This window comes from Sorex araneus, chromosome 5 (genome assembly GCF_027595985.1).
Source record: "Sorex araneus isolate mSorAra2 chromosome 5, mSorAra2.pri, whole genome shotgun sequence".
In the NCBI taxonomy this organism is placed as follows: domain Eukaryota; kingdom Metazoa; phylum Chordata; class Mammalia; order Eulipotyphla; family Soricidae; genus Sorex; species Sorex araneus.
In genome coordinates, this window is record NC_073306.1 from 122,922,265 (window position 1) to 122,994,353 (window position 72,089).

Sequence of the window (72,089 nt, forward strand, 5' to 3'; positions counted from 1 at the left end):
GAGTTTTACACTCAAGAGAGACTGGTGGATTTTCCTGAGTGGAGAGAGTCAAGTACAAATCTCAAGTAGAGCTGCAGCAAATTCAATTCCCATCATGGAGAATGTGTGGCATAAAACAAGGAAGTCCATACTTCAGGCAAAATGTGGGCTGTTTTCCTAGAATGTGGAAGAGAGCTCCTTTTCCTCTACCAAACTAGTCTATGGAGAGTTTTCCAAACTGCCCCATCCCTTTCTGTCCCCCCCTCTCCTCCTCCCACCTCCGAAGTCTGGTGATAGGATGATTACCAATGGTGAGAACTTGGAACTGTTGATGTTATTCCTGTTAGTCTTACTTAGCATGAACCTTTGTGCCAGTGATGATGGAGCCTTTTATCTCAGGGACCCAACCATGGACCTGGCATTCAGCATCTTATAGGTTTGGGGGGCTCCTTAGATGGGTCTTTTATATTAACAGAGCCTCATGTCTTTGAACTTCTGTCAGTTTCAGACAGTGTCTTTCTCCCCATATGCATCACAGGTCGCCTGTCTCTCTATCTGCTACACTTGGAAATAATTTCTGGTTTCTACCCCAGTCCAGTCTACCCTTTGACTCAGAGGCTCAGCAGAGAAGTTGTCTCAGCCCTTCAAACTTACAGATTCATAAGACTCACTAATCTTGTTTTATGTCATTAAAACATATGGCAATTTGTTATGCAGCCAAGAGAGCTAACACACATCCCTATCTCCCTCCTTGCATTAATAAACATTATTTATTATTGATATAGTCTGTGCTGGGAACTCCTTCAGACACTACAAAAACAAAGTGATTTGGAATATGCTCATTTTTACCATGATGAGCATAGGATTAAAGAAATTTGGAAACTGTATACTCTCCAACCAATATCCTGCGATGCCATTTGGCTTCTGTTTTCCATTCTTCCCCCAGATTTTGGATCTTCTTCTGCCTGCCTGGTTCATCAGTCACATGGGGCTCAAAGAACCTAAGGTGATAGAAAAAGTGAGGAGCTTTCTGAGGTTGCTGGGGAGATAGTACCAAGTGGCAGCTAACATCAGACACTGGGCGCAGTGTTTGGGGATAGTTAAAAGATTTTGATTACTGTCCAGCTCAATTTCCATATCTTCTTCTCCATGACTCAAAACTGTATTTGGCACAATCAATCGGAAGTCCTGGCTCTTTCTTGTCACCCTGGAAAGGGATTGTGATAACAATGATAACAAGAAGTGTGTAATAAATATTTATTATGTTCCAGTAATTAATTAATCTTCAAATTTACCCTCTCTCTGCTTAGTGAATGGCAGTGCCAAGTTATATTGGAACCCGAGGCAGAAAGAAAATTGTGTTGCCTGGCTTTAATGAAAGCCAACCCTTCTGTGATATTTTTAAACTATACATTTTAACTTATTTCATTTTCAACTGAAAGACTGTCATGCTGAAAATTTCTGTTCACCAACTGACCACTTAAACAATTTTTAACTAACTTAAACCAAAAAGAAAATGCCATAAATAAAATAATTATAATTAAAATAATGTGAGTTTTTAATTTTAATGTAGTACATTTACATTTCAGTTTTTAATATTTTCCTAACTATTTTAATGACCTGCCAAAAATGTTAGCCACTAATAAAATACATTAATGTGTATATAGGGACACATTTTTTCCATTGGCATCTGACTACATATGATTAAAAAGAGCAATGGTCTCTTAAAAATCTTGGTATCTTGTTTTCATAGACTTTTTGAGTTGATTTTGATTTCTAAAAAATCATATTGTATTGAATTATTATTTTCCTTAATTTATGATATCATTTTGGCATACTCCAACATTTTATACCTAATATGAGTGACTTATTTTACATTCTTGCTCAGAGAAAGCATTCAGAAAGTTTCTAGAATTTTCTGTACATTGGAAAAAATCCTGACATTGGCAGCCTAATTCTCCAAGCATATATTGCTAGATTTTGATAATTCATGTCTCAGCATGCCCGATTTCTTCATGATTTAGCCTCTCCTAGACAGTATAGAAAAGCACAGGGTTTTCTAAAGCATAGGTTTGAAATAAAAGCTTGCAAAGATCACAGATGTACTAGAATAGCAGAAATTATAACTTTGGTCTGAGGTGCAGGTTCTGTAATATTTATGGGTGTCCACAAGATTACCAGTAGGCCATTGATACTTACATGCAGTTTTCCATAACGTGCAAGTGTTAATTATTTGGCCAACAGTGTTTTTATTATTTTGATAATGCTGGAAAAGAATATATCTATTATATTAACTGCAAATATAATCTGAGGCACAGAGATAACTACAGTTAACTAGATACTACTACAAACCTTTATCATATGTGCTTCTATTTGTGCTTTTTATAAAACAAAATAGATGGAAGGGCATCTTTGTAGAAGTGTAGTTTCCATTCCAAGAAAAGGTCAATTCATGTCCTCTGTCCATTTGAATGAACAAGTCTTTGGTAACAGCTCAAACAGGCAATGTGAGAAAGTGCGGAAGGATATTGAGTCATCACACTGTGTGCATTGTCATATCAGCTTGCCAGACAGAAAAGATATGGTAGAAACATAGCAATTAGTGTCATGTTCAGATTTCAAATGGCAATTTAGTCTCAGGGAACTCAACACAAGATGCCACACTCAATTAATATTTTAGTTCAAATATAGTTTTGTTATTGTGATTCTGTTCATTTTGAATGTTTTTGTGTTAGTTGAATGTGAGTCATAAGGATAAACAGTTAATAAATAAATTAAATCTTTAAATATATACTTACATGATGTTATAATAGAAATTATGTCAATGCTGCACATACATGAAATCATTTTCCCTCCAGTCTCCACACAGAGCTGCTCTGATACCCAAGTTTTAAAGTCTGAGACACTCGGGAGTATGGTGCCTCCAGCAGGTCAACCTATACCTGTGGGGGGAGTACATCAGCAGTCTGATAGTGCCTTCAAACTTCCAGATACCCCAAAATTGCTGTTGTGCCTTTGGCCAGACCCAAACAACTTAGGACCAAGTTTACCAAGAAATTAAACGGCCAAAAGTTAAGTATGCTGGAGCCGCACCCACAAACCACCTTTGACTCAGCTATATAAGCTCACTTATTGGCCTTATTACAGAGACCCATAAATTTAGAAAGAGATCAAAAGATGCAGTTAGGGCCTATAGAGCGGAAGTAGGCAGGAACCCATGATTGAGATCTCCAGGCCAGTTTGGATCGGGTCAGGGGCTCCTCCCCCTGCTCCCTAATTTTCCAGTAGCTTGGCAGTCACACCTACAGATTGTCCCCAGCGCCATGTAATATCATCAAAATCCAAGACTCAGAAGCTATAAACTAAAGCTCCTGGAAGAGGGCACCACAGAAGCTCCTGACCCTGTGCCAGGCTGTCCTCACCGGGGCAACTTAAAGGGGGGGGCGGGTTGAGTTACCCTCCTTGCCCCCAGCAGAGCTCCATTAGCCAAAAACCTCCAGAACCCAACCGCCGCCATGCTCAAGGCCACTCTCCACGTGCTTGGTTGACTTCTCTCAAGAGAGGATGACCCTCACTCAAGATGGGATGAACCTCACTGGAGAGCAGACCGACCGGAAAACCCAGGTACATGGGAACCCATGACTGAGATCTCCAAGCCTGCTTGGATCAGGACTGGGCCTCCTCCCCCCAGACCCCCAGTTTTCCAGTAACTTGGCAGTCACACCCACAAACTGCCTCTGGTACCATGTAATCTCAACAAAGGTCAAGACTCAGAGACTATAAACTAAAGCTCCCGGAAGAGAACATAGAATCTCCTGGACATTATATTTTATCCATAACAAGTAATACAAAACAAGTCATCTAGCATTGTCTTTTTGGCAGGTTTGAGTGGTGGTGAGACTGGTGTCAAAATATCAAATGCAACCAAAGTAGAGAGAGTATGGCGGAAATTGCCACATAGGCAGGGGAAGGGTTGGGAATACTGAAGATTTTGGTGGTGGAAAATGTGCATTGGTGAAGGGATGGGTGTTTGATGATTATATGATAGAAGCTCAAACAGGAAAGCTTTGTAACTATCTCACAGTGAATCAAAGAAAAGGGGTGGGGGAGGGAAATAATAATAAAATAATAAAATTAACATTCTGAATAAAAAAGAAAAATTAATGTGGAGTTCATACCCAATTCAGTCAGCTTAATCAATGGCTGAATTAATAGCAGTACTCCTACATTATAAAAAAATAAGAAAATCAAAATCTGAGACACTAAAAAGCATTTCACCTATATAGAGAATATTTTGAAGGAGATATAAAGTAATACTTAAAACAAAGGGGCTTAAGTACACCATCTCATATTAATGATAGAAGAGAGATTTGGGAGGCCAGAGTCTCTAGACATTCTTTAGCTTAGCTGAAGCTTTTGCTTTCTTTATTTTTGCAAAATTTATTGGATCACCATGAGATATAAAGTTACAACATTGCTCATAACTGAGTTCCAGTTGTACAATGTCCTAGCACCCATCCCTTCATCAATGGCCACTTCCCTCCACCAATGTTCCCAGTTTCCCTCTCACCCCACAGTCTGTCTTTATGCAGACACTTCTCTTTTTTTTCCTTTTAGGTTCTGTGGTTTACTATTGTAAATAAAGCATTTATTGAAGGCGTATCATGTATATAGCTTCACTTCCTTTCAGCACCCCGTTTTTGTCTGCTTAATGATGAAACTGGTCTGAGCAACTCTGGAGTTTGCTCTCAAAGTGTTAGAGCAAAGTTAGAATGGCTTTTGCTTCTTCCTCACACCAAACAGCTTAATGAGATTGTTAGCAGCATTGTGAGAATCTGTTATCATTACATCTTAGCAAGAAGGTGAGTATGTGGGGGTGGGCATGCCCACATGTGGACGAGGTGCGGAACTGTCACCATCGCTATACTTCCTAATTCCAGGAGTTGTGAATTTGGCTGGGCAGGGTCTGGGCTTCCAGCCAGCCGCTAAGCTGTCCAGGTAGATGACAAACTAATTAGGGGAATTGCAAACCAATTAGCACTTGGACTGGATTGGCTGATGTGTCTTAGATACTTCTTCATTGAATGTTCCTGCTGTAAGAACTAGCTCAATGCCTCCTTAACCACCATCTAGAGGGGACCTCCTATCTGTCTTGGAAAGGAGGGAGTCCTTAAGCTTGGGGCATGTTATTAATTCTTTAAAGGTTTTTAGTCCTAAGCTTTCCACCCTCCTGTGGAAAGTTACTACTCTGAACAATGAGAGCTGACCTAGAAGATTGGAGTTGAAAAGCTCTGTGGGAAACACATTTATTTATTTCAGTCAGTGTCACAGTTATGCAGACTTCAGAATCGGGTGCATTTTCCTTTCTTCAGAAACATCCTTAACTTTAGCTCTGTGAGTCACAGGTACAACTCACTTCACTTTATCTTCCTCCTTCTTGCTAAGATTTGCTATTGCCTCTTTTGGTGCAGTTCCCCTATACAACCCTGCTGGCTCTGTTACTCGGGAGGAAAGCACAGTTGGGGTCAGCGAGGAGGAGCAGGATTCCGCAAGAGTTTCTTCTGCTTAATTAACTTTTATTCTCTTCATCAGAAGAATTGTTTACTTGTGAATGGTAACAGCAAATAGAAAACACATTTCTAATTTTTTTATAACAAGATAGCAAAGCATTTTAAGAAATTAAGTGTCTTAGAGTCCTTACTAATTCCCTTTATAGAAATGTGATTACTGTAACAGTAATGACAACTTCTGACTGACCAATTTGATATGTGTTTTCCTGTGTGCATGGGTGTGCACATGTGTATACGGCATGCGCTTCTGTGACATAGGACCAAGCCATTATTTTGGATATCAGACATCCTATCTTAAAAAATTATAAAAAGATCTCACATGAATAAGGAAAGGTGAGTTTAAAAGACTACCTCTTTGAAGATGCACTTATCACAGAGTTCATAATAGTGTTTCCTTAACAAAGGATTATATACATACATGGTTCACAGTTTGGTTTTCTTTATCCTAGAAGAAACAGAAAATAAAATTAAACGCATCATAATAAAGAGGTAATTCCTTTATCTCAATTTGCTCCTTTATCTCAATTCATTAGTTGCTCTTAATACTTTGACCTGGCTAGACAGGAGAGTTCTGTGTTTGAAATCAGGACTTCGGCATAGAGATAGACAAACTTCTTGTATAATTTACTTGATATGTGGCTTATTCAATTTTTTAGTTCTAATCAATTTTCTGTGGAGCACTCCAAGGAAAAAAGTTCTCTAGAGTGTTCCAGATTACTCATAAAGCATGCTGAACTCTCCCCATGATAACTGTCATAAAAGTAAAGATGGAGAGGACATCGCTATCTCTCTCTTAAGAATAAGAGGAATTCTAAATACAAAAGAGTGGCTCATGGGTTAGATGACATTGGACATGAAAACCACTTAATTAAGTAACATTGAATTTAACGTTTTTAAAGTTGCAGAGATTTCAGATGAGCAAAATTATAATTTAACCTCTATGTATCTTATATTATGTTCACCACCCCAAAAAAGCCTAGTTTTTATCCTCAACTATACAATTGACTGCTTTAATTTAAATTCTCCTGGCACTCTAGTAACTTAGCATTTTGTTCCTATAAGTCTGAGTTTGTTTTTCTTTAATTTTGTCTGTTCACTTGTTTTTTATCTATCTTCCATATACTACTGTAATCATTCTATGTTTAACTTCCTTCATATTACTTTCTTCATTTAGCATAGTACCTTTCAGATCATGCAAGTTAATGAAATTTAAAAAATTTAATTTTTTAATTACTTGGTAGTATTCAATTGGATATTCATACCACATATTTTGATTGTTTGTAATAATGCTGCAATGAACAGGAGAAACATATTTCTCAAGATTAGTATTTTCATATTATTTGCATGAATATTTCAGGGTATGGGGGCTGGAGAGATAGTGCAGTAGATAAGACACTGGTTTTAAATGGATTTGAATACTAGCACTAGAGTCCCACCAGGAGTATTTCTTGAGCACAGAGCCAAGAATAAGCTCTGAGCACAGGTAGGGGGACCTTAGCCCCCAAACAAAGTATTTATAAATATCTAGAAATGGAAACAGGAGAATCACATACCATTTATATTATTATATATTTAGAAATTATCATATTGTTTTTCACAGTCATTCTATGAGAGATTCTGTTCCCATAATTTTAGCCACATCCTCACCAATATTTAATGTTTTTTTTTACCTTTTTAATAATAGTTATTCTAATAGCTGGAAGGTTTGTTTTCTCATTGTGATTTGATTTGTATTTCCTTCATGATAAGTAATGATGTACATCTCTTGCTGTGTCTCTTCCCTGAAGAGGAAATATACATCTGCCTTTGTGATGTCCTTTCAAAGAAGTTAAGTATCTATTCATACTCTTTACCACATTTAAACCTGGATGTGTCTTTGTTAGACTGGAGCAATAGCACAGTGGGTAGGGAGTTTGCCTTGCACATGGCTGACCTGGGTTCGATTCCTCCTTCCCTCCTGGAGAGCCCGGCAATCTACAGAGAGTATCCCGCCTGCATGGCAGAGCCTGGCAAGCTCCCCATGGCACATTCTACATGTCAAAAACAGTAACAACAAGTCTCACAATGGAGACATTACTGGTGACTGCTCCAGCAAATCGATACACAACAGGAAGACAGTGCCACAGAGCTACAGTGTCTTTGTTGCCATTGAGCTGCTTGAACTCCTGACAAGTTTTGAATATTAATTCCTTGTCAGGATTTAATCTCTTCCCATTCATTTCAACAGGGTTTCATTTCATTGTGAAGAAGTTTTAATTTTTTAAATTTTTATTTATTTGCTTAATTTTGGTTTCTCAGTCATATCAGGTGGTGCTCAGGACTTACTTCTGGCTCTGCTCAGGGATCAGTCCTCGTGGAGCTTTGGAGACTACATAGGCTGCTGGGGTTCAAATCTAGGCCAGTTGAACGGAGTCAGCAGCATGCAAGACAAGTACCCTACTCTGTGTATTATCTCTCTAGCCCCAGTGAAAAGTTCTTAAATTTGATGTAGTCCATATGTTTTTGTTTTGTTCTTATTTCCTTTGCAACCATAGTGGAATCCCCAAAGATAGCCTGTTTATGGTTTTATAAGCAATTGTCTGTTTTATCCTTTAGTTCTTATTTGAACCACCCCTTGTAACCATCTTCTGTTCTCTTCTTGCAGTCACACACGTCTTAACCTCAGTACAGCAGTCACACACAGGTCTTGGCCTTGTTATAGGCGAAGTACATTTTCCTGACACTTGACTTTGACCTTGATCATAGCATTTGCTTTCACCGATGGCATATAAGTGTCTCAACTGTTTTTACTGCCACCGTGAGTTAAATATGCCAACCTCTTGGTTCGAGGAGGAGGTTGAGAGACAGAGCAGAGCTGCTACAGCCAAGCTTTTATAGCTAAGTTTAACCTTGATCAACTGAACTCAAACTACCCAGAGACTTGTGAGCCATGAGATGACTTGTTCCATAACGGTAGCTAACAATGTAATCCTCTAACAAAAACCCATGCTCATGAAATGGATGTGTAGTTTTGAACACAGAAAAGTGTCATTTTCCCAATATACCCCCAAGTGGCTTATGTCTGAGTCCCAGGGCAAGGAACCTGCAAACAAACACTGCCCATAAAATGGCAAAAAAAGGTGTTTCATTAATAAACCATAATAAAGACGGAGAACCTGCTAATGCTAAGCAAAGCAGGTTTTCAGCCCATGTTGCAGAATGTAATACTTATGGGTCTGGGTGTAGGTGTGTGGTGGTTTTAAAATATGCCTGCAAATTTTTGACACTCTTACCACCTAAAGGTGAATTTTAATTCCCTTACTGTTGATTATATGCCAGTCTTAGAAGTTAGGAGAGACTTGCTTCTTGTTTGTAATAAATATTATACTGTGAAAAATACTGTATGTTTTCTGAAACTAGGTCATAAAAGGTGATATACCTCTCTCCCTTTTCTCCTCCTCCTCTTCACCCTTCTCTCTCTGTGTGTCTGTCTCTGTCTCTCTGTTTCTCTCTGTTTCTCTGTCTCTCTCTTGTGATCTCTTTTCCCTGTCTGTCTCTCCTGCATGTACCCCTATTCTTGCAACCCAGGAACTATTCCTCCAGGTAGCCAATAATGTCTCCTATGAAATAACAATTGTAAGAATATAGAGATGGAAAGGCACTCATGGCAATGGAATTCCTTGGGAAGCAATAAAACCAATAGCCCCAGTGCTGCAAAAAGTTCATCCTATGGGCTCTAGAGACCCAGTGAAGAGTGGACAACCCACTCCAGCCCTTATAGAAGCTCCAGCAGGAATAAAGTCCAAGGAAGGAATGTCAAAGAAGACCATCAATTACTCCCAGCTCTACTCTCTCGGCAACCACCCTATCAATGCACTCTTCTCTAGGTAGAAACTCTCACAGGAGACAGCTTGGGAAAAACCCTCTAAAAGAAAACTTGAGCAAAGGAAGCACATGCATATGCTGCCTGAACCCATGTGCTGCTTGTGTTCACATGGCCAAGCACATGTGATGACTGAGCACATGTGTCACTTGCATCTTCCCTCTTGAGATGTGTACTGGGGCTCTCACTACCCTTGGAGAAGGCCCATGTTCTCTCTTGAGTGCTTTGCTCTCTCTCTTTTTCTCCCCCCTTGCCTTCCTCAAATTTCTCAAATAAAAATCTGTTTTTACTTCACTGCTCATCTATTCCTGAAATTCTTTTCTGTGTGAAAGACAAGAACCTGGAAGGCCTGGGTAAGGCCTAGAACTGGCTTTCTTTCTTTGAAAGGAGCAATTCCTCGAGCCAGATTGAGTCCATAGCTCCCCAAAAATTGTGTTGGGGATTAACTCCTGTGTCTAGGACAAGTGGGCATAAGATGTGGCTTGACAGTTACCTAGTGGGGTTGGCAGGACTAGTGGTCCATGCCATGAAGGTGCTCATTGCAGACTTTATGAGTAGTAGCCTTTGTAGCCAGTCCCAGGGTGGCAGAGGTGGATCAGAAGTGGTGATCTCTCTCATCTTGCTTTGACATAAGTCACCTGGGAGGTGGAGGTGGGGCACTGACTTCAGTCACATCACTTGTCACTTGTCATCCCCTTGATCCTCAATTTGCTTGAGTGGGGCCAGTAACGTCTCCATTTGTCCCTGTAGCGTGCTAGTGTAGCCCAATGATATCTACTCACTCCAGGAACAGGAAGAGCCTCAAATCGTTCATTCAGGGTTTTGACGAAGAAGTCTGACCACCTCATTGGTGGATGCCCACACGATCTTTTGACATCCCATGGAATACAGTCAGTAATAGCTATAGTTTAGCAGTCATCTCTGAATAGCATTACGTGTCCTGCCCATCTGATTTTCGACGCCTTGGCAAATGAGAGAGAGAGCGTCCCTGATTCTTGACCATTAACAGAGGTCGGAACTCCAGATTCTTTTTCTCATTTGAGTAAAACGTGATACTCCCAGCATAGCTCTTTCCATTCCTCTTTGGGAGTCCCGAATAGCGTTCTCATCCTATTTGCATAGGGCCCAGGTCTCTGAGGCATATGTTAGTGCAATACGCATAATACTATGTTCAGTCACATAACACTACATAAACCCCCAGTAAGTTTCTATCTACCAGCATTATATTCAGAAAAAAGTATATCTGAGCCTCCCAATGATTCCAGGTCTTTGACTTTATTTACTTATTGTTTTGTTGGCCTTTTTGATAATAGTTATTCTAACAGCTGCAAGGTGACATCACATTGTGGTTTGATTTGTGTTTCCTTCATGATAAGTAATGATGAGCATCCTTTTCTGTGCCTCTTCTCTAAAGAGGACCTACACATCTGTTTATGTGTACATCCTCTTCAGAGAAGCTAAGTATCTATTCATAAGCTTTTCTCACATTTAAACCAGGAAGTGTCTTTGTGGTCCTTAAGTTGTTTGAATTCTTCACAAGTTTTTGATTATTAAGTGTAATATTAATGCTAAGTGGAACCCAAATTACATTTTGATTGAACCCTACTCAGACCAGTTTCATGTGCACATGTGCAAAAGGCAAACGATGTAGCAATAGGTAGTAACTAGGTTTGCAGCGTGATCTTTCTTGTGCAGTCAAGAATATCCCAAACAAGGGCATTTTCTCTTTAAGAAATAGCATTGGTTCAGGAAGAGACTTTGACCAGACAAAGAAGAAATCACTTTCTGTTAAGCTGGAGAAGGTTATCCTGGAGGGTTCAGTTAAGTAAGAGAGGAAGCCACACTTTCCCCATGATGTGAACTTGATGTAGGCAGGCAGGCAGCTAGGGAAGGCCTCCTCCAAGGCAATGGCAGTAAATTTCCTGGAAAATAATAGCTCTGAAGTTGCAAAGACCAACCTTGCAGAATACAGGAACCAAGACCTGATAAGACCCACACCTGCTCCCACCAATGGCCCCTGAGGAGGCTGGACCCTCCTCTGACAGAAGCTCCAGCAGGAACAATAGCCAGGAAAGGAATTTCGAAGCCCATCATCACTCCTAACCCTATCCCCTTGGCAACCTTCCTACCAATGGCCTTTGACATAGGTAGAAGCCCCACATGGGGGGCAGGTTGCAGAAATCCATAAAGGCCACCTTGAACAAAGGAAGCATGTGCAAATGCTGCCCAAGCCCATGTGCCTCTTGCACCCATGGGGCTGAGCACAGGTGGTGCCCGAGCACATGTGTCTCCTGAACACATGTGTCTCCCACATCTCCCCTCTTGAGATATGTAAGCCCGCATTCTCTCTTGAGCACATTACTCTCCACTCTATCCCACTTTCTCTTCCTCCTTCCCTTCAAAACCTCCAAATAAAATCTGTTTTACTTTACTATTTGTCTACTCCTGAAATTCTTCTGTGTGAGGCAAGACAAGAACCCAGTAACCCTGGGTCCCAGATGGCAGAGGCGGATGGGCAGAAGTGACTGTCTTTTTCCTACCTGCTATACATGAGCCATCTGTGGAGCCCACTGACATCAATCTTACCAGGAGCTATATCTGTAAGAACAGAAGCAGAAAGGAAGAAACTGCAGAATGTTATGGAGTGGCAGATAAGTCCATGATTGTAAGGATCGACTGATACTGTGTGCAAGGATGCAATAATATTGGATTCTTAAGGTATTCGAGAAGACGTATAAGTAGGCCTGATTTGCTCCTAGCAGAGACAGAACCATATGTTATCATCCACATATGTGACCTGCTTCTCTATACCAGTAAACCAAATATGTGCATTTGTTATATCCCTGTTTTTCCCAAACCCTCACCTACATCATCCGTTCCAGGTCTCACATTAACACCTGTGAGGTAGGTCTTAATATTCCCAGGTCTTGGAGTCTGTTAGTGGCAAAACTGCCAGGAAATTGAGTCCTGTTTTTTTTTTCCCATACCACAGCTGCCCTGGTAAATTAAACTCTGTATTTTTAAAATGTAAGTTCATAGAAAGAATCTTAAATTAAATACTGGGTAAATTCTGTCCCTTATCTAGACCCGTCCCTATTTATCTATTCAGATTAGCATGGCACAATCTCTTTCTTTTTTTCATGACTGTAGAACTGGGGTAAAAATGATAAAGAAGACCACTCCTCGATCATGCAGATACTCTTCCTTTGCACTTATTTACAATGATCTTAAGGAAGGTGCTTTGTAAGTAAAGAAGATGGCCATAGATGCCTGGGGCTTGGGTATGGTGCCTGTTCCCTATTTGGGGAACCTAGGATAAAGGATTCCCATTCACTGGCTTTTGCTATTTTAGAATCTTGCTTTAAAGGCAGATGGACATGGTGGACAAACCAGATTTCCCCCCTGATATTTAAAAGACCTCACACAGTGCCTTAAAGGCATTGCCCACAGATTCAGGTCAGAATAATTTTCCAGAAAGACTTGGCAAGCCAAAAATAAAGGAACAATGGGCCTCAGTTCATTTTTCTTATTTTTAAGGACCAGGGGAGCTCTTTGAGTCAAACCACACCTAGAACTGTTCCCAATTGTACTAAGATAGCACTTCAGAAAGTAAACTTAGGTTGGCTAAAGAGCACCCTATTTTTATTCCTCCAAATCATCTACCCCTAGAAGAAGTATAGTCCTTTGAAACTGATTTTCAGTGCTGGACAACGTAGAGAAAAATTATTTAGAGTATGAATTTGAAGACCCTTGGCCAAAATATATCAACTTTTATTTTAATGCCCAAAAACTTGGCTACAGCAATTCAATTTTTCAGGAATGATCCTAAACCTTGGTATTCTTAAATACCTAAGGAGTTTATTTGAACTTCCTCAGCAAAGTATCTAACAACCTAAGTACTCCTTGATGGAAATTAGTTGGCTAATTTGTTTTATCTGTACAAAGGAAAGTGCTCATACTTTGCAAAATGTATTTTCAGATACAAGCAAAGAACAAATAAGTGAAAGCATTTATGAAATTACAAAAGTGTATGAACTAAAGCACAGACATGGCATAGTTGAGAAGTCTGAAAGCTCTGTTAGAGTTTTAACCCCTTCAGCTTCACACAACAGTCTCACCAAAAAAATCTGGAAAAAGATTTAAAAAATAAAAATTCTGGGCTGGAGCAATAGCACAGCGGATAGGGTGTTTACCTTGCATGAGGCCAACCCAGGTTCGAATCCCAGCATCCCACATGGTCCCCCGAGCATCACCAGGAGTAATTCCTGAGTGCATGAGCCAGGAGTAACCCCTGTGCATCACCGGGTGTGACCCAAAAACAAAGAAACATAAAAAACAAAAAAAATTCTTATCATTGCAGGAAAAAAATTTCTTTCATCACACTGCTTTTCCATTTGCACTTTCCCCATTATTTTATCAAGCACATGTATTCATATCTTAAATAAAAATAAATTAAAAGTGAAAAAGAATGCTGAAAGGTCAGAGAATAGCATGGCAGCTAAGATTCTTGACTTGCATGTATTGGAAGTACATGCAAGTATATGAAAGTATATAAGTATGTGCAAGTATATTGCATGTATATGAAATCTTGGTTAAATCTCTGGTACCCTCTGTGGTCCCCTGGGTCCAGAGTGATCCCTGAGTGTAGAACCAGGAGTGATCCATGAGAATCACTGGGTGTGGGCACAAAAAGAGAAACAAAGATCAGTATTAATAGAAAAATGTGTTAGCTCAAAATTTCAATATGTGAAGTATAAAATCACCATTAAAAAAATCTGGATCACAAGAAGATCAAGAAATGCCCATAGGAGAAGGCAGCTTGAATAGAGAAGGGATCACTAAGAACATGATGGTTGGAAGGATCGGTTGGGATGGGAGAGGCGTGCTGGAAGTAGATAAAGGATCAAAAGTGATGGCCTCTTGGTATCTGTATTGCAAACCATAATGCCCAAAAGTAGAGAGAGAGTATGTGGAAAAGTGTCTGCCATGGAGGCAAGGGGAGGGTGGGAAAGGGAGGGTATACTGTGGAGATTGGTGGTGGGGAATGTACACTGGTGGAAGGATGGGTGTTTGAACATTGTATGATTGTAACTCAAACATGAAAGCTTGTAACTGCATCTCATGGCAATTTAATAAAATAAAATTTTTAAAAATTTAAAAACAAAAGAATTGCCCATAGGTTATAAAGAAAGGAAGAATGCTGCCCAGGGAGCAACGCTTGAAGGAACTAGAAGAAACTGAGTTTCTAGGATGGGTCTTTATATCATACCTTATAATGCATGTGATATTTAGGCAGATTATTTTTAAAGCTTCTTCAATTCACTCTTTTGTTGTTTGGCTTTTTGGGTTACACATGGCAATGCTTGGGAGTTACTCATAGCTCTGCACTCAGGAATTACTCCTGGTGGTGCTCAGGGGACCAAATGGGATGCTGGGAATCCAACCCAGTTGGGCCGCATGCAAGGCAAATGCTTTACCTGCTGTACTATTGCTCCAGCCCCCAATTCACTGTTTCTTATATTTTAGGGTGAGGTGCTATAACACTAGTTCTAAATTAAGTCCAGTCACTATAAGCTATTGTTGAAAGTCAGTTTTCAAGTGGTCTAACAGTGGTTTGCTGACCAATAGCCTATTTTAACCACTCTCCAACTTTTACCAAAACCCGCTGTCTTCATTTTTAGTTATATTTATTGTGTCAAAAAACTATCATTAGAATTCTGTAGTCCAAAATTTCCCCCTCCCAAAATTTTTGTTCGTCAAGAGGAATAGCAGCCAAGTCCCTCAGGTGTTCCCCTTCCTCCAGGTCCACCTCCTTCCCTGACTCCCAATCCAGTCATCCCACTTCAGCGAGAAAGCTCAGCTTTTATTTATCTTGGGACTTAGGGTAAACTTTTATTTGAACGATTGAATTCAGCCACAAAAGTATATTTGAAAAATAGTCTTTTGTTGCAATTTGTAGATGATGTTGTTTCAAGACAAACAGAAAGAAGACAAATTCAATAGGCAATGTTTGTGCAGAAATAAGTCTTTCCTAAATGTAATAACACAGCTATAAAAATGACAATGCTCAAGCTGGCAATGAGGTCATTATTTAAATGGAGAAATTTGGGTTGTAGAATCAGAATGTTTGGTTTGAACCCTCATGCTGATAATTCCTAGATATCTAGGAAGTCTTGGAAAAACCACAGTCGGTGTTTTACTCCCACATATAAAGCAGAAATGACCAGGGTGTAAGAGGTAGTGCATTGATTTGATGTGTAATTAAATAAAATACCTGAAAGGGTTTAGACTATGCTCAATGTATCATTTAAGCTATCTAATGTTTATCAATGTATTATTTAAACTACTTACCTCTCATGGAGTTTTTGCATTGAGTTTACTTCTTCAAAGGGAAATGAGTATGATATATTGGAAACATTGACATCTGCTTTTGGTTTTGGCGACACAATCTATAATTCTCAGGATTATTGGCTCTGCATTCAGCAATTACTACTGGTAGTGCTTCGAGACCATACAGAATGCCAGGGATCGAAACCGGGTCAGTCACATGCAAGGCAAAATCCTTACCCGTTGTACTATCACTCTGGCCCCTACATCATTTTATACTATGCTTTGACTTTGGAGCATTGAAGCACATGTGAATATTGATTAATTACTCAGCCTCTGAACACTTGAATTCTGTAGACATTTTAGGAATACACTTGACAGTAGAAGCCTTTCTAGCCAAGTGTCTTACTCCTTTCTTAAATATAACTTACACACAATGAAGCCCACATACCAACAGTGCCAAAGGCTGCAGTTTTGCTCTTGCAGACATGCGTGTAGCCATCATTCAGATCACAACAGAGAAGATTATCTAGCAGCCCAGCAGGCTGCCACCTGCTCCTTCCTAGTGAATTTCCTTTGTACAGGAAATTCAGTGACCTCTAGCCTTCTAATGAAACTTTCCTGGAGTGATAGCACAGTGGGTAGGGAGTTTGCCTTGCACGCAGCCAACCCGGGTTCGATTCCTCTGCCCCTCTCAGAGAGCCTGGCAAGCTACTGAGAGTATCTCGCCTGATGGTAGAGCCTGGCAAGCTACCCGTGGAGTATTCAATATGCCTAAAACAATAACAACAAGTCTTACAATGGTGCCCGCTCAAGCAAATCGATGAGCAATGGCATGACAGTGACAGTGACAGTGATACTTTGTCTAACTGGACTCATTCTGCATGATCTCTTTCTCTGGTTCTTTTCTCTTAGCTCTTTTGGGAGGCTGCATTTGTGCTACACATGGCAGTAATCCCCGTCATGGATGTACTATAATAATTTCATCAGTTTTGTTGTGACTTTTCCAGTTTGGGGCTAGTTGATTAAAATGTGAGCAATTATTTCCCCCTATGAGTCCCATAAATTGAACCCAGCACCTACCAAATGTAAGGCAAGCACTCTACCACTGAGCTCCTTTCCTGACACTAAATTAGAGCATTTTTGCGTGTAACTTTTGCTGAATCTAAGTATTCATCTTTTTTGGGTATGTCCCCTAGAATAGAGTTGGTGGACCACAGGGAAAGCTATTGTTTGCACATACAGACAATCTTTTTTTTTTTTAAGCACCTCTTATGCAAGTCCCACCTTTCTTGTTCTCAACTGGAAATAATCCTTCTGACTGCCTCATGCTAGGATGATCTGTTTTAGAGGTAAACTCACTGAGTAAAGGATACACCAGTAATCTGGGGAACTCTGTACTAGTGGAGGGAAAGCAACCAAAAATATAACCAAAAAAATCATGCAAGAGACACTGAGACTACACAATCAAATCAAGCCTTTCTGAGGAGTGTAGATTCTCTGGCAGGCTAGACTCTTGTCTTAGGGGATCTTCAAGGCAAAAGGGTGCACCTTTTACTTCTGGAAATGTCAGGTGCTGCATTTCTTAGGAGACAGAATCACATTTCTTAGCAGACAGATTTATGATAGGGTAAATATTTCTTAAGAAAGTGTTTTTATGAGGATTTGGAGCAAACTTGGCAGCTTGAAAATGCTAGAAACTTCCCATGAGTTTCCGGGAAATAGTGGTTAGAGTTTCTGACTCAGTTTAATCGCCATGACCTAGAATCTTTCTCTAGAAAGAATCCAGTTAACACCGGAATAATTAAATGGTAGCTTCAGGAGCAACCCCAGACATAGAGCTGAGAGTAGCCCCCAGAATAACCAGATGTGACCTATTCTTCCACACTGCACCCCTAAAATTGGCAGTAGGTAATCTTAAGAGCCTATTTTGAAAATTTATGACACTTGTCACAGCACTATCCAATAGAAAGTTTGTCTTGATGTCTTGGTTCTTACTCTCTGCCTGTCAATAGCATGTAAAACAAACAAAATAAAATAATATTTCTTTGTCATTGGATTAAAAAATCTAATTTGCATTCACTTTATTAACAGTAAGATGAAACATTCAAAATCTCATTGTTTATAATTTATTAGGGGTTTTGTGATTTTTTTTAAACTTTCCCTTATTTAGTTTATAAGATCTATTTTAATATTGAATATGCCAAACATTTGCTTTTGCATATGTGATTTACATTTTCTCTGTTTTAGGAAAAACGTTTAGATACTAATTGCTGGTTATAAGAGAGTTTAGGTATGTATGCTTAATTTTAGATATGTTTACCATTTCTTTGGTCAAATACTTGGAACTATATTTTCTGGATCAGGAACATTTTCCCCTCTTTCCTTCTTATGCTGACCAGGAAGTTACACATAATGATTGTGGTGCTTGCACACTTAATTGTTTTGTTCCAGAGATTATGCTCTTTGTTGGCTTCAGGAATCTTTGAGGTTGTAGGTGGTATATGGAGTATACCATATACCATAGGATCAAATTCATAGCCTTGTGTATGCAAGAAACAATAGTAGGTGCTCTACTAGAACATCTGTGAGTCCAATAGACCTTTTAAGGCACGTAGTTTCTATTCTCTTTAGGAAAAAGGCTAAGATGTAGACCTTTGCCCCCACTAATTGCTTAGTTAGTTCTCTTTCTCATGGAGTTAAGAAGCACTCAAAAAGCCCAAGTTGAGTTTGAAAGAGTGAAACATCTAATACATTGCAGCTTGCATTTCTTCCTGCATCCTTTCATTCTCACCCCTTTACCCAGGATCTACCTTCACATGACCCCCCACCACTCCTGGTACCTCACAGGCCTATTTGATAAGGCCCCACGCCATTGCCACCAGCTGCAATGACTATCCTTTACTCCCACCCTCTCCTAGGTATTTTCTGTCTCAAAAACTAAGTACCTATTAACATCTATAGAAATTGCCACTTTTACCATGTGTCCACTATTCCTACAAATAATAACTTTCTCTGTGGGTTGAAAGTTCTTCATTGATAGTGGTCCATGCATCTTTAGCTCCATTGATACATGCTAGACGCTAGAATAAAATCCCTTACAAGAACACATGAATGTTTACCTTTAGTCTCTATGAAGGCTCTATGGGCAGGCTAGAGCAGAAACATGTCTTCAGTTCTTGTTTCTCCTCCTAATACTCACTGCTGGTTTCTTCTCCTCTCATGGTATGATGTTCAATGGGGAACGTACCTTTCTTCCCTCTCCCCACTACCAATCCAAATTGGGCTTAGTAGTCAATTCAGAGCCTCTGACTTCGGACATTCTTCCTGTTTCCTTCATCATAATGATGACTTTGGGACCCAGCAGGTGACCCCACTGACAACCTCAGACATTTTCTGATGTTGAAAGAGGGGAACGGCATTCTGTTGGGGAGAGTGGTGTTGAAATGCTGTGTGTATTTAATGAAACCCTATCATTAACATGGTACCTAAAATAGAAAAAAAAAACAAGAAGAAACTTAATATAGGCTGGATAAATAGTTCAATGGACTGGAGCACATACTTCACATGCAGACAGCCAGGTTCTATCCCAGGCTGTGCATGTGGTCCCCCCAAAACTGCCAAGAGTGACTTATGAGCACAGAGCTGGATATAGCCACTGAGTACTGCCAAGTTCAACCTCAAAACCAAAGCCACAACAACAAGGATGAAACCTAGTGTATATTAAGTTATTTGATGAATAAAACTATACTGAGAGATAAAGGGAATATTAACTAAGGGTAGCATAGAGCAGGACGATAGCAAAGCAGTGCTGTGAGGACTAATGTCGATCAGAGCACAGAAGTTCATGTTTCCAGACAGATTTTCAGATCACTGTTGGCAAAGCCAAGTGCTAGTGTGTATCCTTCCCAAACTCAGATGTGGGAAAACTAACCCCCAGTGGTGTTAAAGGGTGATGCTCTGGGGAGGCGGTGAGGGCATGCAGCTGGTCCCTTGTGAATTAAATCAGTACCCTGAGAGAAATGTACTTACGAAACTCTTTTGTCTCTCTGTGAAGACACAGAGAGTGTCCCCCGCTGCCCCCCCCCCAACACACACACACACACACTCTATCTATAAGCCAGGAGTCAATCAGCCAATCTGCCAGAGGCTTGATCCTGGGCTTCCCAGGATCCAGAAGTGTGAGAAAGAAACGTCTGTTGTTTAAAAGCTGCAGTAGTTATAGTATTTGGTTATAGCAACACAGGCTTACAGCAACCCAGGCAATTGCTTCTGAAGTGTGTTAAGTTCATGATATGGAGGAACTTTTCATCGTTTCTATAAATCTTGCTCTCACTGGGTCTCCTAATCATCACAATCAAGCGTTTATTTTAGGATTTAAAAAATAGCTATTTGCTGGGGTGAGAGAGAGAGAGAGAGAGAGAGAGAGAGAGAGAGAGAGAGAGAGAGAGAGAGAGAGAGAGAGAGAGAGAGAGAGAGAGAAGACCATACAGGGATTAAGGTACTTGCTCTGCATGCCTCAGTATGTGGTTCAATCCTCCACTTTGCATGGTCCCTAAGCATCACAGCATACAGCCCTAGAGACTCCAGCCCCGCCAAGGTGGTTGGATATCTGCAGCATTACAGGACCTGAGCAGCATTACATCCATAAGACCTCGCGTTGCTAGGCCATCCTGATTGCTAAGAATCCCTGGGAAGGGCGCTTCCAACCTATTGAACATTGCTTGGGCTTGACACCACCCACATCTCCTCCCCCAATAGGAAAACAACCACTTTCAAGCCTTAATCATTGTTTGAAACTTTATAGATACCATGGAATCTTAGAAGATATCAGATAGAAAAGACAGAAAATCAAATCTTCCCTTCACCCTCCCCCACACACACCTTCCCGCTCACCTCCTCACCTTCCCTTTCACAAGCCCTGTACTCTCCTCCCTCACCTTCCCCTCAGCTCCCTCACCTTCTCCAGCTACAATGAACAGAATGATGAGGAATCCAAACTACATTAGTCATTCAAGAGGGGACAGGGATTAAAGTGATAGTCCAGGGGTAAGAAATTTGCACTCAGTGACCCCCACTTCCACACCCAGTTACACATATTGTTCCCCGAGAACCACCAAGAAGGACCCCTAAGCCCAGAGCCCAAAGTAAGCCCTGAGCACAGCTGATGTGACCCCAATACATAAAAATATTTAAGAGTTTCTGGAACTGGACAGAAAGATCATTGTTCCTAAAACGATTACTTAGTTGGCCTAAACTTGCACGATCCTTCTTTTTATTAAATCTAATCAGTGGCTTTATTTGGGGCCCTACCTGGAAGTGATGGTATGGGGTGACTCTGGGCTCTGTACTGAGGTTACTCCTAGCAATTATGGGGGTTCGGGACATGTGGTGCCAGAGATCAAACTGGGGCTCCTGCAGAGGGAGCACAAGTTCTCCCCATCTCTCCAGGAATGTTTTCATAGGCTTCCAGGGAACAGAAATAAAGAATTCATCAATGGAGCCAGGGCAGTAGCTCAATGGTAGAGCACACATCCTGCATGTATGAGACCCTGAGTTTGATCCCGGCACCATGGTGGGTGTTTACATAGTGTGGTCTCATGCAAACACCTGACACTGAACCCCAGTTGGTCTGTTAAAGCTTTGAATCCCAGGAGCTCAGTTCTTTTTTGTTTGATATTTTTATCTGGGGTCACACCTGACAGTGCTCAGGACTTAGTCCTACCTCTGATCACAGGAATCATTCCTGGCAGGGCTCAGGGGACCATATGGGGGGCCAGGGATTGAACCAGGGCTGGCCACATGTGAGGCAAGCACTTTACCCACTGTACTAGATCACTGTAGCACCTACAAATATGCTTAAACAATTTTTTTCTTGTCTGTGTGGTTCCTGTTCTTAGACCATACCCACAATACTCAGGGCTTTGTGCTCAGAGACCATTCCTAGCATGGTCGGGGGACCATGTGGGGTTCTGGGGAACAAATCCAGTTCAACTCTGTGTAAGAGGAGCCAACTCAGTTCAGCCCTGTGCAAGGCAAATGCCCTACCTGGTCAGGCGCCCAAATTAACTATTCTTAATTAAGTCAATGACTACAAATTTAATTTTTAGAAGACAGTTTGGAACAGCCCAGATGTTGATTCTCTTCCTTATTTCTCTCCAAGTTCGGTCCCCACAACCTACCAGGCTCAGGCAAACCTCTTTCACAAAGCTGCCGATTGTATGCTAAATTATGGTGCGCTCCTGCCAGAGCTCTTCACAGAAGCCCTTTGTTTGGGCTCAGTCCCCTCCACAACCTGGAACTCCTTTAAGATGCTCCTTCCAGAAAGCCTATTAATTGCTGCACATATACACACACGCACATATGTGGACACAATCCCCCTGCCCCCAACACACACACACACATACCTACATGTACACAGTTCCCCAGAGCATGCCTTCCATCATTGCCCAAAGGAGAGTATCCTGATCCATTTCCCCTCGGGAGGCTGAGTGAATACACCAAGAGCAGACTATTCTTTAGCCCAACACCATGTAAGCACCAGTTTACTCTTTCCAGGGAATTACTCCGAATTGATTTACCACAAAGTGACAGATGAGAATAGCTTAGCAATTTGGCAGCCTGAAGAAAGAACACACATTCTAAGATGTGCCCAGGGCTGGAATTACTAAGTGTAGACCATGATGTCCTGAGCGAGTACTGGTGAGGCTAGCCAAGTTTGAGAGTAACATTGAGCTTGAGTCTCAGTTCCAAGCATTTTCTTTGTCCTTCATGGGTTCAAGGTATGTCTGTTAGCTTCTAGGTATTTCCAACACCCACATAACCAATCTCTACCTGATTTCCTGTATAAGAACTGAGCATCGTTTCTGTTTCAAGATATAACCACATAGTAGAAAAATACAGCTAGATAACTATGCAGGAAGTGCCTGGAAGTACATATGAACAGCACAGAAACAGTATGAACACAGGTGCAGAGACCAAGTGTGTGGGGATATGCTGGTGGGAACTGATGTCTGGGAGAAAGAAGCTTGGAGAAAGAAAATCTCTCTTACATACATATCTTTCTTCATCATAAGTGATTTTCTGGCTCTGTCACCACCATAAAACACACACACACACACACACACACTGCATAGGGTTGACCTCTAGGGTTGTGTAATAAATAGGATATTGTCAAAACTCATTTCACCTTTCATGGTGAGCTCTGTTTGCCCTTTGCTGATTCTTGGCTTACCTGACTACCTGCAAAGCCCACTATCATCCCCTGAAGATACTTACACAGCACTCTGGAGAGACCTGTGAGAAAAATAATTGAGATTTCCCATCAGTAAACAGCACTAATCTGCCAGAACCTTGGATGTGGATTTATTAGACAAGGCAGGTCCTCAGTGAAGTCAGATTAGCCAATAATCCTAGGGCTACTCTATCTCAGAACTGTCAGGCCCAGCTACTTCTAGTTTCTAAACTCATGGAAACTATGTGAGATGAGAAACATTGAATGTGCAAAAATGCTATATTTAATGATATTTTTTGTTTGTCTGGGGGGTACACTCAGCAGTGATCAGGACTTACACCTTGATCTGTGCTCAGGGTTCACTCTTGTGGGCCTCAGGTGATTGTGTGGGGTGCTAGGGATTGAATCTGGATCAATTGTATGTAAGGCAAGTGCCCTATCCACTGTCCTAATGCTCCAATCCCTCTTAATAACTTACTATGCAACATAGGTGACTAGTGCTGAGGGACACGGAGATTATCTCAACCCTAAACTCTAGCTCAGTTTAGCTCTCTGCTTGTCTTTTTTTGTGGTTGTTTCTGTAGAAAAGGATATTTATTATGACCTTCACTGCTGCTGCTACAAAAAAGAGAAAATAGACCCCCTCAGCATGGCACAGCCCCTGCACATGCTGCTCGTCACCCTGGGCATTAGGCGTGGTACAGTATCTGCTCTGGCCTGGACATGAGCTTTATTCTCCCTGTGCAATTCATTTCTATTGTAGTGGTCTGTAAGTCCCCACACCCCTTTAGTTGGTGTAAGTTGGGCATATGGTTCCCTATAACATTCGTTGGCAGTGGTAACACTGGCTCTCACCTTTTATGACATCTATGCCAATCATGTTGCAAACATGCAAGCCATTTTAGAGTTGATATTCCCACCCGTGAAGCTGTTTGGCTTCACTTGAGTTAACCCACAAGCTGACTAAGGTAGAACCAAGAAACAAGATTGCTCCTTGCACACATCTCTGGTTCTCCAGGATGGACAGGGAGAAGCATTTCTAAAGGAGTGTCTTCAACTTTGGCCAGAACTTCGTATGTGGCTCACGCATGCCACTCCAACCAGTGGCTTTCCAGAGACTGCTGCAAGATCAAGATCTCACACTCACTCCACTTTCTTGGAGTCCCCAGAGTATGACACTTTCCCTCCTGAATGAGAAGAGACATGAGCACCCCATGCCATGTGACAAGTGTCTGTTGGCAGCAAGGCATTATAACTCATGAATTAAGCCCTCTAGTTCCACAAAAGAAATTTCAAACTCTTAAAAGCAATTATACATCATATTATATCATCACAATAAGGAAAATATAAATCCTGGGATTAACACAAAGGCATAAACAATGGCTGAGAGACTATAAATTGTATCAGGAATTCCTTGATTCCTAATATGAAAACTATTATAATTTTCTAATATGAAAATTACTAACATTTAATATTAGGAAATATTAGATAATAATAGAAAAATCTAAAATGAAAATTCCTAATGTGATGAAAAATTCACTTTTCTAGACTCCTTCTACTTTGTGACAATGGGTGTTTAGATCTAGTACACATTGCTTGAGCGGTGGGTCTTTGTGGAACTAGGAGGCAAGGAAATATTTTTTAAAACACAAAGTTAAGGAGAAATTGGTGGGAGGATAATGATTTGCGGTGGAGAGGGATACAAAAAACGTAAGAAGGGGATCTAGAAGCTCACAGAACAGAAGGTAGCTGGTGATCTCGGTGCTTTTTCTCTTTTTTGCTTTCCTGCCAATCCTCAGCAAGAAGAAGACAATTGTGAAAGTGTTATTATTATTCAGCAAATACTCACTGATCATGATCTGGTTGGACTTACAAACCAATGCAGAAGACAGTTGAACAAGTAGTTGGAGTTAGTTTTGCAAACAGTTGTGCAAAGTTAAGTGTGTGCCTAGAAAGTGAGGAAAGAGCTCTCAACTCTGCTTCCTGCAAAGGGCATAGGTAAAGCATAGATTGTTGCTCCTCTCTAACAATTCATGCTGACATCCTAACTTCCGGAATCTAGAAAGTGAGCTTATTTGGAAGTGGGACCGCTACAGTTGAATTACTTAATGTGAAGTCACTATTGTGGGTTCTAGTGCAATGGAACTGATAACCTGATGGAAGGGAGGTATTTGGTTAAAGAGATATCTCAGGGAGACATGTGAAGGTCATGGCAGGGGTAGGGGCAATGCTTCTCTTCTATAAGTCAATAAATAATCCCCAGCAAGTCATGGGTACTAAGAATGAAGGTATGGAGCTGATTCCTCCTTAATCTTTAGGGGAATCAACCCTTGATTTCAGGATCTTAGCATTCAGGATAGAGAGGGAACACATTTTTATTACCAAGTCTAGTTTTTTGGCATATCCAACACGCCAGGCTCTGCGGTGCGGATCGGATATGCCAAAAACAATAACAATAAGTCTCTCAATGAGAGACATTACTAGTACCCGCCCGAGCAAATCGATGAGCAACGGGATGACAGTGACAGTGACAGAAGTCTAGTTAGCTAGAAGCAGAAGAACAACAACAATACTGAGCTTCATGGTATTTTGCTGTGGTAGTCCTCGCAAACCAATATAACCATGGTATATTTTCTGTAGAGTAAAAGAAAGACTCCAGTTCTATTGGGGCCAGTTGCTTGAAGAAACAAGACTCATTTGCTTGATGACATGCACTTGCAACAACATGGTGAGGTACTTCTTGTGCCTGGAGGGCACATTAGGGTGAATGTGCCCTCCAGGCACTCTCTCTCTCTCCCCGCACAGTAAGTGTGGGGAGAGAGAGAGAGGCTAGCGGATGGGTTGTAAAGGAAGCTTTTTGAGGGTATGACTTCGCATGATGAAAGAGAGAACAAGGAAGCCCAGAGTTAGAACAGCCTGAGAGCTGCTCTGTGAAGACCCCTCCTTGTACTAACAGACTTCCACTCTGTGAAGAGATGAGAACTGGCTCTTTGGTGCAGACAAAAGAGACTCGGGCTCCAACCAGAATCCATCTCCAGCAAGTTGCTCATATGCAACATGAAATGTTCCCATCGTGTTCTAATTCCTAACATGAAGGTAGAGCCCTAAAGAAAGGACCTTTAATTTTAGTACCAGAAAGGTTAGCACTGGCAAAGAAAGGAATGGTCCCTCGGCCCCTCTGCCTTGCACCCTGGCCCTCTGGACTTGGCCAAATGGAGTAGAGTCACCCATCAGCATCTGAGACCCTGACCTCTCCTTGCCCCAACTCTGAGCTGCTTTTCTTAAACGTTCTTGATTTCTCCACAAATCACGTTGTGGTGGGAGCCAGAGGGGGGCAGCCTTGTAGCAAAAGCCCAGAGGCTGCATTCACTACTCTGCCTGGCAACTTCGAAAGCAGCTAATTTACACGCTACCTCCCATTAGTTTGGGGGAAAATATAGCTCACAATAAGGAAGGGAATGCCATCTATTTCTTTAGCTTAAACATGCCTGCTTCAGTGGCGAACGGCTGATCTCTCAGCTTGCTGTTTTCGGGCTATAAAAGCTGTTTATTTCACTCCATAAAAGAACATTTGAACTTATAGAGCTATGGAAGTTTAAATGTTTCAGAGGGGAAAGGAGGAAGGCAAGGGGAATTAGCAAAGCAGAGTTGAAACCCGATCCTGCGGAACTGCAGGGTCCTGAAGAGAAACTGGTTTCCTTGGGAGTCCTGGTCCCAGCCCCAGGCTCAGGAAACATCCCCGCTCACAGCTGAGTGTGAGCCCAACATGAGCAGGCATTTGGACAAAAGTGTTCCCCGTCAATCATCCCTCATGTGCTGGTTGATCCACGTTCACTGGGGACCCCTTGGCTCTTAAAGAGCTACAGCTGCCCAAAGGAGGTGACAGACGTTAACAAATCTGTGTTGTTTTTCTCCTAAAATCCGCGAGTCTGTGTGAGTGCTTCTCCTGCATCCATGTGCTGCTGTTGGGCTGGCTCTGACAGATGAGCTAAGTACCCTTGCTGCCTTCTGCTGCTGAGTGCTTGGGCCCACGGGGCAGCCAACAGCACTTTGGCCTGTGCAAAGCGTTGGACAGATTCCAAGCTTTGCTGAGCAGCCTGGCCCTTCACCACAGTTTGCCCTGCACCTTTACCATGTGAGGCTGCTATCATCTTGGGCTACTTTTTTGAATAACACCCCTCCGGTCTCTTACATGCTTTGGGTTAGGTCTTTTTTGGATAGGGCGTATCTCTTTTTTGGAAATCTGTCTGTGCGTTTTGTTGGTTTGTTTTGATTTCTAAATAGTACCTAGCTCAAGTGATGCTCAGGTCTGGGCAGTGTGAGGGACCACCAGGATCAACACAGGAAGCTGTCCTGTAGGCTGGGGGCCCGCTGAGCTGGGAATCAAACCCAGGGCCTTGTACATGCAAATCCTGAGTTTTACTGCTTGAGCCACGTCCAAGGTCCCTGATTATGCTGTGTGGGGCATATTTTGGACCCAACTTGGGAGGGTGGAGCCATTCATGAGGTTGAGAGCAATTTCTTTAGTTTTAATTTCCATTAGAGTATTAGGGCAGAACTGAAGGAACTGGGCGTACAAATTTATTGGGGGAGCTGTGAGAACATCTGCAGGGGAAGAGGAGGTGAGAAAAAGGGATTGCAGCCAAACAAGGTGTGCTTGCAACCCATACTGTGGGCACCTGCAGCTGGATCCCACCAAGGCAACTGGCAGACAAAGAATGCCCAGAATTATCCCATTGTGTGGGGAAGCCTGACTCCCAGGGGTGCTACTTTTAGCACTTCCTGTCTGCCTGTAGGAGACTGCAAGAGCCTTTAGCTGTTTTAGGAAAAACTAGAAGCGAAGTTGAAGAGACCTGTGTGATTATTAGAAAAATCCCAGTGGCAGGAAAAGAGGGAAAACAAATTGGATTAGATACCCACATGACCCCCAAGTTGGGTTTAGATGAATTGGCACATAAGGTCTTCCAGAAGATTCATCATGGCACAAACAAAATTATTCCAAGGCCAATTTTTAAAGCATATTTCTCTTGTTCAACTTGGTCTCCAACAGGCAGGAGGATTATTTTCTTTAGTACATTCTTTCAGTGGTATGAACAATTAAGTATCCCAAGAAAAAATAAAGAGTGCCAATTTCTTTTTTAGATCTAATTTCTACTCACCTTATACAACTTACATTAGCTGCAACTTGTGGACCAGGAAATAAGAAAAAGTCCAAATCTAACTTCTAAGCTCGCCCTCTTAAATGAAAGGGAAATAGGGTGCTGGAGTGATAGCACAGCAGATAGGGCGTCTGCCTTGCATGCAGTGAACCGATGTTCGATTCCCAGTATCCCATATGGTTCCCCGAGCACTGCCAGGAGTAATTCCTGAGTGCAGAGCCAGGAGTAACCCCTCAGCATTGCCGGGTGTGACCCAGAAACCATAAAAAAAAGAAAGAAAGAGAGGCAAATAAGGATATATAAAGATACCTCCTCTTTTGCTTTCTCTCAATAATTAAGGAAGTTTAAAGAAGCACCCGATATTTCCTAATCCTAGTCCTCATCACTTTCTAAATTAACTCTTTACAGCTCCTTTGGCATTTCTCAGTTAATGCAAGGAAGTCAGACTCCAGCCAACCTGCCCTAGCTGCTTCAAGTGGTAGCATGGAAAAGGGAATTTTTATCTACTAAAGTAAAAAAAAAGTGAAAATAGACAAAGTTGTAAGAACTATTGCTGTGCTTTTCCTGTGAGTGATTCTGTTTATCGAAGGGGTTAGGGCCTGTCAATCCTTGGGACACCATTATTTTTGCTTCATTGTCCAAGGACTGGAGCTATAGCACAGCGGGTAGGGCATTTGCCTTACACGCAGCTGACCCGGGTTCGATTCCTCCCTCCCTCTCAGAGCCCAGCAAGCTACAGCAGAGCCTGGCGAGCTACCTGTGGCATATTTGATATGCCAAAAACAGTAACAACAAGTCTCACAATGGAGATGTTACTGGTGCCCACTCGAGCAAATCGGTGAGCAACAAGGATGACAGTGATACAGACAGTGTCCAAGTTTCCTCAAGATTAATAGGGGAGGGGAGGTTCAATTGTTATGCTAGTAAGTGTTCTGCAGACAGTTCTCAGGAACAACAAACCAAGCCACTTTAACTTGTTGCACGTGCAATTTCCGCTGGTTTAACTACTTCCGCTAAAGTCAATTTTAAATGATCAATATCAGATCACTGAAAGTTTCATCTTTCACTGAAAGAATGGAGGGCTGTAGCTCTCTTATATCAGTTGCATTCACCGCCACAGAGATCTTAAAATTACAAATAATCACACAAGTACAGGTAATCGTGAGAAGCAGCAAATAAATAGAAAACATTGTATCTTGAGTATTAATTGCCTTGGCTTTTAATACAACTTTTTAAATTGTTTGATTAGCTTCCAATAATGGCTGTGTCAGGCACACAAAATTCCTGAAAATGCTATGACTCTTCGTATGACCTAGTGCAAGCTGACTCTAGCACATCGTTTTGGAAATTCTCTCTTGAATATGTCTTTCCTTCTGTTGACTCTATTCAGATGTTTTTCCCAAGACCAACGAAGGAAGATCTTCCGAGAAAACTGGTTAATGATCTGTGGGTTCAACGTACAGTTCCAGACTCTGGCAAGACAACTAACTGGATGAATCTATTCTAGTGTGTGGTGCAACATGTAGCCTTGTGTGTGATTTGTCCCCGGTACTAGGCTAAATCAGTTCACACATGCAGTCTGTTCTACCATGCTAACACTCCAGTAAAAAGACACCAACATTAACCGCCTCTCCATTTTTTTTACACAGCGGGTAGGGCATTCGCCTTGTGTGCGGCCAACCCGGGTTCAATTCCTCTGCCCCTCTTGGAGAGTCCGGCAAGCTCCTAGAGTATCTCACCCACAGGGCAGAGCCTGGCAAGCTACCAGTGGAATATTCGATGTGCCAAAAACAGTAACAACAAGTCTCACAGGTTTCACATATTTTGGCTGCGTTTTAAACTCTTTGGGAGGGAGTGACTCCCAAGCAATGCATTCCCGACTATATCCAGCCAACTAAACCAGACACTTCAGAACTGTGACCTGGCAATGTGGTGCTGCTTGATATACCTGGGAAGGATCAGGGCCACACCTCATGGTACTTGGAGTCTCCTGGGTTACATCTGCCGTGCTGTAGGTCGTGAGATTCTGGTGTTCAAACTCAGGTCCCTGTGCAGATAAGGCACTAACCTCTGTCCAATCTTTTGCCTTCTTCTGGTGCAGGTTGACTGCATCAAATACATTTCCTGCCCTTTTATCCACCTGCTCTGTATACTGTGGCAGCACATTTCCAGGTTCCCTTCTCTGTGAGTTTCAGGGTAGGGTCTACCAAGGAAAGACTTGGCAAGTGATAGGATAGGAACAAGCTGTGTGATTTCCCCCCCCCACCCCCACACACACCCTCCCTTCATTTGGGATGGGCTCTCTGCAGCAATTGTTCTTCAGTTGTGGCTTCAGATCCCACTGTCCAACCTGTCCCTTACATATTCCCACAAGTCTGTACAATCTCAGCTTCTATGGGGCACCTGAACTCTTGCAAAGGCGCTTTCTTCCCATGTTCCTTCAGCCCTGGAGGAAGCAGGGCTTCTGTACTATTGTCTGCCTCTAAAACACCTCACCTTTTCTCTGCCCTTTTAGATCTCCTTAAATCTTGACACAAATTCCCTACATCAAATTGTCTCCATTGAAATTCCAGGCATGTGACTTGCTCTTTGGTCTGCCCTTTGATAAATATGCTGGTCCTCTACATTTATAGATTTAAGCTCATGGAGTCTGTGGTGAGTATGTTTAATTTATTGAAAACATTCTCTACTATGATTTTTTGTTCCCTTTATAGAATCGACGGGCAATTGTAAGCAATAACTATCTCTCCTGGTTACAGGAGCAACTAGTTCCTTTCCTTTCCATTGTTTATTTCCTGCCTTCTCAGGTCAACAAGTTTTGCATCATATACATTTTGTTAGTGGCAGTACTTCTAACTCCAGTAGATGACTAGCTCATGGACATCCTGAGAAATGAATACAATCATGAAAGAATCTTCATGTTACATCATATAGAGACATCAAAACTCAGAGAGATGGATTCCGTTTTTGAGATATTTTGCTTTGTATTGCCGTCCAGCTCCAAGCACTGAGCCCCTCATATCAACTGCTTTTTGTCTGTGGGCATTAGATGTGTGACCTATATTCCCTATGGCTGTCATCACCCCATTACAGCCTTACTCCGACCCTTGCTAGCTCTGCTTCTGAGGCATGGTGGGTGGCCATTCTCACCACAACCTGCTGTGTATGTGTCTCTGATATTCCAGCTCTCAGGGTCTTCCCTTCTCAGCCCTAAGCCCTACTCCCCAATATCTCTCATTCCATGGATGCATCAGTCTTGTTTAATTCTAGCTTTTGTCTCTGAGACACTGAATTCCAGGATTTTCTAACAAAGGAGCATGTTTGATGGAGTAGAGGAATTTAGATCAGGGTCAGAAATGGTCAGATTTCCCAAATATTTAATAGTCATACTCACTCAAAGATCTGTGGAAACTCAATACCCCATACCAAGTCTAGAGCTTCCTGTTAGGTGAGAACTAGGAAACCTGTCTTTTCAGGAGCATCCCTTGTATCCTGTACGTCAGCCAGACTTTAGAACATTGTTGATTACTGACCCAATTGAAGCAGGGATGAGAAAATCACTGGATTGCAGGAGGCAATGACAACAAAGCCAAACAAACAGGCTTGAGTCTGAGGTGAATGCCAGGAATCTGACAGTCTGGTTCTCAAATATTGTGATTCTCTGGAGCAGAAGGGAGGGACTGCCTGTGCCCAGAATTGTTGACTGTTCATGTCCTGGGACTACTTCCTGTCCCTGGTCCCCAGCCTCGCCTCCTCAGCAATTCATGTGACAGGTCCCTGCCAGTAACCAGGCAACTCAAGATTCTGGCCTCAGTTCCCTGCCAGGGTTGCCAGATAAATATAGACTATCCAGTAAAATTTGAATTTCAGATGAATAATTAACAGCACATACTTTCAAAATATATGTGTATGTATGTTATATCCATACATAAACTATGTGTTATATATACACACGTACCCTACAAGTTCATGTTTATATATCATATGGATATCTATAGCACTGTAGCACTGTCGTCCTGTTGTGTATCGATTTGCTTGAGCGGGCACCAGTAACATCTCCATTGTGAGACTTGTTGTTACTGTTTTTGGCATATTGAATATGCCACAGGGAGCTTGCCAGGCTCTGTCATATGGGTGGAATACTCTCGATAGCTTGCCGGGCTCTCCAAGAGGGACGAAAGAATCAAACCCAGGTCGGCTGCATGCAAGGCAAATGCCCTACCTTTGCTATTGCTCCAGTCCTGAGTCTCTGAGCGTGTCAATAGAGCCTTTAACAGCTTTAATGGACGTCTATCTGAAGCATAAAACTTTAACATTTATAATTCTGTTTTATGTTCAATAATATATACGTATGCACTTTATTGTAGTTTATGACTATATTAATCTGAAATTAAAACTCATTTTGGCTGCCTACATGTTCCCAACAACCCTACTCTCTCCACTGTCCAATATTAGCAGGTTACAATGGTGTCCAAGACCTTGTTTCTTTCTAGGACGTGGACATTGTGAGCTTCTTATTTTGAAGTCAAACTGGTGGATCCAGGGATAACAATGAGTGTCTTTTTAATATGCTGTAATATGGACTTCAATATTTTTAATATGGCCTTGTGAAAGACTTAGCATTGACAGATCCATTTAGTGCACATTCTTTTCTACCTGTAGCCATCTGCTCTATGAGTACCAACCTCCCCCAAAGATCATGAGAGCAGGTGTTCTGTGCTCTGTACACCTTGAGGGAGAAGCTCCACTGACTTTAGAAAAGTGGCATCGATTCAATGAATCCTGCCCAATGTCTTGTTCTGGGTGTCCACTTTTCTTTCCCACTTTCACTTACTGAAATGATGATAAACAAATGTATGGAAAGGCATGTCCCACTGTACTCTGCACTTATCATAAACTTGTGTTTACCATGAAAACTTGGGGGGCAGGGTCTGGGCCACATCTCTCTGTGATCAGGGCTTACTCCTGCCTATACATTTAGGTATCACTCGTGGTGGTGCTTTGGGGATCAGATGTGGTGTCAAGCTTTGAACCTAGGTGGCAACACGCAAGGCAAGCACATGCTGCACTATCTTTCTGGCTCCAAGAATTTTAAGAACTCGTGTGTGTGTGTGTGTGTGTGTGTGTGTGTGTGTGTGTGTGTGTGTGTGTGTGTGTGTTTGCGCGCGTATGCAAATGTATGTTGTCTTGGCCATACCCAGCAGTGCTCAGGACTGCTTACTCCTACTCTAGGCTCAGGAGCCACTCCTGGCAGTGTTCAGGAACCATATGTGATGTGATGGATCAAAGTGGGGTTGATTATATGTGCCTTTAGTCCTGTATTATCTCTCTGACTCAATGTGTTTATTTTACAGTATAAATATCTACCTAAAAGGAAGTGATCCATACAAATTCTATTTTATTAAGAGATAAAAATTACAAAATAATCTCGGATTGCTATTCTTCTCATGTAAATAAATACTTGTTGATTTCAAATTGACCAGCTGAGGAATCCACAGGACATTGTAGTTGTGCTTGCAGCTAGCATCTGGCTCATAGCTCAATGCCGAAGATGCAGGCTCTGAAGCTGGACTGCCAGTCTCAAATCCTGCCCCCGCCAGCATAGTGGACAAGTTGGTTTAACTTCTATGTCTGTTTCCCAGTATTCAATTGGGATAAAGATGTTGGTTTCCTCAGAAAACTGTGAAGATCAAATAGAACAATGCAGATCTCTGTCACATGGAAAGTGTGAGTCGAGTGCTGATTGATAGGTGTCCTCAGGGGAACAGAAAAGACCTAGACAATTAAGTGCCCAATTTCCATCTAGCAAAGATACCTAGTCTATTGATCTGCAAGCATCTACCACTATCTTTAAATGTGAATTTGGCAAGAGATGTACCCAGGAATCTCGAGGGACTGGTGCAAGCTGGCCATATCATACATGAATGACTCCGTGAGCTATGGCATCGATGACTCAGTCTTATAGAGTTATAATCTTGTGAAGAAAGTATCTTATGTCCATATACTGACGGTTTTAGAGCAGCTTTTCAGTTAGACTCTGTTGATGTTTTGGGCTGGATAGCTTTTTGCTGTTGACTGCCTTGTGCATTCTAGGATGTTTTATAGAGTCCCTGACTTCTACCTCTACTGTACACTTGCTGCTGACCTCCTGCCCCAGTTGCAAGAACTAAAAATGTCTCCAAATATTGCCAAATGTCCCCTAGGGACACGGCATTGCTGGTTGAGAGCTATTGCCTTAATGAAAACGTAAGTTGGACAACTATATTTCTAGTGGGAATAATTTTAGAAGGTAAAAACTAGCAGGATCAGTGGTTGAAAGAGACTGAAAAGAGAACTGTTTGTTAAGGTAATGGATGGTCAGAGAAACTGGGCAGTGGCTTGCACTCCTGAAAGACTGAAACCTGAGGTCATTTGTGAGCATCAGTAAAGTGAACTGGCCAGAGTTCCTGAGGGGTGGGGTGGGGATGCTTGTGTGAGACTCCCAGGACCTTTTGCTGTTAGGACTTTGCACCCTGTTTGCTATGTTATTCTCGACCAGCCACTTAAGGACTCTGAACCTCAGAGTTCTCATGCATGAAAAAAACTGAGGAATACTGACAAAAATAGGGTATGAAAATATGAGTCAGATCTTATCCACATTTATTTAAAAAAAGAGGAAAGAAAAGAGTCCTTGTTAGCTTGGGGTCTGGGGGCAGATTGGAAGGTCTTGGGCAGGGACTGATGGAAGGGGAGGTAGCCTGGGTGGGGTGGGGCGGGAAAAGCAAGTTGATCAAGTGCCTGCCCCGTCACACATGGCTGCAGGTCACTGCTTGGAAATGTGAGAACAAAATGGGACCCCACGCTAATGACTTTCAGGTGTGCTGGCCCGGCTGCACGGCCGCTGGGGAATCAGGCGGGGGCCAAGGCTGATGCTCTAGGGCTGCCAAGGCAAACATCCAGGCAGGGTAAAACCCCTAGAACTGGGGGCCGCCCACCAGATGCAGAGCTTCTTGGGGCTGCCAGTATCTGCCCAGGATAAGCACAGCAGGTGCTGCCCAATTTCCCCTGTCCCCAAAGGTCCCCAGGACTCTGTCACCTGCCCAGCCCAAGGTGATGACATTTCTCCCTCTTTCTTCGCCCCCCCCTCCCCGAGTTGGGCACGGTGGAAGCCCTGGTGATTAGAGGAAGGCACAGAGACTGAGAATTTTCCATCTCCATCCCCACAACCTTTGCCCTGCTCTATTTTTGCATTCCCAACAGGCTCAGCTGTCGCCAGTATGCCCGTTCCCAGCTTCCTCTCACCCCCAGAAATTGGGTGAAACAACTCATGTGCACTCTACACTCCTGGCTCTGCTCTGCTAACAACACAGCAGTCTGTCTTGGACTTCAGGGAAAGCTGGTGTCACCAATGCAGCATCTGCTTCAGCTAGAATGGAAGGGGGCCAGCTTGGTAGCCAGGCAGGTGAGCTAAGCCCGCTCAGTTCATGAATGCCTGCTGACACCACTCATTTCCATTTTGCATCAACCAAGCCCTGGCTTTAGAAGAGTATCTTTGGCTTCACAGTTAGATCGTTGTGTATGCAATTTTGCTGTTGCCTTTCAAACCTGGGGCAGAGCTTAGATAACATTGCTTACTAATAAGTGTGCAAATAGTAACATCACTTCATCGCCATGACTGTTTCCTCACCTCTCCAGCTGAAATGACATTCATATGATTTTAGGAGAATTACTATGACTACTTATTCTCTTTTTAAATTACGTTTTTAGCATCTACTATATTTCAAGGGCTGGAGCAATAGCACAGTGGGTAGGGTGTTTGCCTTGCACACAGTCAGCCTGGGTTCAATTCCTCTGCCCCTCTTGGAGAGCCTGGAAAGCTACCAAGAGTATCCTGCTCAAAAGGCAGAGCCTGGCAAGCTACTCGTGGCATATTTGATATGCCAAAAACAGTAACAACAAGTCTCACAATGGAGACGTTACTGGTGCCCGCTCCAGCAAATCGATGAATAACGGGATGACAGTGCTACGACAGTGCTATTTATTTTTAGAGCAGTGCTAGTCCCACAGGATACAAAGAGATGAATATACCACAGACTCTGATTTCCACATGCCCTAAATCTAAGGAAAAAGAAAAAGAGAAAGATAACTGGGCCTTATATATTGCTAGTACTCAACATGATCTTGGAAACTTTAAATGATACAATGATAAAGAAAGCAGTTTAACCATAGGCTAATTGATAGAAACAAGCATTATATTTTCATGGCATCTTTATAATTACTAAATCATCAGCAAACTTTCAAACATAAACATCCCTAATATTCACTAATAACTGCTATTGATTCATTGATTCATTCATTTTCCCAATCTACTTGTTCAATGTTTAGGATCTTAGGTGGCGGACAACCTGCCTCAATCTTAAGGCCCATTGCTTGACAGGGCTTATTCCATCACAGAAAACAGCATACACACTTGCTCAGACTAGGATCAGGAGACACTGCAATCAACCTACGGGGCCCATTTACTGGATATGGAAGTATATTAGAATATCTAGGGAAAACTCACTGGGGGGGTGTGCAAATACAATAAGTAATATCTCACATTATGAATTGATTTTATTTTCTCATCGATAATATAACTAAATAAATTTGTATCTACGTTACACATACATTGTAACATTACTACATACAAATGTATATATATATGTAATCAGACATATGTGTGTGTTTATTGAATAAATCAATGAATGTGTGAATAAAAATCAGAGTAATAAAATGTTTTCAGATCTCTGAAGAAAGGGCAAGCACCATGGGCACAGGGAAGGTCAGAGAGAAGAGCATGTACAAAGGACACTTAGAAACTTGACTCGGGTTTTGAGTATTGAGTGAATCATCTACGTATAGGCCTAGGGATGCTTTCAGAAATGTGTGTGCTGTGAAACCTAGAATCACATTTCACTGAATCCCTCCCAGGAATGTTGAACTTGACAAGGAACCCCGCACTGAATTTTAACTTTAAATAGGAGCAAAGCAGCAAGTATGCCAATAAGGCTCAGTGTTTTCTCTACTTCCAATCTCCTCTAGTCTAGCCTATGAGGGAGACCAAGAAAAGAGAAATTATTTACTGATGCCAGCTGGCCTCTCTGTCACCTGAACCTTGGTACAGCACCACTATGCCATGTAAGATATGTTTATGCCCAGGCAATCAGTGTTTGGACTTAACGCTGAGGAGTGCTGTGGGAGATCAGTATCAATGTGAAACAGAAGGAAAGGTTTTCTTCTTATAATTTAGTGCCCCCAACTCTTGCCCCAGCCCAACCATTCATTCCTGTTGAAATTCTTCAACTGAAATGTACTGTTCCCCATGTATCGATGAATTAGAGCTTAATTATCCTAGCTCCAGTTCTACTCTGCTCTGGTTACAGTAAATAAACCAGAGCCTGTTTAAATGGATTTTTACCATGAGGTGAGGTTTTGCATAGACATTTTTTTTTCAACTGAAATAGTATCACTGCTTTGAAGAGTGTCCAATATTCACAGAAGAGGCTTGTGGCCACTTCTCCCCTGCTTTGCAGACACATTTGGAGAAAAGAGGAAGCTGAATACACAATCTGGACTAAAGTGAGGGAGGCTGGAAAGCTTGCTGGAGTCAGCAAGTTTGGTTCTCCCTCAGTTCCTCACACATGTCCTCATTGTGAAGATACCACAGTCTCAGCCTAAGGAGAGTTAGAGAGAGTCCTGGAGACTTCTACTGTGGTTTTCTTTCTTTGCTTTGTTTTTTCAGGCCACAACTGGTGGTGCTCAGGATTTACTCCTGAATCTGCACTCTGGGATCAATCCTGGTGGACTTGGAACCATATATGTTGCCAGTGACTGAACCTGGTCAGTCACATGCAAGGCATGTGCCTTGTCCACTGTTCTATCTCCTTTAGCCCCAGGTTTTAAAATGAATATAGCAATTATGCCATGGAGGAGGCATGATGTGAGGTAGGGATGTGTGTGTGTAGTGTGTGTGTGTGTGTGTATGTGTGTGTGACAAATTAGAAACTTCTGGAAGTGACTTTCATAGATCATCTTGCCTGTGTATGAAATTACAAAGTGTGCAAATTATTCATGATTTTAAGACTTTATCTGCTAATCTTTTAAACTCTCCCTCTATTAATCTGTATGCCTCCATGCTTACCTGGATTCAATCTACACAAAGCTTGTAAAAATATATATATATATGTATGTATGTAACATATACATTCTATCAAGAACTCTTAAAATGCCTCAAATATAAATCAGTGTCTTGCAGAATAATGTTCAAAGTCTTTAACCTTAAATATCACCTGGGTTCTATCTACACAGAGATTTTGTCAGCGAAAATATATAACATAAACATTCTATCATGCACTTTTACTTGAAATGCCTTAAATATAAGTTACTATCTTAAAAATGATATCTGAACTCTTTAACCAGGCAATTTACAGTCCCTTTCACATAAGTTTATCTACTTTGCTTCTTGAAGCTCCAGCATCCTAGTTTTAGTGAAAAAGACCTAGCCTAGGTCTCATTGTATCATTTGTATTTACTGTTACAAAGACCCACTCATCTGTTAAGAGGATGCGCAGTAAATATTTCTCTTCTGAAAAACAGGCTTATGGAGAAAGGAGGATGCACAAGTACAAACATCTTTGTACGTTCTCTTCTTTATCTTTTGTTCTCCTCTGATTCCCAAACTCCCAATAGTATATAATGTATCTGCTAGAACCTAAGCTAAGGTATTGAAAGTCATTGAAAAGGTGGATAACTCAGGTTGACCATTCATTTTAGGGCCAAGCATGCTTAGCAACAATGTTCCTGTACAGAGATGACTGCTATCTTTGAGAAATTCTGAAGTGGCAATGAATGACAATTAGACCTGACCTGATCTGGCTAAGGAGAGAGGATTGAAGGTGGTACTTGCATCCTTAAAGATATGCCCTAAGAGTCACCAGGATCCTGAACAAAAATCAAGCCCTACTGTATACTTTCTTCCTTCAGAGCAAATCTTTGATGGGAACCTATTCTTCACAATGCCCAGTGACCAGCATGATTTAAACCCCTGTAAAAAAACAACTCAAAGTGATAGAAAAAACAGCTAGAATCAGTGTGGCAACTAACTGACCTAGAAAGGGAAGTAATCAGAAAACGTTGCCTGTCATGGAAAAATACTCCTTTGTGAAACCATTGCAAAACTTAACAACTCCAACATCCTGTCATTCCCTTAAGCAAATATTTTGTGCTTATTTTACAAGGACTAATAACTATGTACCTTACCCATTAATACCATGCCCCTTCAAATTTTATCAGTTCTAATCTTTGATCATGTCTTTTTTACATAGCTACATGCAATGTTGGTATGCTAAATATGTTTTTCCAAAATAGTTAATATGTTTCAGGAGCTAAGTTCCTCAAAAAAGGAAGAACAATGGGATCTGACACTTGGAATCTAAGACTGATTGGAGCCATCAAAATCTAAGATTGAGAACCAAATAAAGGTAGATGACTTCCACATCATTATAATGATTTTGCATCATAAGAATCTCTTACTGCCATGCCATTACCATTTAAAATTGCTATAGAAATATTCAATAATCACTAAATATTATTAGAATATGGGAAGCACCTTAAAACTCTAAGACATCACCACCACAATGTCCTCCTTCTTCCTTCAAATATCATATATATTCCACCTTTTATTAATTTATTCCATTAATATGCCTATAAAATTTATAGGTTTTCTATAGAAATGGTGCTAATCCCTGGAGAGTAAGCCTATACTCTGACTCTGTGTATACTCATAATAAGTTTCTTGTTTTATGCTGTACTCTGATTCTTAACTGTATACGTTTTATTTCCTACTTTCATTATTCTCACTAGTACTCAAGTTCTTTTTTATGAAGATCAAATGAACTTGGTCCTGGGATCAGGACCTTAGGACTTTGGCCCTATCTGGGCATTTGCTACATCACAAAACAAAATACTACTGTGTTGTAGAGTCATGAAAACAGCACCAGACTCTAATCGCCTGATTTCAGATTACTTTCAATCTATTTCTAGAAGAAAAAAAGGATACTTTAATCTGGGGGGAAAATTTGGGAAAATATCTGCGGATGTTCCAATTGGCTTTGATCCTTATATCTGAATGCAGCACCTCACTATACTCACTATATTTATGAGAAAATCAAAACTTCACAATGGTTCCAAGTGTCCATGAAACAAGAGCTCTTGGCATACATCAGTCCTACGTGATGGAGCACATTTGTTCTCTTCTCCTAACTTAGAGTGGGACAGATCAGAATATGACTGAAGAGTAAAGCTAACTCTGTGGGATGAGAGTTTTAGAAGAATACAACAATTTTTAAACTCCAATTACTTGTTTGGAAAGCAGAAACAAGACGCTCTAGGTGTGGATGTGTGGATAAAGCCAGCATCTGAATTAAGAGGCTTTAGATCTGTATCAGTAGGTGGAGAGCTTCTCCTTTAATTCTGCTCTGTTGGTGTTGATTTTGTGAGGCCGTATTAAAAGGAATCCTCATGCTCTAAGTCTGGGGCAAATATTTAATCATGACTCCAAAAATTATGTCTCTCTGCCTTCGGTTGATTTTAATATGACATGAGGGCCTGGAAGCCCCCTCTTATTCATTTTATTTATTTATTTTAACGGCCTAAATTCAACTCTGCTAATCAAATCAATTCAGCAGCCAAGGCTAAAATTTACAATACGCCCACCAATACTGTGGCTCAACAGGATGCATTAAGAGGCTAGTTAAACACCAAATGCAGTATAAATCTCAGCCTTATAGGTGTGCTGAAAACGTAAATAGCTTCCAAAGAGCTTCGATCAATACCAAGATATATGTGCTGGCTCAAAGTGTGCAAATAATTTAAATTTTAAATTAGCCCCTCCTTAGAAACCCATCCCCCCATATTTCCTGGGCTTTGCTATTTCTGTTAATGACACCCCATTTCCAGTATCTATTGGTCTCTGAGTCTCTATGATGATATCAAATCTATGACGAGGTGGTCTCTGCATTTATGTGTGATGTGGAATCAAGAGATAAAATGATAACAAGTTAAAAGAGGGCTAATGGAATGAGATAGAAGGTAGGCCCACAGGACATCTCAGATAATACAAACTAGTGGCACAGAAAATGAAAGAATGAAGAAAGAAAGAAAGAAAGAAAGAAAGAAAGAAAGAAAGAAAGAAAGAAAGAAAGAAAGAAAGAAAGAAAGAAAGAGGAAGAAAGGAAGAAAGAAAGGAAGAAAGGAAGGAAGGAAGACAAACAGGTACACATTGGTGTTGAGGAATCTGAAAGCATGAAAGGTGCCAGGTGATCTGACTCTGATTTCTTGGCAATGCTTTAGTGAGATTGGAGCAAGAGCACCTGATTTTTCCACAGGAACACCAAAGGAAGCTTCAAAATTTAAGTAGCATCATAAACAAAGCAGATTCAGACCCAATACCACTCCCCAGCTAGGAGACCATTATTTGCCTTATGTTGTGTTGTTTTAAAGTCTGAGGTAAAGCTGGGCTCACAGGGTGAGGATGGGAGGCCATATGGCTTCATTTAAGGGAGAACGTACACTCTCTTCCTCAAGAGCATCTCCTCAGCCCTCGCCTTCCCGACATTATAGGAAAAACATATTTTTATGATGCACGGGCCCAGATGGCAAATGCTGTCCTTAAGATGATTCTTAATCTCTGTAGGAGACCTTTCATGTCTTTATTTTCTTCCATGTGTTTAGGCAGAGATCACCTCAACTTGTATACCAGAGAATCGAGCATCTGGGTAACTCTAGTGTCCACTCCCAGTGCCACTGAGAGAAACCATTAACCTCTGAAGATTTTCTTTTCATTATTTGTGAAATAGGAGATACAAAGGAATCCATTATATTGAGTTTATAGTAGGGTTAAATAGCACAAAGGCATTTAGCTTAGCCCAGGATAATTCCTCTACTCACTTTTACAGCCAGAAAGCATTTCCCAGACAACCTCTAGGAACTTTGGTTTTTTACCTAAGAATATAAGTGGAGGGGCTGGAGTAATAGCACAGCAGGTAGGGCATTTGCCTTGCATGTGGCTGACCCAGGTTCGATTCCTAGCATCCCATATGGTCCCCTGTGCACTGCCAGGAGTAATTTCTGAGCGCATGAGCCAGGAGCAACCCCTGTGCACCACTGGGTGTGACACCCTCCCCCCCCCAAAAAAAAGAGTACAAGTAGAGAGCAACAGAATTCCACCTATCTTCATGAAACTTTAAATTTCAATGTAAAGGTAGATTCTCAATAATAATAATAATAATAATAATAATAATAATAATAATAATAAACAATAGTAAGTCAGGTGGGGAGAATGAGGCAGATAAACATAAAGTAGGATAAGGGAAATCAGTAAAGATAGGGCTGTTAGCTAAAGCAACCTGGACCACTTCTAGGGAACAACTAAGTGAGAGAAACAATTCTTTTTTTTCTCACCATACTTCTCTGGGTCTGGCATATGTGGTTCCAGGGCAATGGGACAGGTTTCTTGGAGGAGGTGACCCCAGAATGATGAAAATGAGAAAGATGTATGTTTGGAGACTAGATATGAGTTCAGCTTAGGAAGTGCTTGCTGCTACTTCATGCATATATGTTGACATAAGTCAGGTAAGAGAGGTCTGTGTGATGGAGAGGTCAAAGTTAGTAGGGAATCTAATGTTAGAAAGAGACCAGCAATAAGGGTCCTAGACAGCCTAGTTTGGGGCACACTCACACATCCTGCACGCCTGTTCCATCTTTCCTCACCTCTCATCTAAATAAGAACTTGTTCTCAGTCTACTTCTGGGAGAACTCACAGTGACTACCTGTTCTCTCAAACAGCTTAGGTAATTTATTCCCCCAATCACTAGAGAAAGAAACTGAGCTCCTGGGGTTAATTAACTGAGAAACAGTGGCATTTGGACAGCAAGTCCTTCACATGCCCGTCCAGTTCAATCCTTCCTGACCCAGGTCCGATCTTCTCTGGCCACAGATATATGCTTGATCACCACCAGCTTTGCCCCTTTGTGCCTTTTAACTCTCAATTCAAGTAGTGGCCTTGATAATCTACATGTACTTCAGCCCACTGAGTTATCTCTCTGGCCCCATGTCCACTGCCCCCACTCTCATTCAACATTGTATTAGAAGTTTTGGCAACAGTAATCAGTCAAGAAAAGGAAATCAAAGGGATACAAAGGGGAAGTCACATTATCTCTATTTGTAGGTGACATGAAGATATACATTGAACACCTTAAATAGTCTACACAAAAGCTACTAGAAACAATATGCAAATACAGCAAGTCAACACACAAAAATTGGTTGCATTCATATACGCAAATAATGAGTCAAAGGAGGAAGAGATTAAAGAGTAAATCCCATTTAAAATAGTGTCTAAAAACACTGAGTACCTACATATCAGCAAAAGAGGTGAGTGACCTATGCCATGAAAACTTAAAAACACTCAAGAAAGAAATTGAAGAAGATCTCAGGAAATGGAAACACATACACACACATGCTGATGGATTGGAAGCTCAGAGAGACTTTTCTCACTCATGAACATGACAGTGTCCAGCACTGGCTTTGCTGCAGCCATTTAACAGGCCAGAGACTGATTCCAAGGCTCTTTCCTTCGAAACTTCTTTTATAGCTCATTTAAGGCCCCTTCTTTGATATATAAGGGGGAAGGATTTCAGGATTGACGGCTTCTTGGTAGGTTATTTGGGAGCTCTGGGAAATCTCAGAATATTTTTTTTAGGGCTAGAATGATAGTATTATGTTAGAACACCTGTCGGTTTAATTCCCACCCCCCGAATGATCCCCCAAGTTACCTGAGGCCAGAACCAGGAGTGAGTCTGAGTACCACTGGGTATGCTCCCCCCAAAACAACAAAGAATTGTTTTCCCCCCTTAATGGCAATCCCATCTTTCTGCTTGATGCTACTTAGGAATGTGTCCTGAGCATCGCCAGCTGTGGCTCAAAAATAAAGTAGGGGAACCCCCAAATTATCAAACATGTACTTAATATGGCATGGGCAGTATCCCATATTGTGTGAGACACTTGGGGGAAAAGGTGAATCCATGCTGGAATTGACTTTCTTTGAACAAGAACGAGAGCAGATCAAGAGGGACTGAGGGCTTCCTGGTCCAGCATGCACTCAGACCTAGTGGCTCTGTACCCACATAGGACATGAGACACTGGCCATTGCTTTTTGGCAAATTTGCATTTGATTTGTGGTTAGCAGACAACTTCGTAATAGAAGAAATCATTAGCACCGTCGAATCTCTGAAAGAAAAAAATTTGTTCCCAGAGTCCTAATCAGAGCACCCTTATCCCATGGTTGACCTAGAAACAGCTCTGCAACGTGAAGAACTTAGTTTTTTGAAAAGTGCAAATATTTCACTGAAAATAGATTTTGAAAAACACCTTAACAGATGGGACTGCAGTCCAGGGAAATATGCACGGTGTCCTTAAAGGACAGTGAGATTTGGGATTGCCTTTTAGAACGTTGAGAAAGAGATTTTTAGCGTGGGATACACATGGGAGTAAAAATCTCACAAAGCAGATTTAAACTTTTTTCCCCCTGCTTTTTGGGTCACACCCAGAGAAGCACAGGGGTTACTCCTGGCTCATGTACTCAGGAATTACTCCTGGCGGTGCTCAGGGAACCCTATGGGATGCTGGGAATCGAATCCAGGCTGGCAAAGCAAACAGCCTCCCCACTGTGCTATCACTCCAGCCCCGCAGATATAAACTTTTGAGTCTTTTCACAAATGGTGATTGAGAAACTGACTAACAAGGGGTGAAATAAATAATTTTTGATTGGATCAAAAGCAAAAGTCTTACAAACGAACTATTTATATCGCTATGGATTATTCCTACCTGGAATAGATTGCTGAGCATATAAATGAAGTAAGAAGGTCTAATGAGAGGATTGTGTATGCCACAGAATAGAAATTTTAATTAGTTACAGTGTAAGAATTAAAATGCAAGCAGACCATTATAGAGTATACTTCAACAAAAGTATGTCTCTTTATATTCATAAAACTTGACTATTTACAAGTGATCAGAAAGATCATTTGGTGGGGGGAATAGAATTCGAAAACCAAGAAGCCATAAAATGACCAGCTGTAGTATAAGTTGTCTCTCTGCTTATAATTACTGGAAAGAAGATGCAGGTCAGAGTACATGGTGATGCTTCTCCTGTGCTCCTGTTGGCGTTGGTTTCTATCTTCAGTTCTGTCCAGCATGAAGCAAAGCATGTTAAGTGTTGCTTAGCAATTTGACGGAAAGTTAGAGTTTTAATTCTGCATCTGACATCATTTATACCCAAGGTGTTATGTGCAACGAGAGTCATAAAATTGTTTTGATGGCTTGCATGCGGCCGACCTTGGTTCGATTCCTGCGTCCCTCTCAGAGAGCCCGGCTAGCTACCAAGAGTATCCTGCCCACATGGCAGAACCTGGCAAGCTACCCGTGGGGTATTCGATATGCCAAAAGCAGTAACAACAAGTCTCACAATGGAGACGTTACTGGTGCCCGCTCGAGCAAATTGATGAACAACAGGGTGACAGTGCGACAGTGCTACTTAGGAAAACTTTCATGGAATTCTGTTTTCAGAGAAGTGGGTAGCAAAGCTGGAACAAAACAATTGTTGCTCTTTAAATCTTTGGAGCTGAAGTTTTTAAAATGGGAGAGGAAATAGCAGTTATACTTCTTGCAAGAATGTCTGTCACAGGAGTTCCAGAAGGGACCATCAAAGAGAAAGGGAAGCAGTTCCTGTATGTCCAGGGGCCAGTTTGGAGGGCGCTGGAGACCAGGGGTAGAAGCTCAGGGGCTCTGGAGTCTGCCCTGACTTTGCAGCTGAAGCCCCCCAGCGACAACCTTTCTCTAGAGCAAACATCCGTCTCTCTCCTCTTTGTCCTTAATGACCACAGCCAGGGGAGGGGAGCGACTTCAACTCCCAAGGAGGCTGTTTGTATCCACCCTGCTAGGAGAGGCCTAAATTGGCATTCCACATCATAATAAAAAAATTCCCAGCAATTATTAAAAGATTCTTATCTCTTGCTCCCTGCGTGGATAATGAGGCCCTTCTCTGCTGGACTGAGACAGGCTGTCTCTGCTCTCACTTAATGAAACAGGACCAAGTTTGCAAATGAGCCTGCCCGGGCTCTCCCCTTAACCTCTGCTTGTCGAGTTGTACATCAAACCTCCTGGCTTCTGTCTTTCCTTATTAACAGCCCTTAATCTTAGCGAGGCCTTGCCTGGGCACTTCCTCTTTGCAGGACACATCTGGTTTTTCCCTGGAAAGAGTGATGGGGGTGGGGGTGGGGGGCTGGGGGTGAGGGGGGAGCGGACGTTGTTTGTGTCTTTCAGGGAATGAGGATTGGGGGGATCTGAGTGCTCTGGGTTTCTTCTAACAACAAGGAGCCCGTGCATTGAAAGAGAATGTATGTTGGAGCAGAAGAATCATCCACATTATCTTCGTGGGCGCCATGCCTACTGGTGCAGGGATGAGCGGGGGGTTGCAATGGAGTACCTCTACCTGCAGGGCAGGTCTCAGGGTGGAGTCTTTCCCCACATCTGGCAGTCTCCTGTGTGTGCAGAGGGGGAGTTTCTGGGTGCAGAAACAACCAGCTGAATCATCACAATGCAAGCAACTGGGTTCTACTCTCAAGTCACCTCTCTGTCGGGAGTCCTAGGGACTTTCCTTTATTTTGACCCCCATTCAACAAAACCCTTTGAAAAAGGAACAACACTTTTAAGTGGAGTCTTTGACCACTTTTCCTTAAAGGCCCCTCTCCTGAAAGAGGAAAGGTGACAGGGGCATTTGGGGGATACTTTGGTCTACTTGATCTTGGGTGTATTTAGGTAGCCGTTTTCACAACATTGTCCAGTCAAGTCTTTTACACCATAAGGTGTGACTCCTCTCTGCCTGATATGGAAACACGGCTGCTCCAGAGAAAGATGTTCCTCCTCCGCACTTTGTATTGCTGCGAGATACAGCACCCTCAAACTTGGTGGCTTTGAAAATAAGCATTCTTATTTGACTTCTTGATTTGGTGAGTCAGAATTTCAACCAGTGCTTGTCTGAGGCACTGTTTGGCTCCTTATGTCCAGGGATGGGATTTCTGGTGGTATTCTAGCTGGGATTTGCTTTTCTGAAGAACCCAAATGGATTCCTTTACAGCTGGGTACCTTGAGGAAGAGAGGATTGCTTTGTAGGATGCTCAAGCTTATCTACGGTCTTCTTCATCACCCCTTGTTTCCTGAGAATTTCTTCATGGGCTCTCGGATACCTGATTCATTGATTGTTCAAGAACTTAAGAAAATGGGGGCTGGAGCGATAGCACAGCGGGAAGGGCATTTGCCTTGCATGCGGCCGACCCGGGTTCAATTCCCAGCATCCCATATGGTCCCCTGAGCACCACCAGGAGTAATTTCTGAGTGCAGAGCCAGGAGTAACTCCTGTGCATTGCCAGGTGTGACCCAAAAAGCTAAAAGCAAAAAAAAAAAAAAAAGAACTTAAGAAAATGTTTCTGAAGGAAAGAAGAGGAAACTGCAGGTCTCAGACAGACTGAGCTTGAACCTGGCTCTGCATCACTTTGGATGAAGAGGGTTGGAAACACCGTCTTGGTCTCGGTCACCATAGAATCTGCCCAGATGATGGAGGAAGAAACTTAAGGATTGAGAGATAAATTCCTGCTGTAGTGCCCACAGGAGACGATGTTGGCTTAAGTAAGTGTTAGATTTACAATCCGAGGTCTGTTATAGAAGGTGCCATAAATTTCTAGAAGAGATACTAGATACAGTTTCTTGACAGATATAATGAAGGGTTAATGCTTAGAAATGAACAGAATACAATCAGCATACCAGTCTCTTGTATGAATCCAAGTAGAGAAAGTAAGAATAGTAGAAGCATCGCTTCCAATATACAAATGTTAAGGGATATCCAAGGTGTTTCAAGAGATGGAGACTTACTGTTACCTGACAAAGGTTTTTGAAGAAAGACCTATGCGATTGCCAGTCGCCCACATAGAAATTTCCATGCACCTTGGGAAATAAAGTGACCAGGAGTGAAAGATGGCATTTCCATGCAACAAATCAAGACACAATAATAGAAACCAAGAACAACAAAAGAATAAACAAACAAACAAACAACAACAAAAAAACAAGACACAGGTTGCTTACCTGTTTTTGCTGCACTGTGGGGACTCCTGGGAATCACTGGAAACTATGGTTACTTTCCTCAGTCCATGGTAATGCATCTGCGTTAGAAGGCTTAACTGCCTCTATCAGTGTGATGCTACTGTTGGAACTGACCAGTTGAGGTTGGGGGGATCTGGATGCCATTTCCTCTTTCTCCCACAGCAGGGGTATAGCACTTCTATGTGCTACTGTTCCTATATTAATCTATTCTACCAGTTACAGGCATTCTTTGGAACACATTTGAGTCATGATATACACTTACTCTCCTTTCATTTTTTTCCCTAGTGATGCACCTGCCCCTCCTCTCCAGTTGAGTAACCGCACAGGCATTAAAGAGGAAAGGCTCGTGTCAGTGGTTTCAAAACCTTGTCCACAAAAACAACCTGGAAAATGGAAAATATAATATATATATATAATTTCTGGGTTCTGCTTACAAAATATGTTAACTCATAAGGTTTGGAGCTCAGGAATCTGTGGATTTCCCCAACTCCTCCTTGATGTGATTGGTGCCTTCTCGATACATTTTATTAACTCCCAGTCTTTCTGGGTCCTCATTTCAAAGGAACGGGCCAATTAGCCCTCTCAGTTGGGGAGACCAGCTTGGTTATTGAGGAGACAAAGGCCTGGGGTGTGTTTTCTATAGTGCCGACCTGACCCATGACCTTAGCCAGCTGCCTTGAAAATGCCATTGGTCACCAGGGTAACCCAGTCAGAGAGGGTTAATGGTTCAGAGCAAACGTGTGGGAGGTGGAGGGTAAAACAACTCTTTACTAAGAACAGGCCATGCTGTATCTGTCACCTCTGAACCAGATTGTAATCTCTAATTTAGAAAATATGATTCTACTTGGTACCTCTGTGGCACTTTGATGAAGTTTAAATCTATCTTCCATTCCAACAAAGTGCTTCACTCTTATCTTTTGCCTACAAGAAAATCATTGATCAAATCAAGATAAATGAACACATTCATGTGAGAATGTGTAAGACACTGGCTCTATAAGTACAGGCCTGGGTAGAATCTTGGCTTCATATTTGTGAGTAGAATTTGAATAAACAAGTGAATGAAACTTGGTGTCTCATTCATTCATTCTACAAAAGTTTGGTTGAATGAGTACCTATCAGAACTTAAGATGATGTGTAGGATAATACTTGTAAATTTCTAAGTTCACCATAGTGTCCACTGCTTAGTAAGCATTCAGAAATGGTTAGTATTGGTATTACTGCTCAGGCTTTTATTAGCAACAAGTCCTTTTATTTCCCTATGGTTCTCCTTTTGTCCCTATCTTCAGTGAAAAGCATCCTCTCATCCCATGGAGAAAGATATAATAAAACCCTCATTTCCCTTTCCCTTTGCTCTTCAAGTTACAGCAACCATTCACAAATATCTGATCCAATACTTCCTTAAGAGTATCTATATAATCAGGCTTTAAATAGACTCTCATCACTTCAGACTTCCTAACATTTCTCCTACTTATTTCTCAGCCTAAAATTTATCTTCCTCCAATCATTCCCCAATAAGGAACAAAGGTGTCCTCCTAAAAGATAACTCTTAATAAGTCATTTTACTTAAGAACTTACTGGTTTTCAGGTTTTCACTTCCTCTGACACTTAATTAAAATCCGTGGCTTGGTATACAAATCCTTTAAACCTTGTTCCAAAGTCTCCCTCAGGTCATTCCTCCTACTTTCCTCTGTATTTCATGTACCAATCAGAATTCCACCTCTCTGTGATGTCCTTCTCTCTGGAATATTTGTTTCCATCTGGCGGAGGCATTCATCACCTCCTTTCCACCCTGGCAAGCTTCAAGCCATGATCATAGACCCCATACCAAGGTCAGAGATCCCTCTTTGAAATCCCTGGGTGGAAAATTGTCTGAGGTTTAGCTGATATAATGAAAAAACCACGTTTCTGAGAAACACAAAATTCTATGTTTATTATTGGGGGGAGGGGTTTAAGGCCACCACCAGTAGTGATCAGAGGCTGTCTCTGTGTTCTCATAAGTGCTTGAGGTACAATGATTGAGGTAATATGTAATACAATGATTCAAATCAAGTTGGTGGGATGCAAGGCAAGAGCTATCTCTCCAGTTTCAAAGTCCTGTGTTTAAACTCAAGTTCAAACCTAGTAGAGAGTCAATTTCCTCCTCCACAAAATGGTGTAAATGCATAAATACATAATAAATACATAAATAAGTGTTAATACATAAACATAATAATATTTATGAATTAATATTATAAATTATGTTGATACATTTAAATGATAGATTATAATTAAATACATTTGTAAAATGCAAGGTTATAAGGTAATGCATACAAATTTATAAGTACAAAAATATTATAAAGAAAATTTAAGTCTTCCCTATATTCCAGGGTGATTCCTCCAACCTAACAATATGACTTAATCTAATCGTAAGTCTATTAGTATGTAAGTGGATAAAGAGTGCCATCATGCCTTCAGTTATCTTCAAAGTATAGTTTCAGGACCATTAGTACTTGCATCAGCTGGAGAATTGCTGTAAGCACAATAACTTCAGTTCTTGTTTCAAAACTATTGGGTCATAAATTCCAAGGTAGAGCCAGAAATCTGTATTATGAAAAAACTTGAGGTGATTTTGATGCCTAATAAATCTTGAGTCTATATACTATTTTCAGCCTGTTTCTTTTATTTATTAACATATATGTAGATGAATAGATAATCCAATAACAGATAGATGGGTAGATAGATAATAGAGAAAGAAAAACAAAGAGTAAGATTGATAATAAATCTCATAAAAATTCTTTAGGAGAATTTTTCAGTATAGTAAGGTCAAAGAGGTAGAGCATTTTGAATTTGGACAGATTTGATAAATTCTCTTCAGAAATATTGCCATCAATGTTTATTAGTAGGTCTAATCTTTGAAATCTGCTTCTATATTGGGTATTATTAATGTTTAAATGGCACTTTGATGGGTTAAAGTAATTACTCCCCTTATACTGAATTCCTTTTTATTTATGAGTAATATTAAACACCTTTCATAGTTTTATTGAATTTTTCCCCCTATCAACTGCTTTTTTCAGATTTCAGCAAAGAGCTTTTTCTACCTGTTTTGGGGGTTACAGGGTTTAAAGGAAACAGCATTATTAGCATCCTGCCGATTGCCCTGAATGTTTTATTATGATTTGTAAGGAATGATTGATCATAATCAAAAAATTAATCACCAGTCAGCCCTAGTAATTAAGTCATAATCATATTTGCATATATGTGATAATTTATGCAATCTTTAGAGGGGAACTTTAGGTGGAAGTTATTGATTGAGGAAGGTGTGCCAAAGGTGTCAGCTATTAGGATAGTGATTTTTATTACTAGGGTGACCGAATCCCTAATGGTTAATAATTAGACTAGTAGATTGATTGACTGAGAGGGTGATGTCCATGGACAAGTTGGTGTTTTTTACACTGTAAGTTTCACCACTCAGGCTTTTAATCAACAAGATATTTATGTATCAAAGACTATGGGATCAAAATTATGGATGGTACCAAGCTAATCAGTTCCACTGCTCAGATGGAATTCATATTGCACCTGCACAGAATGCAGAGGCTGAGAGCAGCGCTACTCTCATCCTCCCTCACCTCTTCCTTCTTTATTTTAATGGGTGGGTGATGTGAAGATTTAGTACAAGTCAATAAATATTTTAGGGAAAGGCTAAGGGAAAAATACTTTTTGGCTCTGTAGGTCAGTCTCCGTTCTAATGAATCAATCCTGACCTCAAAAGTTAAAAGTAGGCATACAAATCATGAAGGCTAAAGTTCATGGCTCCTTTTCAATGAAACTTTATTTAAATAAATAGACAATGAGTTGATTTGACCTATGGGCCATAATTTGCTGACCCCTGCTTCAGACATTCTTAGCTGACTAGAGTATAGGGTTATACTTGCGGTTTTAAAAAATGATTTTTCTAGTTCTCCTCCTTCTTCATATTTCTCTTCTTATTCTCTCTTCTTTCTCCTGATTCTTTCGATTCTAAAATACATTTTAAAATTAAGTCACTGTGATTTACAAAGTTGTTCATAATGTATTTTGTGGCAAACAAGGTTCTAGCACCAATCCCACCATCAATGTTGTGACCTTCCCTCTACCAAAGTTTCAAGATTCCCTCCCACCCCCAGCCTGCCTTCGTGGCAGGCACATTTTAAAGTTTAGATGTTGTAGTTTGGGTTTCTTACTTGCAGTATTGTTGGCTCTATGTTTTAGACCTATACCTGTACCGCTATATTTCAATATGCTAGAGAACCTCATCTCCAGCTCCTGTTACATCCCATCCACTTCTTACTTTCCCCTCAATTTATTTCCTTCCATGACCTTGTCATTTCAATAATATAGCATCAGGTAAACTAGGTATTCCCTCCTTTTATGCCTTGCTTTACAGTGGATAGGGCATTTGCCTTGCATGTGGCTGACCTGGGTTTCATTCCTCCGCCCCTCTCTGAGAACCCAGCAAGCTACCGTGAGTATCTCACCAGCATGGTAGAGTCTGGCAAGCTACCTGTGGCATGTTCTATATGCCAAACAGAGTAACAACAAGTCTCACAATGGCGACGTTATTGGTGCCTGCTCGAGCAAATTGATGAATAACGGGATGACAGTAATACAGCGATATAGTTATTTTATATACTGCAGGTAATTGAGATCATCCAGCATTTGTCCCCATTATCCTAAATTAACGTGATATCCTCCAGTTCCATCCAAGTTGCAGCAAATTGCATAATTCCATCATTCCTTGCAGCTGTATAGTATTCCACTGTGTGTCTGCATATCACATCCTGATTATTCATCTGTCAGTGGACACCTATGTTGTTTCCACATGCTAACTATTGTGCTAGGTGCTCCAATGAACAATGGTGTGTATCTATCCTTTTGTATGAATGATTTTGTTTCTTGCGAATGGATACCAATAATTCAAATTGCTGGGTCATATAGTGTCTCAATTCTAACTTGTCCGAAAAACCTGTATACTGTTTTCCAAAGGGTTTGAACTTGATTATATTCCTATGCACAGTGTCAATTTTTCTCCATATACTTAATAATACAGATTGCTTACATTTTTATCTTTTTGTTTTAAATATATGCAATTCTGATATGTGTGAAGTGATATGATTTTTCTTTTTAGTATCTGGAAAATATGAAGTTGTCTAATAATCTATAAAGTGGTAATAAGAGAAAAATATGAAAGGTTAATATAAAAGAATAAATAAATTCATTCTAAAATTCTAGTTGAAGGATAGGAACATCTGTATTTTAGAGAAAAATCTCAAGCTAACTGAGTTAAAAATGGGTATAGTTATCTTTTTAAAAATAAAATATTTACCTTTAAAGATTCAATAAATCTTTTAGCATATCTAACATTCCATCTGCAAACAAAGGGATATTTCCATGTGCAGCTGGAAGCTGGAAATATGGCCCAGAGGTAGGCTTTGAGCTGGTGGGTGGGTTTAAGTTTCATTTCAAGGTTATGCAGAATGAATATGTTCAGTAAGGATTTGAACTTGGTCACCTCATGGTAACAGAATCCTGTGACCTGATGCACTTTGGATTCTGGAGAAGCTGCATGGAATTATTCCCAACAGAATGTAATTCCCATCATCCCAGATCCACAAGAAGAATGAGGAGTATGAAACTCAGGGTGTTGACAATGAAGCAGTGAATGACGGAGAGGTTCACTTGGAAGGGGAGAAAGCTATGTATGGGCTGATTTAGATCTTGGATTTACAGACCCCAAATCATCTGTTTCTTCTCACATGTCCTGTGCTCACCAGCCACTGAAAGCCAGAGATAGATAGGCCAGAGACATGGTACAGCAGGCAGGGCACTGGCATGGCAAGTGACCAACCCTGGTTTGATCCCCACTGTTACCACTGATGGTTTCCTAAAGCCTACTGGAAATGATCTCCTAGCATAGATTCAGGAGTAAGTGCTGAAAACTGTTGGGTGTGGTCCCCAAACAAAACGTAACAAAACACATCATGGAGGTGCTGGTCCTCTACAGATTCCCTGAATCTGCCCCCATTCCATGGAATTACCACCTCTGTTCCTGACAGAAATCCTGGTAATAAATTGTAACAGCCTATTTCTCATCCGGATCCCATGAAGGTGTTTAGGAATATCCCTCCAATAACTTTGGGGTTTTCACAGAAGATCCAGCTAGAAGTAAGTTCAGAGGTTAATTGGAATCAGAAGTTCGGAACTTGTTAAATTGTTGAGTTAATTATGTGGGACTCCTCTGCTGCCCTCCCCTTTTACGCCTTCACACCTGAGCAGTGATGAGTGAGAAAGGGTCCTTCTTGCATGCAGATGTTCACCTTTAGCCTGAAAAGTCAGCAGAGCCTGTCCATCACTGTGGTCATATGGGAAATTATAAATACACATTATCAGTGCTGCAGGAGATGAGAAGGCCATGGCCTTACCTCAAGCCTTCCCTTAACATTGTGGATTCCCATCTGTGGAAAGAAGCCGGATAGGATATCTGGAGGTAAAAAAACAGTGACACTCTTTCCCAGTATGACTACAGCAAAGGTTTGCAAAGTAACAGACTTGGGTTTCAATTCTTGCTCCACAAGAAAGCTTTGCATCTCCCCTTTTCTCATATACAATAGGGAAATAAGCAAAATAAGCACAAACTTTGTAATTATTGTGAATTCCCAGTAGAATTTTGCATCTAAAGCATTTGTTTTTAGTATTTAGAGAGAGTGCAATTATAGTTCAATTATAGGTTTGTGATTTCTCTTCCATTGGAAACTCAAAGCTTCTCATGCTTTCTCCTGACTCATTTCTAAAAACCTGCTCCATATCCTGGTCTAACAACGTGGTTCCATATCCTGATTGATTCCTCCTGATAATGGCACTGACTTAGAACACAGATTTCAGATGCTATCAGACGTCAATGTGACTTGTAATTTTGGACCTCATTCTTCACAAAAAGTCCAGTCCCAAGTGAGATGGATCTCAGCTTCCAGAAATCACTGTAATTTCCTATTCTGCTCGTTAGCTAGGTGAGCTCCCATTGGCCTGATGAAGCTAATAGGTTTCACCATTCTTTATGGATTTTATGTGACCAGATTTCCCTGTGTGGATTTCGTAAGCAATGTGGGAGTTAACGAACATCATTTTGTATACGGAATTTCAGCCAAGAGATCTGGTATTTTATAGTCTTGTTCTAAACCAACAGTTCTAATTGCTCCTCTCAGGGAAATAGTACTTTATCCAAACTGAAAGCTCAGTCCCAAGGTCACTTTTGAATTTATAACCTCCTATCAGGTATGCATTAAAGACTTTATCATGGTTATCAGATTTCAGCGACTAAATCATTTTTCAATAATCTTTAAAAGCATCATTACAAAACACTGGGCAGATATTCCCCCATATCACTATGGAAGAGGTAATCTGTAATAGCCTGGGAGAGCAGATTTCCCTGTTCTTGAGAGGCAATACCACCTAACATCCCCTCCATCTATCTAGTAAAAATCTGAAAGTATATGAACACCCTCATGTACTGGAGCCCTAAACTATCACTCTTACCTATCTTTAGTCATTACTTGTCTCCCAATTTCCTTCCTTTACAGGAACCATATTAAGCTGAGCAGAAAGTAAAAAATGCATCATGCAGGTTTAATCCCCAGGATTTGTCCATGAGAGGACAGATTATAATTCTGATGCATTGGTCCCAGAGAGATAGTATAGAGGGTATGACAATAGGCTGTACATGCTGAATGATGCTTTTCTTAGTTTTTTCACTATCCTTGTATGTGGAACTTGGTGATAGAGGGAGTTCAAGGACCTAGTCAGAAAATGATTTCTCGAAACCTCAGTCTTGACAAGAGAATGTTTTAAAGGGTTAAAGAAGGAGATGGTGGCTGTAAGGGAGAAAGATTAGGAGAGAGCTGATGAGGAAGAAGGGGAGGAAAGAAGGAAGGAGGGAAGTCAGTAGTTCAAGACTTGTTCGAAATACATTGTGAGGAGTCAGTGTCCATCTGCACATTATTCCAAACATTGCTTTGTACTATGACAGAATACAAGTTTATACCTGCACTGGTGAAAGGTGGAAAATGTATTTTTCAGTTATAGAGTTGTAACATGAAGTAAAAGAATACCAAAACTCAAAATTCAGAGAAGGTCCAGTCCAGCTGGTCTGAAGAATAATTCAGCATAGGAAGCTGATCTCTCATCATTATCTTCATCAGCAGCAGCATTCTACGAGGCTCAGGAGAGTTCGGCTCACATAGAAACCCAGACAACCTCAGCTGAGATCTCATACTGGAACACTCCTGGCAGCCATGCAGGTGGCATCTCATTACCTGAGTGGTGACAATCACCTGTTCACAAAGCATAAGATAAGTGGACAAGTGTGTATGTGCATGCATGCATGTGTATGCATGTACACACATGCTGCAGGGGTTCTAGGAATTGATAATTAATATCTGGCATGGAAAAATCCTAAAGATGGGGCATTTTAGCATAGGTGGGCTTGAGACAGAAAAAAATGTAAAACTAGGACTTTGTGAGAAAGGAAGTAGTATTGACAAATGTTGGATCAAGGAGATTTCAGATCACTACTACTGCTTGTGTTTGACTGAATTTTAGACAATAAAACTGTGATGTTGGGGCTGGAGCAAGAGCACGGTGGGTAGGCTTACCCAGGTTCGATTCCCAGCATCCCATATGGTACCCTGAGCACCGCCAGGGGTAATTCCTGAGTACAGAGTGAGGAATTACCTGAGCATCACCGGGTGTGACCCAAAAAGAAAAAAAAACTAATGTTATGAGGATTAAGCAGGTAATGGAAGTGAAAATATTGTAAATATTGTGCTAGAGAACTTTGGATATATGGATCAGACACTGATCAGACTTTATATTATTCATTTATTTGTTCATTTAGTCATCCATATTTGTAGGTCCCTTATTGAATACCTACTATGTTTCTAGGTGTAAAGATAACCATTCAAGATAAACAAATCATTCTTTAGAGGAATTAATTGATCATGGGAAATAGTTCTGGGATGGAGGCTGTTTCTCTTATTCTGTGCCTGCCACTTGGAAAGCCCTCTTTGTAATTATTTCTCATATACTCTACTGCATGTTTTAAATGACCCAACAAGAACCATATACTTTGTAAAGTCATGCCTACCTGCCTACCCACCACACCTATCATGAAATCACGAAATTCCCATTAATCACCGATTTCTCGGGTGGGCTCAGTAATATCTCATTTCGTCCTTTCCCTGAGATCTTAGCAATCCATCTTGACTTGGCCCTCTTAACGATGTTGCACTGGGGGTTCTTCAGTGTCAGGGGAATGAGATCCAGCTTGTTAATGGATTTTGCATATGAATACAACATGGGAAGCTGCAAGGGTCTCATGTGGGCAGGAAACTCTCAGAAGATTACCAGATTCTCCCAGAGGGAGAAGCAGGCTACATGATATCGTGTGGCCGATTGCGGCTGTGTGCTTCTGAGATCTTGCTTTTAAGTCTCTCTCTGTATGTTGGCCGTTGATGGGATTACACACACCTGGGTTCATCTGCCGGTACCTTCATGCATGAGGCCTGTCGGACGTGTGGAGAGGGGCCTCCAGCATGGTTATAGCTAGGTTCTGGTGGTCTTCGGCTGCCGGGAGCTCTGCTTGGGGTGGGGAGAGAAGCTGGAGCCCATCCCCTCCGAGGGGATGACAGCCAGGTGAGTGGGCAAGAGACTCTCTGCCACCACACCTATATTAGCCACATATGTCTAAAGGCCTGTCAAGGATATCCAAAACACCTTCATATCTTGGTTGTTGCATTTAATAAACCACCTCAGTTTGTCCATATATATATATGTATATATATATCATATCCAACTAGATCTTAAAACAGTGATATATATGGCATTTATTCTCTTTTTGGTCATATCCACTGACACAGGACTGGAATGATAGCACAGAAGGTAGAGCATTCCCTTGCACATGGCCGACTCGGGTTTGATTTCTCCGTCCCTTTTGGAGAGCCTGGCAAGCTACTGGGAGTATCCCTCCTGCCTGGCAGAGCTTGGCAAGCTACTCATGGCATATTCAATATGCTAAAAACAATAACAACATGTCTCACGATGGAGATGTTACTGGTGCCCGCTCGAGCAAATCGGTGAACAGAGGTAGGACAGTGCTACAGTGCTACCCACTGACACATAAAGCTAACTTCTTGGCTTTGTGCTCAGAAGTCACCCCTGGTGTGCTCTGGAGACCATATGGGATGCCAGAAATCAAACTTGGGTCAGTTGTGTGCAAGACAAGCAACTTACCCATTATACTATAACCCCAGCCCAAGAAAAATTATGCTAAAGTCTTATTTACTCCATACCACCTAGAATATTCTACAGAGAAGAACTATATCCAGCTAGAAGTTTTCGCAGTATCAGCCTCTGCTGTATCCTCTCATCCAGAGGCATATTTTTCTCAGACAGCCCATAGACACTGATTTATCCAGGCAAGAATGGGAGCATTCAGAAAACACACACACACACACACACACACACACACACACACACACACACACACCATATCTTTATACTCAGTTTCCCAGGGCTTTGTCTAACTACCACAGAAAGTTGCTCTTCACTTAATATGAATTTATGCCTCCCCTTTTAAAAAATGCTTTCCTAAGCAGACACCATTTTTCAATCTGGCAATCAGTATCTTCTTATGGAAGACCCAGCCAGTGAGTCCCCAGCATCTAGATTCTAGAACAAAGTCTAAGACATTAAAGTACACCAGCATCTTTTTGTGCAAAGGATTAACTGAATATCATGACAGTTCCCCAATCAATGAATGTTAGGTATTTGTATCACTGTTGTCGCTGTCATCCCATTGTTCATCGATTTGTTGGAGCAGGCACCAGTAACGTCTCCATTGTGAGACTTTTTACTGTTGTTTTTTTCCCCCGCATATCAAATACACCACGGGGAGCTTGCCAGGCTCTGCCATGCGGGCGGGATACTCTTGGTAGCTTTGCCGGTCTCTCCAAGAGGGGTGGAGAAATCGAACCCGGGTCGGCTGCATGCAAGGCAAAGGCCCTATCCACCGTGCTGTCACTCCATCCAATTTGTTAGGTATCTAGTGTATATTTATCAGACTCTTTTTTAGAAACAAGATATTTTCATCTGTAGAGTTTGTGTCTTTGTATTAATCAGGACAGAGGGCTAAATCATGATTATAACATTAAAAAGGATTGGAATTACATATGTACTTTATTGAAACCAATGCTTTTATTTTTATTTAAAAAATGATACAAGGAATAACAGATAGAAACAGTTGTTTGCAATGATTGAGATTGATAGGGCTTGTAATATCCTAGTTCTCATATACCCCTTAACTTGCTATTTGACTACAAATTCCAGCCTTTCTGATATATGGGACAAGTAATCATTTCTGGCTAGTGTATTGTGAACAGAAAAGATGTGCCTCATTTAAAATTTTGGGCCACGAAACTATTGGATAGCTTCCATATTATCTGTCCCTGTCTTGCAATAGCAGAAGAGAAATGCAAAGAGGAATGCAAAGCAGGATCAGGGATAAAAAGAGTTTGAATCCCCAGATGAGGGACTCTTCTTACTGACTGACTATATTCCGATGCAAGCAGGCACTAAGTCATTGTGGTACAAAAATACATTGAGATTGTATAGTCATTTATTTACCTACTCTAAAAAGTACGTAAAGTATAACCTTAAGAATGAGAAAAATGAGAAGGTAAAAAGCCATTTAGTTACCTACTCTAAAAAGTACATAAGAGACTTTCCTTGCTCTACTTCACATTTCTTGCCCCCTTATCAAATATTAAGTGATCATACATTTGGGATTGTGTGTAGGGATGTTCTACTCTGTTCCATTGGTCTGCGGCTCTGCCTTTGTTCCAGTACCATGCTGTTTTAATTGTTACCGCTTTGTAGTAAAGTTTAAGGTTGGGGAGGGTGATGCCTTCCATCATATTTTTCCCAAGAATTATTTTAGCTATCCGTGGGGGTTTATTGTTCCATATGAATTTCAGTATTGCTTGATCCATTTCTTTGAAGAATGTCATGGGTATCCTTATAGGGATCGAGTTGAATCTGTATAGTGCTTTGGGGAGTATTGCCGTTTTGACAATGTTGATTCTCCCTATCCATGAGCAGGGGATATGTTTCCATTTCCTCATGTCCTCTTTTATTTCATGGAGTAGCGTTTTATAGTTTTCTTTGTAGAGGTCCTTTACTTCTTTAGTTAAGCTGATTCTGAGGTATTTGATTTTCTGGGCCACGATTGTGAATGGGATTGCTTATTTCATGTCCCTTTCCTCCATCTCATTGTTTGCATATAGGAAGGCCATGGTTTTTTGGATATTGATTTTATAGCCTGCGACTTTACTGTACAGGTCAATTGTTTCTAAGAGTTTCTTAGTAGAGGTTTTAGGCTTCTCTAGATATAGTATCATATCATCTGCGAATAGTGAGAATTTGACTTCTTCCTTTCCTATCTGAATGTCCTTAATATCTTTTTCTTACCTAAGGGCTATTGCTAGTACTTCCAGTACTTTATTGAACAGAAGTGGTGAGAGTGGGCATCTTTGTCTTGTCCCCGATCTTAGAGGAAAGGCTCTTAGTTTTTCCCCATTGATGATAATGCTTGCCATAGGTTTGTGGTAGATATATAAGTGGATCAACATGGAAAGTATCATGCTAAGTGAAATGAGTCAGAAAGAGAGGGACAGACATAGAAAGATTGCACTCATCTGTGGAATATAAAATAACAGGGTAGGAGACTAATACCCAAGAATAGTAGTATATAATACCAGGAGGTTGACTCCATAGCTTGGAACTTGGCCTCACATACTGGGGGAAAGTCATACCAAATGGAGAAGGGAACACCAAGTAAATTGTGAGTGAAGATCCCACGTGGTAAGGGAAATGCGCACTGAAAGTGGACTAGTGTCTGAACATGAAGGCCACTCAATACCCCTATTGCAGACCACAACACCCCAAAAAAGAGAGAGAGAACAAATTGGAATGCCCTGCCACAGAGGCGGGGTGGGGTGGGGGTATGGGATTTGGGGTGGGAGGGATTCTGGGTTCATTGGTGGTGGAGAATGGACACTGGTGGAGGAATGGGCTCCCGAACACTGCATGAGGGAAAAACAAGCACTAAATGTTTGAACCTGTAACTGTACCCTCACTGTGACTCACTAATTTAAAAATAAAATAATAATAATAATAATAAAAAATAAAAATAAAGATGATTTTAAGTAAAAAATAAAATAAAAAAAATTAAAAAGTACATAAGGTGTAACCTTAAGAATGAGAAAAAATGAGAAGGTCTATTTAGAGGCCAAGGGGATGATGTCATGAAAGATAAATTGAGAAAGCAAGAGAGAAGTGGTCAATCTTTAAATAAAGTTCCCAGAAGCACGAAAGAAAGTGAAGTAGAACAGGATTCTCTGGTCTCCTGTGTTTGGTGGTCAAGAATGAGAAGAATATTGATAACTTTCGTGGCAGTGGTTTTGCTACTAATCATTAGAGACAAATTATAAGAAAAGAACAAGGATAGCAAATATATGACATTTCAAAGGTTCAAGAATCCATTCATGTTGTTGCATTCTTGTTGTGTGAGAAGTGAAAAATTTACAGTAAGGAAACCTGTAATCAAATTCTGGATTTCTGAATCTCAATCGTCTAACATAAAAATAATTAAATTGAAGATTAGTTCACCAGTTCAGCTTGTAATGTAAATGGAAACTACCTTCCATGTATGTGTGAAGATGTGCAGATATGCCTTATGCACAGGAAATATTTACTATATTTTAAAAATCATGACAATATTTCATCTTTTAGGCATGTACCAGATTTATTTCTCAAAACTAATTGAGGCATATTCTTTTGTAATCTCCACTTAGTAGGTAAGAAACTTCATTCAAAAAGTACTAGTTACCAGTGTTCTTTCTTGGGTTATCAGGCGAAGTAATAGCACAGCGGGTAGGGTGTTTGCCTTGCGTGCAGCTGACCCGGGTTCAATTCCTCCATCCCTTTCTGAGAGCCCAGCAAGCTACGGACAGTATCCTGTCCACATGACAGAGCCTGGCAAGTTACCCATGGCGTATTCTATATGCCAAAAACAGTAACAACAAGTCTCACAATGGAGATGTTACTGCTGCCCGCTCGAGCAAATTGATGAACAGTGGGACTACAGTGCTACAGTGCTATCAGTGTTCTTTAATTAAGATCACATAATTCTTCATATTTTTAATATTTTGTATGACATGCACTTATTTGTCTTTTGTTTATTTATCATGACACTAGCATTACTTATAATGTATGTTACAATATATGCATTATTATAAGTCAGTGGATTAAGATCACTGCTAAAAGTCCTATTTCTGCGTGAGTGGTCTCCCAGAGACCACACCAGACAGTATAGGGCTAAACTATTCAGTGCTCAGTGAGTGATACCTATGTTGCTTGGGCCAGTTGGTGCAGGTAGCCACCCTCGGGGTCTCCAGGGCTATATCCAGCAGTTCTTAGAGGGCAGTTTAGTGCCCAATTTAAAATGCAAGTGTTCCATTGATCTCTCCTGGCCCCATGTTGACCATTATTATCCAATTTATCCACTCCTTTTCCCCGTATCTTTTGGTGACTACAAGTCTAGTAGCTTGAAAGTTTGGGGAAATAGATCGGATGCTATTTTCTTTTAATTATGAAAAAAATGTATGAAAACAAACCCTTGATGAAACCAAAAGAATACTTCTTGGACATAACAATCACCAGTTCACAGTTCTACTAAGGTTCTTCTCCAAGTTTTCTTCATGGTGCAGAGAATCGTATTGAAAATCTACAAAGTGAGCGCAGCTGCTGATCTCAGCTATCTGTGCCGTTGATTTTGATGCACCCAAATCAGAATGCCTTAATCACAGAGGCCAGAGAAATAGTACACCAGGCAAGGCATTTGTTTTGCATGCAACTGATCTGGGTTCGTTCTTGAGCACAGCCAGGTATGTTCCCCCAAACAAAACAAAAACAAAAGAAAGATTGTCTTAAGTCATTTTTGGACCTCTCTCTCTAGAAGCTGGTGAAGGTGGTTTTCTCTGATAGCTGAATCTTCTTGAGACGTGCCATTTGATTTCCCTGGTAATTCCCTGGGAGCTTTCTGAAACTTGTATATATCATGATTCAGGATTGGATTATTTTGCTGAGGTACAAGGAAGTTAGGATAATTATTCATCAGATTCTCTCATGAGTTGTTTTGAGTTATTCTTGGTGGTGTTAACACTTTACTCTTTCTAATGGTTGAATGGAGTGGTTTCAAAGTTTTTCTTGGGCCAGAGGACACCTTGTAACAGAGATAAAAGTTCTCTTTGGTATTAATGAAAACAGTTGGCTGGTGACCTCTGGGGTAGGCCAAGGTCACAGGAACAAGTGTCAACAGAATCTGCTAGAGAAATCAAAACATAGGTAAAATTATGCACAGAATACATACTCAACAAATCCTAGCTCTCATCATTAAAATGTTATAGCTAATACACAAGTTCTAGGAAACTTGTGTCAAAGTCTCAGAGCATTTTAATTAACAAAATACTTTTCAGATTTTGTTTGAGCTTTTCTCCTTCCTCCTCTAAACCTTTATGGCTGCTAACACTTAAGTCCTCATTCTCTGTATAGAAATAATTACTGGTAGGAAAACATTTTTTATAGACTAAATTTTCCATCTCTGGAATTCTCTGCTTCGCTTCAAGCTTCAGGAAAACCCCCAAACGAACATTAGCCACTATTGTTATTTTATTTCTTAAAGCTCTTTCACTTATGGCTCTGGGGTCAAGAGATAGACATCTTGTTTGTTGAAGGTTCCCCAGGGGTGAACTACAGTCAAACCATGTTACCCTGGAAGACTTGAAGCCATTTTAGCTGCTCAATGGAGAACACATCCCAGAATGCAGGCGGGTTTCCAAGACAACTGGGGTTTGATGGTTCATTGAAGGATGGCCAAGGCAGCTGCACACTGGTGCTCTGGAAGTCTCAAACTATTCTGCAAGAGCTTTTGGTTCAGGAAATCCAAAACATATTTGCTACAAACATTTTTCTCCTCAATTTTTAATCATGTATATATTGCAAGGGAAATGTATCCCATCTGTTTTTTTATTCATTTATACTTATATCATCCAAATGAATTTTTTTATTTATTTGATGTTTCTACACTTTAAAAAATAGTTGTAATGGAAGAACTTACTTAGGTGAAAAGCATTGCTGCTGCCCCTCATGATGCAGTGATACCAGGTCACTTGATGCCTCCTTGTCAGCATATGAATGGACCATAAGCCTGGTTTTCTTGGTGGGACAGCTCCAAATCTACCAGGGGCAGATAGAATGGACAAGAAGGGAATCATCTACTTGTTTTAATCACAGAAACTGGCAAAGAGAAGAGCATAGTGACTGAGGCAAAAAGACCTCAGATATTACTGGGTCTAGCCTCTCTAGTATTATATGGCTGAGAAAACGGAGCCCCAGAGAGGAGACATTTTCTGCCTAACGATGCACAGATAATTAAAGGCAGATCTGAGGTCATAGACTCAGGTCTCTTGGGCCTAGGATCTGGGTAGCAGTGTTCTTTCATGCTTTCTCTGTTGAAAGCATCAAAGCACAAACGCAGATGCAGGCTAGAAAACCAGTTTTGAGTTTTTTCAAGAGTTACAGACAGTTATAGATTGGACAGGACAGGGATTCCAGGGATTCCCAGGAATTTTAAAGCGACCTTCTTCCCTCAAAAAACAGATTCTGGGGTGATGGAGGGCACTTCATACAGCAGTTTAACTACTTTCTTCATGAGAATGACCATAAGAATCTTAACTGCTTGGAGTCTCTGTTTCTTAATCTGAATATAGATTAATATTAACACCAAAGCATTGGTTTTTTGTGGCAATTAAATAAAACCTATACGTAAAACCCCTCAACCCAATGGCTGCCACAGAACAAATGCTTACAAGATAATTTTTCCCCTCTAATTATTGTGATCACTATTGCTCAGTGAGCCGACTTTCTAGAGATGTATTTTCTAAACTATATTGGTGGAGCACTTTTCTCCAAGAGTTGTGAACTATCTTATGAAAACTTAGCACATGTAAGGGAAATGTCCTGCATTTCATCTGTTTTGAAAATGTTCTATATGACACTATTGTCTTGGAGAATCTCCATACATTATGTGCAACTGGTAAAGTGTCCCTGAAGGCATGCAAGGCAGAAATTTGACACAAAATTGCATTTATATAATGAAAAATTAGCAAAGTTTTCTGTCTTCTCTTCCAAGAACACCCAGAAAGTAAAATTCATTCAATGGATTAGAATCAGTCACACACTAGTTTGGGGTTGGTGGTATCGGGAGGTAGCATGAAGATGTCTAAGTTAACATAGGTCATAATTCAGCACAGAAAATTATGCAAGATAAATCATAAATGGGGAGCCTTCACCCTTCAAAGGGACACAAAGATTTGGCTTCCAGGAGGCAGGGACATGCTAGTGGAAGAAGGTTGGACGAAAGATTGAAGTGAGGAAAGTTCTTGGACCTAGATGAAAAAGTTACAGTCAAACTCTGTCTTTACACTTTCAGAAGTGGGCATGAGTGATATGGTTACCTGCTTATATTTCATTTCTTCTCAAGGATAGGATAAATCCCGGGTTCATTTCTACATTTACTATGCCTCACACAAGGCCTGGGACTAAGCAGAACTCAATAAATGTGCACTGAGTTGAGACAGGATCTAAGTGGATGTGAAAAGCCATGATAAGGGATCTGGAGGTTTCTTTGGCAGATAATGGGGAGCTGTCCAAGCTGGTTGCTCGGGGGAGTGACATGTTCCAAAGTGCACTTTAGAGAGACAGGTTTGGCAGCCTGTGGGGGATGGAACCATGGAGAGAAAAACCAAGAATCCACGCACAATTTCACACAGGATGCAAACCAGCTCAGGAATAGAGCTGCCAATGCTAAAGCAGCCACAGAGGTAGAAAATGAATGAAACTTTCTGCAACTACCTTTCATTGTTTTAGAATTTGAAAAAGAGAATAAAATGATTTCACCTTGGGCAAAGGGAGAGTGATGGACGAAGAGACTGTCAGGTTTGGATCCCTGGAACCTAAGACGATGAAAATTGTTAGGGCAAATATTTGCAGATCAGAATGTCGTGGGGAGAAAGCCCTTGATGAGTCAAGTTTGAGCAGTTGCTGGCAGGCCACCTGGGGACATACCAACTGGAGGTGTTTGGAATGTGTCAGACCGCATGAGACCCATTAGAAGATGGGGTGTAGCTTGGGGATCTACCCAAGTGGAGCTGTGCTCTGTAGCTCCCTGAGTATGAGTTGGGTTTAGTGTCAAAAAGGAACACAAAAGAAAATACAAGACAGCTGTGGCAGGGGCAGATCGCTCATCATGGGCCTCATGTTGTGGTGCCCATCCCACATTTCAGTGGACCTGGCATTTGGGCCCCACTGGCTCACCAAGGAAGATACTAACATGTCACACTCCTTTCAGTCCCCAAGTCTTTGTTGAAGGATGAACCTTTCTGGCTCATCTACTCTCTCTGTGGAGTCTGAACACAGTGTTGGTCTTGCTCTTTTCTCTTTAGGAACCCCCCAGGGGCCCCACTCAGCTGAGTGATTTACTGTCTTGGAAGGTGTCATTCCTCAGGAATTAAGCTTGGTTTTATTTAAATCTCAGCACTCAGGGAAGAGTTTTTAACATCTACCTTCTTTTCCACTGCTCTTCACGTTTTGAATAAAGTAACATGGCTGTGTTAAGGGTTATTTATTAAAAGTGCACGCAGAGATTTAGAAAGCAATTGGGCAATATGAGTAACTCACTCTTTTTAAATTATTTATTTATTTATTCATTTATTTTATTGTTTTTTGGGTCATATCTGGTGATGCACAGGGGTCACTCCTGGCTCATGCACTCAGGAATTACTCCTGGTGGTGCTTGGAGGACCATATGGAATGCTGGGAATCGAACCTGGGTTGGCTGCGGCCAAGGCAAACGCCCTACCCCCTGTGCTATTGCTCCAGCCCCGAGTAACTCACTCTTGTGAGATCAGTATATCTCCTATCATTCCACTCTTCTTAACCAGTTCTAGTGACTAGATTCCTGCCTTCGTTTTGAAGGGCCATAAGCCTTCTCTGAAGCACTGTTCTCTTGGCAGAATATGAAAGATTGAGTTTAACTGGTGCTAGTCATGGCCTGAGTCTATCATTTCTCACCTCTCCCAATTTCTTCCGATTTCACTATTTACATATCCAACTAGTGACATCTGCTGACTCTTTTCTCCATCACTCACTCACTCACTTCATTTGTGAAATCATCTCTTCACCTAATAGTTATTGACATCGTCTCCCCAATTTGTGCTAGGTCAAGAGCTACTAGATAACACTAGATGGAAAATGAGGTTTTCGTGTCTTTGCCTTTCTGTAAAATGTGACCTTTGAATACCTATTGTAGCCACCAATGCATCATAACAGTTTGGAATGTATCTTCCTTGGAATTCCTAGTGCACTTTGATATTGGGTCTCGAACTCCTTCAGCAAAGTCACCGTGCTTTCTTGATTCTCCCTGGACTCATGAGCCAATGGTGTACACAGAGAAAAACAAACAAAAAAAATACCCAGTAAATTTATGCCGATGACTTGGTAAAACACACAAAAAGGTCATCCTTGCTTTCACCCCTCTGAAGACACAGACTAGAAAACATCTTCTCCCCCCCTATCTATCCCCATCTGCCCTGGTACCTCATAAAACCTTCTCCCAGATAGTCATTAACGAGGTGACAACATGGATGTCAGAGGCCTAGGGGAGACACTCTGTTTGATGTTCTGCAATACGGAAATGAAGAAGAATCTCTCTTTGAAAAAGCATGGGGTGACTTTTTTTTAATGATGTTTTTATTTATTTATTTTATTTTAATGAACCATCATGAGCTACATTTACAGACTTACAGACTTTCATGATTGCGTTTCAGTCAAACACTGTTCAAGTACCTATCCCTCCACCAGTGCCCATTCTTCACCACCAATGTTCCCAGTATCCCTCCCCCAGCCCCACCCCTTCCCACCTCCTACATGGGGCGACTTTGAACTTCTGCTTGATACTCCTGCCTTGTGAGCTCTTACCTGAAGTGGTCTCCAGAAGATCAGTGATCTGGGTGGTGGGTGTGGGGTAAGAGTGGAAAGAGGACAAACAGGCAGAAGAGTTCTATGCATGGTCCTGAAGACATGGATCATTCCTTACCAGCTCTGTACCCAGGACATGGGGCATGGATTCTGTCTCTGCACACTCAGGCTAACTGCTGCTGGTCCCGGGAAAGGAGAAGAAGCTGGCCTATTTCTGTAGTATGCCCATAAAGTGTGTCTCTGTGCTTGTGAGTCACTCAGTACCAGCCCTTAGGATGCTACGAAAGTGGGTGAGTGAATGAATGATCACTTGGCATAGAAAATTGGCCTATTAAACACACTACATTTATTTTTCTCTTTCTGTCTCTGGCTTCAAACCGAGGTGAGGGAGAGGGAAGAGGTCAGAGGCTCTGTCTTCTCAAATGTCCTAGAGGCCCCCAGCGGCATATGAGGCTGATTCCACCCACTCTTGAGACACTGATCTACTACTGCCAAGGACAGGGAGTACCAATGCAAGGATCTAGGGAAACTAAACTCACCACCTTGCCCAGGTGGGGAAAATGCTCCTGCCTCCTTTTTCCACACTGCACACATTCAGTGTAGCTTCACCCCCTGCTGAAGAATGGGAAAACTAACAGCCCCACCCTCTGAGGATCATCAAAATCAGATCCATCATAGCCCTGCAGAGGCCTCTACATGCAATCTAGTGTTTGTCTGTATCTATAAGAAGCCAAGCACTTCTCTGCTCTATTGCAATCAGTGGCACCTCTGTGGAAAGATCACCAATACGGCAACCAAACTAGAAAATAACCTCGGAGCCCTTTTCATTACAAGAACCATAATACATGCCTTATTCTGCTTAAGTCATTGCCACAACTCACGAGTCATTCTTCCAGTTTTGAGAGTCCTCTCCACTTGACACACAGTGATAAAGAAGCTCAGAGAGGGAACAAACTCACCCAGGGTTGCAAGCTGAGTCAGTCCCAGGTGGGACTGAATGATGGAAGCAGTTCACTGCACAGCCCTCTTCATCTGGCTTGAAATCCTCTGATGTATGTCTTCATCTTACCACATAGCCATGACTTTGTGGTTGTAACCTGAATTTTATATGTTCTAGAGATTCCAGTTTTCTTTATCTCTACATTAAGGGGGGGAATCCTTGTACTGCACAATTGCTAGGATGAGGGGATACTGAGCACCTAGCAAGGTCTCTGGAAACTAGCAGGTGACTTGGCTCCTCACCATTTGGAAAATCAAAACACACTCATAAACAAGGACTAGTTCAACAGTGACTATGTGTGTGAAGCACTGAGTTCAATCCCCAGCAAAACACACACACACGCACACACTCACACACACTTCATGAACCATGCTTTGGTTACATTTTATGCCTAGTAGACCTCTCTCTAATCTGAGAATTTCTTTCTGTTGGTGGGGGTGGGGGGCGGCGGGGAGAGTGCAGGAAGGGTGCATCCAGCTGTGTGGCTTATTTCTGGTTTGGGGCTCAGGAATCACTTGTGGAACAGCCGAGGGGACAATAAGGAGTTCTGGGGATTGAACCCAGGTCAGTCTAGTATAGGGCAAGAGAGTACATAGGTTAGAAATGCACTTTCTAACAGGACTCTCTCCCTGGCCATGATCTGAGAATTTCTTCCGTGGCAGGAATGGGCTGTTGGAAGCCGCGTTGCCTCTAAGGCTTAGGGAGAAGACATCCTCAAGGTGTGCCCAGAGTCAGCTCATTCAGAAAACAAATATTAGCGAGATTGTAGAAAAAGGCCAGGAGGCAAGAGCAGCAACAAGCAGCAGTGACCACAGTCTCGGGGCCTTTGCAGTTGGTTCATTAGGAGTTGAAGCCCCCTCAGAGGCCAGCAGGGCGCGGGGCTGGAGGGGAGAGCGTTGCAAAGGCCAGCTGGCTCTCTGGCAACAAAGTCAACAGAGCCCCAGATGTCTGCCCCGGGGTTGAGGCCATTAGCTCCAGTTTACCTGCTCACTTCATTTTTCAAAATTAGCCACAAAAGCCTCCCGTGGAAACACAATGGGCAGCATTTCTCAGCAGGGGTGAAAAGAAAACAAAGCGTATCTTTTCCATGGCCCAGTTTGGGGATTCTGGGTGTCCCTCGGCTCCCGAGCCTTGGCAGGAACACTCCTGATGGCTCCCACATGGGGGTCTGTGTGAGCCCCCACTTGTCGTTCCATGCCCAGCTGTACCTCGGCTAAGGTCAGACTGCTGTCCCTTCCCTGTCTCGAGCCTTTCCTGGGTACCCCAGTCCTGAGCCCAGCAAGGCACCAACTTTCTCATTTTCTTGCTCCTTCTCCTAAGGGATAATATTACATTTTGAATTCCTGGTTTCACTTTGAGGGTTGCTTAGAGACTGTATTAGCTTTCAACCACCTGATTTAATCTCCCCTCTCACTCCCACCTCCCCCCACTGCTGCGGAGACAAGGCAGAGGGCAAAGGGGAGAGGGGAGGAGGTTAAATGCTTGTCTGCAGTGACATCTTTTCATCAGGTTGTGCTGAGAGCAGGGCCAGACAGTAGTGGGGTTGGTGGGGCCGGGAGACATGCCTAGCTCTCAGCTGCCTATAAATCCAATCTGCATTTACATCGGAGACCAGGGCTGGGGGGATACAGAAGGACAGAAATGATGTACTGATAAACGGAGAGATGAATACAAATAGAAATACCCAAACACAGAACTATGTAATGAAAGTTGTCTGGGGCAAAGTGCATTTCTAACCTATGTAACAACCAAAAACAATATAAGCACTGCTAGGTGAAAAACAACAGAAAAAAAAAATGCAAACAAACCCAAACCCAGAACTATCACCTACCCCCAATTGCAAAGGGATTGAAAAGTCTTAGAACAATCAAATAAAACGCAGGTATTTAAAGAATACAGTGATGTTTCCATTAGTTTCTCTTTTTTCGCGTCTAGGGTGGTGTGGAACTGAGAGCAAAGGCACACTGGCATCTGGGGCCATTGGACTATTTTAATTTCACCTAATTCAGAAAGGAATCTATCTGGTGAGCTGGGACTTTGTCTTTCATCTGCTCTGTCTGTGTGTCCCCCCACGCAGAGCAGTGTCTGATCTGTATATTCTGAAAGATATTTGTCCACTGAACCTTACAAGGAAAACTTGCAGCCTGTTTAAGAAGCCGTGCAGAGGTTTTAAGAACTTGCCACATGACTTCGTTCTCCAGGCTCCAAGTTTTAACCCAGCTTCCTGCATGGCTCTTAGAGATGTGTATGGCTTTGCCTCTCCTCAATCAGTATCTTAGTGAAAGATCTTAATATTCCAGATGTACCAGCCTTCCAGTTTTGAGATTCTTCTCCTCTGCTCTCATCTTTGGCTTGGGAGCTTCACCTGAGCAGCTCTGGAGAGTAGCAAATTCCAAATGGCACCCTGAGAGATCAGGTGCTGATCTCTGGACCCTGGAAATGTTACGTCATCAGGAGAAATGATCTTTTCAGAGGACAAAATCTGAAAAGGGTCTTGACTCAAGGAGGATATCCAGGCGTCTCTCAATCGAATCTTCTCTGTTTCTAAGTGAGAGATAGAGGAAAATTT